General features: G+C 42.9%; 1 protein-coding gene and 1 long non-coding RNA gene across 3 annotated transcripts; one reads left to right on the plus strand and one right to left on the minus strand.

Moving 5' to 3' along the window:
• Window positions 1-2,151: 2,151 nt before the first annotated feature.
• On the plus strand, window positions 2,152-4,812 carry LOC146191475 (uncharacterized). Its single transcript, XR_014706652.1, has 5 exons — window positions 2,152-2,663; window positions 2,841-2,984; window positions 3,139-3,285; window positions 3,426-3,559; window positions 4,672-4,812. It is a non-coding gene; the product is annotated as an uncharacterized LOC146191475 (long non-coding RNA).
• Window positions 4,813-13,045: 8,233 nt separating this feature from the next.
• LOC146191476 (copper-transporting ATPase 1-like) lies at window positions 13,046-60,560 on the minus strand. 2 transcript variants are annotated; one of them, XM_084602003.1, is made up of 21 exons: window positions 60,245-60,560; window positions 56,247-56,422; window positions 54,764-55,409; window positions 54,111-54,272; window positions 52,802-52,965; window positions 48,500-48,661; window positions 48,326-48,405; window positions 46,856-47,024; window positions 45,565-45,798; window positions 42,640-42,780; window positions 41,487-41,720; window positions 40,080-40,220; window positions 38,279-38,467; window positions 37,381-37,563; window positions 32,340-32,610; window positions 30,814-30,969; window positions 28,295-28,437; window positions 27,994-28,197; window positions 25,878-25,995; window positions 21,377-21,479; window positions 13,046-21,070 (listed from the first exon to the last, which is right to left on the minus strand). In XM_084602003.1, the coding sequence occupies exons 2-21, from the start codon at window positions 56,361-56,363 to the stop codon at window positions 20,809-20,811; spliced, it is 3,879 nt and encodes a 1,292-aa protein (XP_084458129.1). In that variant the 5' UTR covers window positions 56,364-56,422; window positions 60,245-60,560; the 3' UTR covers window positions 13,046-20,808. The 2 variants fall into 2 exon arrangements, with proteins under 2 accessions (XP_084458129.1, XP_084458128.1); XM_084602002.1 differs by having other exon boundaries at window positions 56,247-56,426.
• Between the last annotated feature and the right edge of the window lie 388 nt (window positions 60,561-60,948).

The raw sequence follows: 60,948 nt of genomic DNA on the forward strand, positions 1-60,948 counted from the left end.
AATAAAAATTAGGGGGACGCTCAAGCTTCCCCTTAACGTTTGACGGGATACAACGCCTTCTCATTCTTCTCTCTATCTCTCTATTTCGGTGGACAACCGCAGTTAATTGCAAATTGGTTATAGGAAAGTAAAGGCGCAGCATCTGTCACAGATCCCGGTGGGAACCTGGACCGCATCTGCATATTTACTACCACATTCCGAATATTTCAGACAAAACTCGACGATACTCAAGCGAAAACCGGGTTAGCGAGGTGGCTTTTGGACCAAATGAGCTGTAACGCTTCGCATATATATGCTGCACTCTCGATAGACGAAACTCGGGTATATTGCCGACATGAGGGTAAATGGAACAGCTTGGGACAAATATTTGCCCGCCTCAGCTAAAACACGGGGATTAGGAAAGCTTTATTCCTGATATATCAATATGCCGAGGCCGACTGTGTTTATCCAGAACACAAATGTGGTCCTGATAGTTTTCAAATAAAAATGAAAGGCACGCAAAGAGCCGATCGCCCGGACGATTCGCCTGTCGAACGTAACTTCCTGCGAACACAAGCATTGTGCAAAAAGTAACCTTTGGTTCTTTTGAGAAAATTCAAAGGGATTGCGTTTTGAGAATCCCGCGCAACATGACGAGGATCGATCGGCTCCTGCACCAGTGGCGGTCTACATTGTTAAATTCTTCAACGTCAGCCTCACACGCAGAAATATGGTATGAAATGCCAGAATATATATAAAGTTCCTCGAATCCCCTTTTCCCCAGCCGCGTATTCACTGCTGCTATAATGTATCATTAAATAACATTGTCCATATCAAAGTAAAGTCTCCTGCAATACCGCAGGTTTCCCCTCTACATTCCATGAGGCAGTCGGCTTAGCAGGAGAAAAGTGGAAAATTCGTATCATTGAAACAGCTATTTTTATGCAACATTGAGTTATACCGCGTGCATGATATATATTGACACTATATCATTTGAGCCTGCTGATAGAAATATACATTGCGCAACAGGAGGTGAAATTAACTGTTATTTATACATATTTTGAAATAACGCTTTAACCGCGCGCTAATTGAGCCGCGGCGGGTATGGTACACTCTGTGGTTGATCGCGAGTTGTCATGAACTTATGCTTGAATTTGTGAACTGGTAGGCGCTGATTGTCTGTTTGAAGCATACTTAGTATTAAGTGCCTAAGATTTGCGCGGTAACTGCTATGAACCTACGAATGTAATTGTCCATTTTTTTTATGGTTAAATGGTAACCTCTGAATTTAAACAACCTCATCATAAAGTTAACCTATAACATAACTCTAAGCAAACCCACGGTAAACCGAAGAGATCACGTGCCTTTAAGGTTTATATGTTAACCGTCAATTACTTTTGCCAGTGCCCTCGAAACCTATCAATCCTAAACGCCCTTAAATTCGTTTCGCAGCCTCCGTGAGTTTACATTTCGTACGGGGTCAAGAAAAGAGGCGGTGAGCTTTTATGAGCTTTCATCCGGATCCGGTGCACTTTGCCCTGCGACCTTCTACTGATTTTCATGCATCCCTAGAACAAATGGACAAAATATATTTTTGTCAGAAACTTGCAGCAGTTACTATGTGATTCAATCGTTATTTACCAGCTTGAGCTCGAAGTCACGGGCTTTAGTCGAGCTGCAGAAGCCGCATTATGATGGAAACCAAACGCGAAAACGGAAATGTGGTTTGCGATTAATATGACAGCCCGAGGGACTCTAAATAACCCACGTACTGCTTTGGGAAGTATAAATCCGCATGGACTATGTAATCTCTGCAAAAGCACTCATAATATACAGTGTTCTGCAACTTAACCGTCTTGGAAAAGTTTCCAAGACGGTTCCGATAAAGTTACTGAACACTATATACGTAGCCAGGTCTTGCTATTTTGGCTAAATGAAGCTGCAGGTGTTCTACTGCCCCACACTTGGTTTATGTGGAAGATATTCGGTTAAAAGAACATTACATACATTCACTCCAAGCCATATTTTTTTCATGCAAAGAACTACAGCCGCTGGTATCAAGACGGCGGTTCTACAGAAGCCGTAGAAAAAAGAAAAGAAAAGAAAAGAAACTACCTCGACGCTTCTTGAACGACGAGGGAGTGGGGGGGGGGGGGGGGGGGGGGAGTACGTGAAAAAGAAAGAAAACTGCTTCTCGCTGCGCGGGACCCGCTGCCCCCCATCGGCCCATCTCTTTTCCTTGCGGCAAAGCGGAAAGAACCACGGGGAGGCGAAAGGCATCGAGGCACCCTACCGCGGGGGGCGACAGGAATGCCGAAGCAGAGAGAGATAGCGCGAAAAAAAAAAAAAAAAGAATTGCATGCACCGCACACAGGGAGATTCTCGCTGCTTTTTGCAGCTTCTCTCCCCCCCTCCTCCCTTCTTGAGGTCACATGTCCAAATGGCGGGAAAACACATCCCGCGCGAGCTAAGATGCGCGGCCGCGGCGTCACTCAGTCGACGGCCAGCCTCCGTGTGGGCGCGATGCGTACTGCCTAATCTTATCGTCCGCTTTTATTTCGCGCAAATTCAATCTGTCTCAACCTCCTGGTGCAGTCAGCGTTTGAAAAGAACAGCCCATATATGCAGCTGATGATTGCAGCCGCTTGTACTGATTCTTCGTGCCGAAGGTCACCAAAACATGCGTAAGTACATGATCTTTCGGTCTTGATCAGAGGAGCTTTTTGCTAGATTCGATATTATACTGAACATAATAATGTATTGTTTTGGAGCATATGTTCGTCTTGTTATATACCCCTTGCATCTTTCTTCATATATATATATATATATATATATAATTGGTGTGGGCGCTGATCGCGCAGGAAGACTTGCTGAGCCGTTTGGAAACAAGGCTGCGGCTGGCTGCGGTGGCAGAATTGGCTCATTTTGCAGTCTGGGTCCTTCGGTATCTCCTGCCCCAAAATGCTCGCCTTTTAACATGGAGGGACACTCACTATACCGATCAGGTAAGTCCAATTAGCACATATTTTGTTCGATACGACAATATACTGCAACTGTTTCTGGAGCGCGTATATATATGCGCATCTTGTTACTACGTGCATTTTTTTTTTTTTTTTTTTTTTATAATCGATGTCTGCGCATTTCGCTCTGATTGCGCAGGAAGACGTGCTGAGCCGACTTGGAAACGATGCTGTGGCGGTGGAATTAGCTCTTTTCGCTGCAGTCCGAGGTCCGATCTCCTCTGCCCCAAAACGCCCGTCTTTCACTTCATATCGAAGTGCATGCACTGACATGTATACCCATCAGGTAAGTCAAATTAGCGCTGATTTTCTTCTATACGATAATGAACTGCAACTAATTATGTATTGTTTTGAGACTTATGCGCATCTTGTTACTGTAAATGCATATTTTGTAATTGGTATGCGCGCCTTGCGCTGATCGTGCAGGGAGGCGATATCAGCTGATCTGGAAACTGGCTGCGACAGTGGAAGCTCGTTTCGCCGAAGCCCGAAGTCCTTGGTCTCCTCTACACTAAAACGCTGGCCTTTCACTTCTTTTTGGCGGTGCACTTGCCGGACAGGTATTAGCGCTGATTTTGTTTGAAAAATTCGATTATCCGACTCACATCGATGGGACGCATGCAACCCAGTTAAATGTCAAATGCTATCACTGATATAAATATTGCAGCACCCCTCGCCATAGGAGCGATCAGAAGCTGTACAAGCATCATCGCTGCTGCCAAGCAAGCTCGTGCCAGGACTGAGTACAATGTTTATGCCGTGTTTATTATTATTATTATTATTTTTTTTTTTTTGCTGCTGTAATGATGTCTATACGTGAAAATTGATGATTGAGTGATGCGGTATGCTGGCAAGGTAAGTGAGCCAGTGCGTTCATTTTGTGGATTTTGGAATTATATATGTGATGCACACAGATCTGAGCCGTTTCACATTGATTTTGCTCTGTGCGCTTGCTTTCTGGGCAAGCAGTTGTATTTTCATCGTGCGGATTATTTCCTGGTGCTTACATGCTCATGAGGTGTTCAGCTAACCTGTTTCAAGCTTTAAAAATTTACAACGGGTTCTATAAGCTTCTAAGAGTTGGGCTGTCTAAATAGCCGAATTTTTAAAATAATGCTCGGTTGTTAAATAACGAAAATAAATCAGATGACTTATCGTTAAATATCCGGTCGCTTTTGCTGTAAAAGTTCCATCTAGTTTGAGAAAATTAAGCTGTATTCTACGGAATAAACTTATTGTAGGTTTCATGTAAATATCGCGGAAACTGTTTGTTCAGCCGCGTTGGAATCCCTCATACGCGCTCTATGACAAGCGCGGACACTTGGTTTTGCTAGAATTATTAAATTGCAGCATTAGCATTCAAGAACGCGCTTCGGGAGGATAAGGTTTGACTGCGCTACGGTTTCAAATTGCAACATCATGACTCCAGCAAAACGAAGTGATCGCGCCTTTCTCGCGGATTCACGGATCCTGATTACCTATTGCGGCTTTGCGCTAATGCGTTTTCAGTAGGGTCGCATGAAGTCAAGCGCATAAAATATATTGATGTGATAGTGCAGTTGGTGGCATTGAGCAGACATTATTTTTTCTACCTTTCCACCCTCTATTTGCCTGCAATGTAAGAGTCTAGGCGAAAAGGAAATATTTAATTAAAACACTTGTCTTCGTACAGCTGACCAAGATGGAACCTGCCGCAGATCCGACCAGTCGCAGACATCAAGTGATCGACAGGCTGCCAAAAGAAGGAGACCAAGCCTCAAGCACATCTTCCACATGTGGCACACGCGTATATCCACGCTTATTAAAAAGCAAATCGCGAGCTTTTTCTGAACGCTGTTGACAAATAAATTTTTCACCATATACTGTAGCTTTTATTTCTTCATGGCATCAGAAAAGCTACTGCTTTTCTTGATGCATTTGTATATGCTACCCCGTTAAATATGCATGGGCCACGATATATTAATTGCATGGCATGATACCTGCACGAGGGGTGATGCCGGCCACTAACCGGCGTCGGGAAGCAACCGGCCGACGTATGGTCTTTCGTCAGCAAAATGCTAGGGCAGACGAGCGGCCAACCATTCAGTAACGCTGGCAGACGGCAGGCCCACGTGCGGCAGGTGGTCGGTCACGTCGGGCCAAAAGGTTGGGCCGTAGTCGATTGCCTAAAATCGGCCAACGTTAGGTCAGTGTCAATCCCCGACGCCGGCCCTCATTCGGGTGCCGAAGGTCGGCCGGCCACTTTTTGGTCGGCGAGAAAGGTCGGCCCTATCTTTTGCCACACACTTTTTTTTGCTTGGGTGGTCACTTCGCGTAGAGACGAATCGACCACCGTGGCCACTGCAATTTTGTTGTGTCCTCCTCTCGAGGACGCGTCTGCATACACGGTCGTGTCTTGAGGAGCGTATGTTTTTTGAATAAAATCGGCCCTTGCTTCTCTTCTACCTTGGTGGAGGTTAGGGTCCATGTTTCTCGGGATTGGAGCTACCTTGAGGGACTGAGGTGAATTTAGAAGTTGAGGTGTACATATTGTAGCATGCGTTGACGACAAAGAAGCGCAGAAGTGTGAGAGGAAGAAGTGTGCTAACCTCGAGCCTGAACTCTGACGCTGTTCGTAGAACCTTTGCCACGCTTTGGACCTCGGACGCAACTGTAAAGGTCGCCGTTTACGCGACATCTGGTGGAGCTGCCGGGTACGATTTTCATGAGCCGGACGCCCCCTACAAGCCCAGGACGCACCCCTAAGGTGGAGACCCCAGTACACCAGAGCAGCCGCCGACTGCAAGGTCTGCCTCCCGAGTGTGGTCCTCTCCCTGACCACAGACCAACAAGGAGCGTTTCTCTCAGCGCGATGAATCCCCCGGTATTGACAACTCCTGTCCTGCTCAACCACCAGCGGGATCCACCACATTTCCACGGCCTGCCACATGAGGATGCTGAAGACTGGCTGGAGCAGTTCGACCGGGTGGCTGCCTTCAACGCCTGGAACGCTGACTCGAAACTTCGCCATGTCTACTTCGCACTGGAGGATTCTGCGCGGACATGGTTCGAAAATCAAGAAGCCGGACTCCGAACGTGGGATACATTCAAGGCAGAATTCTTGCGTATGTTTACCAACACGCTTCGCAAGGAAAAAGCGCAACTGCTTTTAAATAGCCGTATACAACATCCGAATGAAACTGTTACGGCCTACGCCGAAGAGATGAAGCGACTCTTTCGACGCGCGGACCCAACCATGTCGGAAGAGAAAAAAGTGCGCTTTTTGATGCAAGGTGTTAAAGAGCAGTTATTTGCAGGCCTGGTGCGAAGTCCACCAACAACTGTCGCCGAATTCATAAGTGAGGCGTCTACCATCGAGAAGGCACTTGACATGCGCGCCCGGCAATACCAGCGCACTACAGTGTCTATGAACGCCGCGAGTGCAGGTGAAGCCGGACAGTTTTCGTCAGAATCGCTGCGTGATACGATCCGGGCGATAGTCCGGGAAGAGGTGGCCAAATACCTGCGGATTCCTCCACAGCCACAGGTTGCCACAGTTTCCGATATCATCCGTGAGGAAGTACAACAGGCGCTGGGTGTTCCCGCACCCGTCACCGTGCACGCACCCGTCACCGGGCCCGCACCCGTCGCCGCGCCTGAACCCGTCGTAGCTACACCGCTGCCCCAGACCCTGAGCTACGCCGCGGTCACCAGCCGCTACCTGCCGCCTTCGACAGCATCCTACGAGCCTCGCGCACCGGTCGCCCATGTGTCTTCACGGCCGAGCGTATACGCCGCCGAAGGACCGATATCTGGCGAACGCCCGATCACCAACCGTTGTGCTACCATTGCGGCGAAGCTGGACACCTGTGTCGCCGCTGCCCCTACAGGGAACTCGGCCTCCGTGGGTTTTCTTTTGATGCCCGTCGTCCGTTGCCTGGTCAGCAGCCACGCGAAATCGCAGAATACATTTCGCGTTCCAACACAGGCCCAAGCCGCCTCCGATCGCCGTCGCCTCGCCGTTACAGCTCTCCTGGACGCCAGGAGCAACTCCAAAGTCCCCATAGGGGAAACTAGATGCAGCAGCCTCTGGAGGTGCGGCTGCTACAGTGCGAAAATTTCAAGATCCTCCACAGACCCACGACAGTTCTTCACTGCAAACTACAGTTCGTTACATACGGCCACCAGCAGAATCGACGCCACTACGAAATTCCGCTGATCCTCAACGTAACAACGACGCCGACAGTCGCCCCACCGCTCCTTCAGAGCATCGAAGTCGAGACCGAACCCCACGAAGCTGTCGCCGCCCGACACAACAAACTGCCGACCTGCAGATCTCCGTTGATGGCGTAGACGTCACTGCGCTAGTCGACACTGGCGCTGATTATTCAATTCTAAGTGCACACTTCGCCAAAGCTCTCAGAAAGGTCACAACATCATGGGGTGGCCCGCAAATACGCACAGCTGGCGGACATTTAATTATGCCCACGGGAGTGTGCACGTCGAGGATCACTGTACAAGGGCAAACTTTTCTGGCGACGTTCATCGTATTGGCTCAGTGTTCCCGTGACGTCATCCTCGGTATGGACTTTTTAACCGAAAATGGCGCCATTATCGATCTGCAGAATAAGTCCGTGAGATTTTCAGTTGAGAATGCTATCGAATCCAACAGCCTGCTCCCCGCTGCACTCCACATTATTGATGACCATGTTAGTGTGCCCCCACGTTCAAGCATTATGGTCTCCGTGGGTTCCCTCCCAATCCAAGATACAGAAGGTGTCGTCGAGACAAAACAGAAACTGCTTATTGAAAGAGGCATCGCCGTTGCCAGGGCAGTTGTTTTTATTGAAAATGGCAAAGTTGATGTTCTTCTCACGAACTTCAGCAATGAACATCAACATCTGAACAGAGGGACAACTGTCGCATATCTCGACGCCATAAGTGACACTAGTTATGAATGCAATTTCACCAGCGCTTCAGCAACAGAACCCTCCGACAACACTGAACCTCTGTACGATATAAACCCGGCCTTACCTCGAAACTATCGAGAGAAACTACGGCACCTCCTCCGTCGCTACTCTAATGCATTTGCCATATCATCACGCGTCGGTCGAACCCACCTTGCAAAGCACCGCGTCATTACAGACGAAACTGTTCGACCACTCCGCCAGTCGCCTTACCGAGTTTCCCCTAAAGAACGTACTGCCATCCGAGACCAAGTGAAGGAAATGCTCGATAACGATGTCATTCGCCCTTCCCGCAGCCCCTGGGCTGCACCTGTGGTACTTGTGAAGAAAAAAGATGGCACACTTCGTTTCTGCGTAGACTATCGCCGACTGAACAACGTTACGAAAAAAGATGTTTACCCTTTGCCCAGAATAGATGACGCCTTAGATCGTCTGTGCAACACAAGATACTTTTCCTCCATGGATCTCAAGTCTGGATACTGGCAGATAGAGGTCGATGAAAGGGACCGCGAAAAGACTGCTTTCATTACACCTGACGGGCTATACGAATTCCAAGTCATGCCCTTCGGCCTTTGCTCCGCGCCCGCAACCTTTCAGAGACTCATGGACAGCGTTCTTGGAGATCTGAAGTGGACGACATGTCTTGTATACTTGGACGACGTAATTGTGTTTGCCCCGAATTTCGAGGAGCACCTCCGTCGCCTAGACGCAGTACTAGACGCCATCCAAACGTCGGGCCTCACTCTGAAAGCCGAAAAATGCCATTTTGCTTATGAAGAGCTGAAGTTTTTGGGCCATGTCGTGAACCAAGCGGGAGTTCTGCCGGATCCTGAAAAAACAGTTGCCATCGCCAATTTTCCGACGCCGCGGGACCAGAAAGAGGTGCGACGCTTTCTTGGACTATGTGCATATTATCGACGTTTCGTGAAAAACTTTTCTAAAATAGCCGCCCCCCTTACACTTCTTACTAAGGCTGATATGCCGTTCACATGGGGCGACCAGCAAATGGACGCATTTCAGGAGCTTCAACGTCGCCTGCAGTCACCTCCAGTTCTAGCACATTTCGATGAAACCGCAGACACCGAACTCCACACGGATGCAAGCAATGTCGGTTTGGGCGCTGTCCTAGTACAGATACGGAACAGTGAACAACGTGTGATCGCCTACGCTAGTCGGGCTTTGTCTAGGGCTGAGACAAACTACTCTGCCACTGAAAAGGAATGCCTGGCCATCGTGTGGTCTATTTCAAAGTTTCGACCATACCTGTACGGCAGACCCTTCAAAGTGGTGACCGACCATCACGCGCTTTGTTGGCTGACAAGCCTTAAAGATCCTTCTGCACGTCTCGCCAGGTGGAGCCTACAACTTCAAGAATACGACATCACTGTAACCTACAAGTCAGGTCGTAAGCATTTAGACGCTGACTGCCTGTCTCGTGCTCCTGTACAACCAGCTTCGGACGCCTCAGGTGACGACGACGCATTTCTGACTGCAATTAGTTCAGACAATTTTGCCGATGCCCAACGGAATGATCCCGAACTTCGCCAGGTAATCGACTTTCTTCAAGGTGCCGGCAGCATGGTCCCTAGCCCTTTCCGTCGTACTTTGTCTTCTCTGCGTCTCCGTGATGGCGTTCTCGTCAAGAAGAATTTTACAGCCAACAGTCGCCAATACCTCCTCGTTGTACCAGCAAGCTTAAGGGATGAGATTTTTCAAGCCTGCCACGACGAACCCACATCCGGCCACCTGGGAGTCACTCGGACGATATCCAGAATTAAAGAACGGTATTACTGGCCTCGTTTGCCAAGCGATGTAACGCATTATGTTCGAACTTGCCGTGACTGCCAACGTCGAAAGGTTCCGCCTCTGAGGCCAGCCGGTCTTTTAAAGCCCATTACGCCACCGTCCAGACCATTCCAGCTAATAGGGATGGACTTGCTCGGACCGTTCCCTACTTCCACCTGTGGGAACAGGTGTATTACAGTAGCTGCTGACTACCTGACTCGCTACGCAGAAACCGCTGCTCTTCCTTGTGCTACCGCTTTTGAAATTGCGAAATTTTTCGTTCTTCAAATTGTCCTGAGACATGGCGCACCAGAAGTACTCATTACTGACAGAGGAGCTGCATTTTCTGCAGAGCTCATCCAGCATATCCTTGTTCTTAGTCGCACCAATCATCGTCGCACGACTGCATACCACCCGCAAACAAACAGCCTGACAGAACGTTTGAACAAGACCATTGCCGATATGTTGTCAATGTATGTGGACGTCCATCACAAGACATGGGACGAAGTATTGCCGTATGTAACATTTGCATACAATACCGCCGTTCAGGAAACTACCAACATGACTCCATTCAGCCTAGTTTACGGCCGACAAGTGACGACCACGCTCGACGCCATGCTGCCCCACATAGACGAAGGTCCAAATGATGATGTCGCCTCTTTTCTACAGCGTGCCGAAGAGGCCCGTCAACTTGCACGGGTGCGAATACAGCAGCAGCAAGGCCGAGATGCACAACGCTACAACCTGCGGCGGCGGACTGCAGACTATCTGCCAGGTGACCTTGTCTGGGTTTGATACCCCATTCGACGACGCGGACTTAGCGAAAAACTCTTGCGCCGTTATTTCGGCCCCTACCGCATTCTTCGACGCGTCAGTGAACTGGACTATCAAGTCGTTCCGCACGAGGAACCAGAGCCCCGGCGTCCCAAGCGTTCTGAAGTGGTCCACGTGGTCCGCTTGAAGCCTTTTCATGCCAGATAGCGGCCCCTTTTACTCTGTCCCTCTTGCAATATAGCATCGGGACGATGCTTTTCGCACGGGGGGGCTAATGTAGCATGCGTTGACGACAAAGAAGCGCAGAAGTGCGAGAGGAAGAAGTGTGCTAACCTCGAGCCTGAACTCTGACGCTGTTCGTAGAACCTTTGCCACGCTTTGGACCTCGGACGCAACTGTAAAGGTCGCCGTTTACGCGACAATATTAGGGAGTTATACTGTATCGTGGTCTTTGCAAAGCGTAGTTCAAGTTATTTACCGCCACGAGTGCATGGTGGGCCAGCATGCTTGTGCAAGGTTGCTTTATCATTTTCAAGAATTTTACACTTATGTCGTTTGAACATTTATTGAGACATTAAATTAACATTCATATGTAACAGTGCTAAAACGGTAGAAGAAAAGAGCATCAGCAACATCAAAATAATGTTTGACTGAAACAAACTGTAGCATTGCTGTAATGTTTCGGAGGTACCTAGGATATATAAAGGCCGTTTTAACGAAACAAACATGCTTGCGTGGCCTTAGAGCAGCGGTTTTACTTCGGGATCCAAAGCCTCTGGAGAGCTGCATTCCAATATCATCCACCCATATGAAAGGCTAAGCCTGGGCCTGGACGGCGGCGTCTGCAAACTCGATCATGTCCACAAGGGCAAGGTGCCAGGCTAGTTGGTACTGTATACTTGAAACGAGAAGCAAGTTGGACAGTGGTGCTGATGTTCACAGTGCCTGTCCGTCCTTAATTCCTGTTTATTTTGTTCCAGCGCTGTTCTTTAAATATCGACCATGTCATGTGGTCTCATGATGTCACACAACGGTGGTCAGTACGCAGTATAGTTAACTAGAATATATTCTAGATGAGTTTAGTGCAGACAGAATGGCCATGTTGAGCATGTCTCCTACCAACTACCACCCATCAAAGCCATTTCTGGGCTGTGATCTTTGGCTCACAACACCGATGAGTTTCTAGGGCATTTAATGCCCTCGCATTAAAATGTGTTCAGCCCTGTATGAAGAGCTCCTTCCCATTACATATGGGCAATAATATTGAACTTAATGTTCGCTGTGCTAAAGGGCAAGCTCCCCGCAGCTCTTCCTGAACAATGCTTGTCCGAGTGTGCCGACAGAGAAGCTTATATCATTTCATGCATAATAATCGCCGACTCAGAGGCTTATTTCAGCAGCAGTTCATTAGCCAGTTGGGTTCTGCTGCTTTCTAGACTGGGGCACACTGCTGGGGAAGAACTGAGTGCCTACGACGAATACGTGTTGCAGGGAGCCAGTTAACTGTTCCAGGCTCATGGAAAACTGCAGCACTTCACAACGATGCAAATTCATTGCAGCGGTAAGTAGAACTACAAAATGGAGGCGCTGCATAACCTACATGTTATGCCGCGGTGCAACATGCAGGCTCCCTAATTGCCTCTTTGAATGCGGCAAAGCAGCACAAGCCACCATAGCACAAGTACTTGCGTTGGCTTAAGCTACTTAAACACTGCCATTCGCCATGAAGAGATTGTTTTAACAGCCCTATGTTATGCAGCCAAAAGTTGTCAACATTACGATGACACTTGGCAATCATGGGCATGCTAGCTGTTTGTCTTGCTCACATTTTTACAACATGCTTAAAGATGCCCCAGGCCCTATATTTGCAGTTTTGACTTTTGGGCCTTCTGCAATATTATAAAAGGACCAAGAAAAGTTGCTCATACATAAAAGGAAAACAACCAGCGGTTACCACAAATCCAACCAGCAAGTGTGCAGTGTGCAGTTGGAGTGCTTTCATTGAACACTGCTCCTTTTTCCACACTTTAGGAATAAGAAATGCACAACGATGCTTCCCGTGTTGCGGAATGAATTGACTTTTTTTGTTTTTGATAGAGCTACCTAGTAAGAATGGCAAGACGTCGGTAGGAACCTTGTCATCCCAAGAAGAAGACAAGCCCCTGCTAATATGTTGCCTTGGAAATTGGAACTCCCCCTCAACTCTTGTTCAGTTCTCTTTCATACTGTGTAGCCATCTTCTTCCCCTCGTTCCACACTCAAGTCTTTTACCTTGTGACCTATATGCATCAATTAAATGAATTTCCAAAATGGAACATTGCATCGCAGAAGAAATCAGTTTTCCTCTCTATGTGAGGTTGGTGCAACTAAGTCAGACATCCGACTTATCTGACCCCAATGTGACCAGCCTTTCTACAGCACTGCTGTTAGCAGACGCAGAACAGTTGTGGTGTAAATTTGAGCAGGAAGTGATCACAAGCTTTGCTTTGTTACAAAGCCTGGTATCTCAGTAAAGGTATTACTAAGCAACAGACCAGCAAACCGCGAAGTACACAATGTAGCAGGAAAGGCACACGGTTACAATGAGTTTAATAAAGGCTCAAGCCAGTACACACAGTAAATGGTCATTGTAAGCATTCGAGTATAAATGCAATCTGATATTTCTTTGCTAACATACCACGTGGTACATTTCGTTCTCTCAATACGGGATCTGAAGACAAGATACAAAAAAATGTGGATGGGGAGGCAAAAAGAATGACCATTCATGTCATAGTTTTAGCAATTTCATTTTGCAAAAAACACCCGCATTCACCCGTACTACTATTGGTCCCAAGTAATACATCCTTAATCAAAAATCTTCAAGCCACATTGCTTGGTTTTCAGCCATATACGCTCATGACAAGTGTGAAGCTCTAAATCTCTGCAGCATGAGGATAAACCCCTGTCCTCACCTTTGAAAACCTTTCTGTTAAAGGTATCGTGCTCTTCTAAAGGCCTCAAAAGAAAACTGTGCAGCTTGGATTCTGATTTAGGTAGTACTTGAACACTGGCATACCGCCAGTGAGATGTAGCAGTGCTTATAAAATCTCGCTGGTAAAAGTTGCATCCCCTCTGCCCCAAGATAGACAATATTTTGTACACAACTAAAGATGACTTTTTTCAAGCACATCTCAAAAGAAAAAAAAAATGATGACCTAATTTTGTAAACAGCAAAAGCAAACTTTTCAGTACCTGATATTAAGGCATTTTTGATTGCAATGTTGAAAAAGATCAGCCCTCAGGAAACCTTTTCAATCCTTTTATGCATAGAACTTCCGAAGCATCTAAGTCTAGGTTGAGGCCTAATCTGTATGCATAGCACAAGACAATTTTTGAATGCGAAAGATTAGCAGACATCTGCGTTAATATAAAAAGTGGCTTTTGATCGCTTGGAACAATAGACGTAGGTTACAGCTACCTACTCTACAATCAAAGAATGCAGAGCTATGGATGCATCAGGCCAATCAGCCATATCAACAGGAAGTATCACTGCTTCTGCTCTTTCCTAGCCACAGCATAAATGGGCTACAGTGAGTTATTTACTTCTCAACTTCATGATATAATGCAAATTAATATTGTGCAATGATAATGTTCATTAAAAGTCTGCCTGCCACTTTAAAATATCCTTCACCAAAACTGACAGTCTCAGTTAACATTACTGTAGAACTGGGTGTAAGGCATGTAATGTACATACACCAGCATGCAGTGATATACAGCTTTCCAGATTTGTAATAATATCGCCTGAGCGTCCATTCACCGATGCAGTGGTGCCAAGGTGATGCAGAGCGAAAATTGTGTATTGGCTATGTTGCTGGAGAGAGTTTTGTGTACTTAGCAACACGTTCCCAAAGAAGAAAGCGTTATAGTCGAATTTTGATAACATTTGTGCTGTCTGTTATATGTTTGATTGTAATTCATTTTCAAAATACCATGTGCTCCGCTAGCCTTCTGGGTTTGCTTAGTTGATAAAGCGGCTGCACTAACTAGGCAGGTCCAGGGTCCGAAATATGCGGCAGGACTAATAAGTTTCTGTCAGAGCCATTAAGCTCTGCACCCACATGGCTGGGCTTGGGTAGGCGCTAGTGAGCAGTCTCTCCCTTATAACTAAATTAGTATGCCCCTACTGAAGGTCCCCTAAAATTAGTTTTTCCTAACTAATATTGCAAGTGCACTCTTTTTGGTACCACCCACTCTATATGTAGTGGATAAATAGTTCCAGCTTCTTTGCACTCGACTGTATAACAGACGATGATTGGAAGGGGTTGCTCTACATTTACCAAAACAGCAGATACCAGATGACTGTACTATCAACAGCAGGAATTCTGGGCACACCTCGGCACCCACAATGCATTCACTCATTTCTCCTTAATCTTCAGGCACAGCAATGCCGGGCAGTCAACACTCACACAATATTACTAAAAATATGGAAGGCTGTACAAAGGCTCAGTGAAAAGTATTGCATCACCCTGCAATGCTTATTGCAGCAAAAAAGCCTTCATGAATGCTAAATGTGTTTCCTTGCAACCCCAAAGCACGTGCTCCTTCTATGCTCAGGTTTTGCCAGCTCTCAGCAGAAATGATGGTGCCTCTAAAGGTTGCACTTTTCACCCACACCAACCTCAAAAACATCCACGGTGAAATATTTCTTCCAAGCTTTCTTTTTTTTCTTAAAAGAATAACTGAAGGTCCTTACACAGGGAAATAATAACAATATATAAAGGGTGGCAAAAGTTTGTATTTTTTACATTAGCTCATAGCAAGAAAAAAAAGCATGTGTCACAAACTGACAGCTGACATTCACCTCTAAAGGTTGCAGTTTCAATTTCACATTTTCCACCTCTAGAAGCGACAGTTTCGATTGCACATTTACCACCTCTAGAGGTTGCAGTTTCAATTCCACATTTTCCACCTAGAGGTAGCAGTTTCAATTCTACATCTGCCACCAGAACACTGCACCTAGCAGCCAAACCATATTGTAAGGAAGAGCTGACAAGGATAATATACATTTTCTATGCCACCTTGGCTATACTTTCCCTGTAGGTGCAAGATTTTTCAATCAGCGCTCATACCAAGCCGCAATAGAACTGGAAGAGCTTTAAATTATCTTAAAGGGCATTACAAATAAACATTACCTGAGCCGACACAATTAATAAAGAAACACTCAGGACAGCTTATATTAATAGAGTATCATGTTCTAATATCAGAGACCACTCTCACCAAAAACAGAGCTCTCATAAGCTAGAAAGTAGCTAAAAAACATATATGTTGCCATCACCAGTCAGGTTTTTCTAAGTAAAATGCGAGCGACAACAACATTTTCAACAAGGATCTCGGAGGCAATGGCATGCTGCCATTCATATCAAAATAGTGGCAACAAAACACTTTTAATAAAGGCTTAATTAATTCTGATTGACTGACAGGAAGAGTTTTGAGTACAATTTTCCTGGCAATAATGTGTCTTGTGCTGCTGAACAGAACTCAATGTGGCAAGAAAGAGTAATCAGTAGACCTTTCCACAAATTGCAGCACCACGCCAGCCCATGGTGGATCTGCACAAAGCATGGTGGGAGAACGGAGCGATCGCCTCCTGTGTCAGCTGCTGGCAAACGTGTTAGCATACTTCGGCGCTGCTTTCTGCTGTTATGAGTCTTCTCGTGCACATTGTTGATGTTTCCTTACAAAATGCAGCAAGCACCGAATTTCTTTGGTGGTGAGCTACTAGTCTCTTCAATTTTGTAGTGACTTCTGAAGCGAAAGCCTCATGGCAACGAGCTGCGCCGTTCCACAGGAGTTCCGCCGCTGTGCTCACTATAGGGAGGAGGAGGAGGGCAACGGCATTCCAGCAGATGCACGTGCCGGCGTGGAGAGGAGAAGGGTTGTTTCTGCACTGCGCATGCGCGCGCCGACAAGAAGAGCTGCAGTCGACAAACGCCAGCCTTTGCGTGCCGGCTGATGATCCATGGATTTATAACGCAACACCTAACTGTGTAACACGATGCAAAGGAACAGTGGGCACAACAGAATTAACCAAAAACAGTGGGAAGTAGCAGTGTAGCGATGGCGCCGAGATGGCAGAGAAAAATTCTCCAGAGCACCGGCAGAATCGGAGAAGCGGACGGAGACGTGAGCACGGCGGCGGCAGTACGCAGCAGGGCTCAGTTTTCCCAAGGAGCTTTGCACGGCTGCTAGGTGGCGCGGCGGAATTACTGGAAAGGTCTATACTTATTGATGAAGATCAATTAATTCTTACTAATAATAATTGCACAGAATTGTCATCAGTGTCCTTTCAAGCCAAAGCTTACCAGCACTTACGAATGTAGATGTCATAAAATACAAATATTTCCCTACAATATATATATATATAAATGACACCTACAACAGACTTTTCACATTCATCTTGTGTTCTTAAGCTTGCATTTCTGAGCTAACAACTCACAAATCACTTTAAAAAACTGATGTCTACTTGTAACAGAAAACACATCAACTTCTATGGGCTTAAAACAACTATTCGGATTAAAAATTTCAATGTGTATTAAAGTAACAGTCGCTTTTGCTTTTGAAAGAAACTGGAAGCCATCAAACAGAAATTAACAAAGCACTCACTTTGTTTAACAAGCAAGAAAATAACAAGCACTCTTGCCACACCGACTGTGCTTTAGAGCTTTGAGCTTGCATTGTGTATGCTTCCACAGTCATACAGCTAAATACACATAGTAATATCACAGGGTATATTTCAAGCCACATACCAAAACAGACACACGCAAGAGTATATACTACGACACAGACATGCAATGACAACTCATGTACAGCCTCCGTCAAAAGTTTCTGAAACAGGACTTTGGCGAGAAAAAAAAAGTTCTATTTCTTTCCATCAAATCCTAAGCGTGATATAAACAGGCGCACAGTGTGAAATTCGCACGCCCTAGGTTAGTCTGCATATATCTATTCCACAATATGCGGCAGTACGACATCAATAATAATATCTTTTGCTAAAATTGCAGGTAATAAACTATTGATCCTAGGCATAAAGGACAAGATAGAAGATACATTGTTTCATTGCATCAATAGCTTATATGCAGCGTTTCTCGAATTACAAATTGTACAAGGAAAAAATATTTTGAGAAATAATCTTTCTTTCCTTGTTGGCAATAACCCCAAAATTATGCCTGGCTGCCATAATCTCAGGAATCTGCAAATGTTTAAAATTAAAAAAAAATTTCTGGTAAAACAAAAATGAACTAATAGCTTCACTTTTAAAGGAAACATTCCCTAAAAATCCTGGAAGCACTAGACACCGGGAGATGTTTCGGGGAAGCGTGCCCAGCCCAAAGAGTCAAATGGGCCTTTATAATGGCCGTAAAATACCTGCAAAAGAGGCTGCCTACTGTTAAGAAAGTAAATACTGGCAACAAAGAGACAGGTTTCGCTTTCAAGCTTTACGGCTGCAGATAATATGCAATAACAAAACAACAAGAAAACAGCCACTACTCTGAGCTTTGTTATACGAACGTTCCAGCACAACACCGTAGCACAGTCAACCAGTACCACATAGGATACCAAACAGTATTACTAGTGGCCTTCACAATTGCACACACAACACTAAACATAATGCACCAGCCTAAAGCCAACAAAAATTGCTACAGAAAACAGTTTTAACAAAAGTCCTGATAGCACCTTAACACGATGTGTTTGGAAACAAGTACTGACAGAAACGAAGGGAGACTTGTGGCATACACAAGGGCGTCTACACTAAAGTTTTTTTGAGATCCTCAAAATCGTGAAAAACTTGGAATTTCCTCGCTTCTGCGAGGTGACAAAGCATTGATGACTGCATTATGGAGGTTTCACAAGAAAATCTAAAATGCACCTTTCCGTTCATGGCCCAGTAATTAAGCTTTACAATATCTTGGTGTTTCAAAGACTTTTGTTTGCATCTGTATACTCAGACACAAATTATAATAGCTGAAAAACAATGTAGTTTTGGATACAGCGATGGGACAGCGGCAGCTCCACATCAAATAAGAGTTCGACGCACATAATGTTATTTCTCTCTCTCTCTCTCAACGATACCATAGCCAAGCCATATCTTTTCAGCTTTTCGACCAATAAGATTCTTGGCCAGAGCACGATAGCAGCACACTGGCTAAAAGTTTCCAACCTAAGCAATAGCAATTTACCGGTGTCTGTACATGCACCAATAAAAAAAAAAAAACGCACAAGAAGCACCTTATTTAAAATATATATATCCATGCCGTTAATTTTCAGCGTTCAGAGCTGTGGACACAACTGTCAAGTATGCATCAAAACTGCTTGAGCAATTCAAACCACACACTTCGCCATTTGCCAAGTGTCACTACATACTTACAGTTTCCATCGAAATCTGAAGAACATAAGTGCACACATTCAATTTCATGAATAATTAGAGGAACACCTCTTGCTAAGAATAAAATTTGGAGTCATTTTTCAATGCTCTCATATGTCCAAAAACTTCACTGCCTGCCAAAAGAGGCGGAAGTTGTAAAAAGCTGCAGTGTTTCTCTCATAAGAAAGGTTTGGGCATGCCCAGGCTAAAATCTTTGCATAGTTTTGGAAGATGCAAGACCAAAATATATGAAAAGCATGTTAAACATCTTTTACATAATGGGCAAATTACTATATATTCATGTGTATTGTAAAGTAAAATATTTAAGCCATTATTATTAAAACTAAGATACCAATGTGGCAGTCTTTCAAGATGGATCATTCACAAGCAACCGATCTTCCTAAAAAGTTCTTAGTTTCACTACAGAAACGAATAAACAAAACAAAGACTACAAGGGAAACAAATTAGCACTATAACAATTAATAAATAAAGAAGCAAAATGAACTACGAAAGAGTGCACGACATGTCGGCACATAAAAATTTACATGTCATGGTGGTCGCATTGCACATGTAATGGTTATACAGTAACCAATATATGAGAAAATAAAAGATATATATACATTTCGGCTATGCTGACAAACCAAAAGCCATTTCCTTTTTGATTCCACAATTAAAGGATAGCATGATAGTTAGTACAGTGCTGATAGATCACATAAAAGCAAAATATGTATTCACGCATGTGCAACAATCTGGGAAAATGTGCAACAGAATGCACGTAAATGTTTAAAAAAATACCAAGCTTTGTGCTCACTACATAAGTGAAATGCGAATAAGAATCTCAAAGAAACGTAAGTTTGACAGGCATGTAAACGGTTGCCTGAAAAGGAAAAATAAAAATAAAAATGCTATGTGTAAATATGTAGCATCAAAATGACATTACAGCGACCAACTAAGCAAAAATAAACACAATCAGCTCATGCTTGGGACATGGCAGTTATGCAAAGTCATTGTCATGTGAAGACTATATGTCCCCTCTAGCTTCACTGACAATATATATTAGACTACTTGAAATGATAGAAGCCAAATAACTTGACGACACAGAATCTCATTTTGGCACGCCACTTCATCCACAATCAAGCGGTGGCTTCAGCATCTGTTGACTCGACATTGCCCGGTACCCCCGCAAGCCTTCTGCTGAACTGCTCTATAAAGCGGACATCATCTACTAGAGCCACCGCTGACACTGACGCAAATATGCTTGTATAAAAAAGTGTTCCCTCAGACTGAACTTAGCCATATCACACACTACCTGAAGCTCCTTCCTCAAGATGTCACTGTACCGACACAAAATTCTCCATCTGTAAGTAATCATGCCTTCCACACCATACAAACACCTACTTGTCACTTCAAGCAACACATTGATGATACTTACTTCCTAGGAAAAAAAAAACACTGAGCATGAATCACCCCTTTCTAACATGCATCCACATATTTTATACATTTCAATATACTGCACCGCATACGCATACACTTTGGCCATTCTAGTGCCATGGAAATGCCTTGGGCTTGCAAACCACCACACCTTAGTCCTCAACAAAGTAGCGTATTTAACAAAAATCTTGGTCCACATGCGAGAAGAAAGTCAGCTGCTCTGAACACATCACTGTCCATGTAAAAGGCAGCCGGATATTGGAACTGTGGAACAATCCAAACAGAATAGTGAGGCACACCTGATACTATTTCCTGTTCAAAAAGCCTGGAAGAGATGACCTGCAGGCCATCAACTACGGTGGTTAATGGGCGTGCATCGTCGATCAACCTAGCTGCCATTCACACTTCCTCGTGGAAAAGCGAAAACGATGGCAAACAATCTGTGGACAGTCGGGAAGTCGGAATCATCCGTTTACGAGCACAAGTCTCCGTTCTCCTCGTCTTGACCGAGCAGCTGGCCTTGCTTGCTCTTCTCGGCTTTGTCTCTCAAGCTGCTGAACAGCATATTGAAAGTCGAGCCACGAATGGAGGATTTAAACTGCGGCTTAGCAGGAACGTCATCTAGGCCACAGTGGAGAGACAGGTCGTCACTGGGCCCGCGAGAGCTGCCCTGCCTCTGAAGTTCTGAGAGGTACTGCGGTGTCTCCAGTGTGTCTCTTCTTGGCTTGGTAAACCTAACGAGTAATAAATAGCCAACACAAGTTGTGGTTCAGCTCACAGCCCTAATAATAGTACCTTTGTTTTAGGTGAACAACACGCTGGCTCATGGGATTAGCTCGAAATATGGTTGGGCTATTTGGTTCTTTACGTGCCGAGAAACAATGAACTCTTTCCGTCACTGCATGTCTATTTTTACAAGTGCCCCGTAAAGTTCCAAAATATGCAAATTTGTCCACAGCGCTATCGTTAAGCCAGGCATGTGAAATGAGCTAAAAAAGCCTAACAATGAGCTCAGCAGAAAAAGCCATGCAACAACTTACATTCTCAGCATGAGTGAAAAAGAGACGACTGAGAAACTTGACATGGCCATTGCTGCAGCACCCATCCAAGGCTTCAGGACAACACCGTAGGGCATGAAAACACCTGCACAGCAAGACAACACCCACTTTTGAGTGAACCACTGAGAAACTAAGAAGCAAGCTTTGTTTCTTGCAGAAGAAATCAGAAGAGGCTGCCCTTGTGCTTACTACTTGCAAATCCTGGTGAACACTGGAAAACACAAACATTGGATGTAAAACAAACTCCATTACAAGAAAAGAATTCTGCGCTGCATTTTAAACCCACTGAGTGGAAGACGGAAACATTTTCTTTGTGTTATGACCACTATAATAAAGACAAAAAAGGAAAATGGAAGCACACCACATGAATAAAGACTTTGGTCTGGGCTAATTGGCTCATTGCCATTGGTGGATTAACACACAGCTAAAAGCTGGGACAAGAAAGAGAATAGACAACAGCACCGATCTTGTCCTTGTTTCTTAGCACTGGGTTAATCTACTGATACACCAATTGTTACTTTCTTTTTTCTTTGACGTTCAAGAGACTACAAGGCTCATACAAAAAAAAGAGTATATAATTAGCGCACTTCAGACAAGCAGAAAATGGCTTGACCAACCAAGTGTACAACCCATACCAAGGCGTATAGTCGAACAGTTCATAGACAAGAAATAAAAAATGGTAAAATAGTTCACTATAATTTGTTAAGAAAAGTCCACAAGAGCAGTGCAATTCAGTCACCGACAGGATGGCAAAAGAAGTGGGGTAGCCTTCATAGGTCAAGGTAATATACCTGGATATTAGGGAGTATCACAGTAGGAGTACCCAGACTCCACACCTCCCCCATGTGGCATTCAATTTCACTTGTACGAGAAATGCCCATGCTGTTTATTCAAAATTTCCAAAATTGACAAATAGTACAGCCGCCTGTCTGCCAGACCTACAAAGTCGAACCCCTCAATAACGAAAGCTCTCAAGAACGAAATTCTCGCGGCAATAAAAACTTCTTGTGGCCACGGCGAACTTCCATAGAGTTCAAAGCATCTTCCCCCTCTCAACAGCAAAGAGTTTTTAAAAAGCAGTCCCGCATTAACGAAAGTTTGAGGTAGTGGTCTGCAACAATTTTTTTTGGCCCGTCAGCCAGTTGGGAACAGAGAAGTGGCAGAACTACAGCAGCACACTCATCCGACAAGTCAGGCCCGTTCATTTCTGTCAAAAAGCACCGGCGCAGCAATTGCGGTTTACTTTATGTCGGTTCGGTAATGATGATGATAATAGCGAGATTTTTTTTTTTTTTTTTATGCAGTGAAAGCGGGTTTTTGCTAGCCTGTCTGTTGGCAACTACGCACGCATGTGATGTTTTTTGACAACACCGCTGCCAGAGCAACGAACCTTTCTTTTTCTTTTCGCTGCCCCACCGACCACGCTATCTCGCCATCTACCTCGTGCACGCCGATTTCACTCGTGACTTGCGTGTGTCCAGTTTCTTTTTCTTTTTTTTTTTTTTTTTTTGGCCTGTCGGAAACATGCCGCCTCCTGTCAAAAAGCAGAAGTTTTTGGCGCTGCAGCAAAGTCAGCAATCATCGCCGAAGCTGCAAGGCAGAAAGAAATCAGACATCGTGGAGGAATTCAGTATCCCGTGCAGCTCACTTTCTAAGATTCTGAAAGCCAAGAACAGCATCACGGTGGCACTTCAGAACGGCGCTCGCGCACAGAACAAGATGGTGGCAACGCCGGTCAACGAAGACACCAACAAAGCTGTATATCAGTGGTTCAGAGAGCGAACAAGATGCCTTTGTCTGGGAGTCTTCTGCAGTAGAAGGCGACTGACTTAGCGTGCATTCTGGGGCATGACAACTTTAAGGCGAGCACCGGATGGCTAAGCCGATTTAAAGCGCGACACTGCATCATCGCCAAAGTGTTGTCGGGGGAGTCTGCGAGCACCGACGCTGAAGTAGCATCGTCCTGGATGCAGGAAAGTTATGAAAGCACAATGGACAAATACGAGCCCTCCGAAATTTAAAATGCGGATGAAACTGGCTTTCTTTACGAAATGTTGCCTTCGAAAACGCTTGACGTGAAGGGACAAAAATGCCTGGAGGCAAGCTGAGCAAAAAGCGGGTGACAATACTTTTCTGCTAAAACATGGACGGATCCGACAAGCGTCCCCTCCTCGTGATCGGCTGGAGCAAGATGCCACGGTACTTTAAAGGTAACCGAAGGCTTCCGGTCGAGTACACTGCTAGCCAGAAAGCTTGGATGACGTGCGCAATATTCTCGAGCTGGCTGGAAGCCTTTCATGCGGATATGCAAAAGCAGGGCAGATCCATTTGCATTTTTTTAGATAACTGCAGTGCCCATCACGTTGAAGACGTTGTCCTGACGAGCGTCCGCTTAATTTTCTTCCTCCGAATTGCTCATCCATTACCCAACCTCTTGACTAAGGGGTTATTAAGTGTGTCAAATCTGCGTACCGTGCGAGACTCATCTGGCAGATGTTGTTAAACATATATATGAAGCGACTGATGGAAATTGATCTTTTTATGGTGCTGGAGATGCTTGCCGCGGCGTGGACAGCTACTTCGGCCACCCTTGTCCAGAACTGCTTCAGACACATCGGTTTTGCGGCTGGTCAGCATGCCTTTGCAGAACCGGAAACAAGTGTTCCTGCAAGCGGTGACAATCTGCAGCCACTAACTGAAGTATGGGATGCGCTTCGCAGTGTCGATAAAATGGTGCCAGACGCTGTTCAACTGGAGGACTTTTTGTGTGCGGACGCCGACTAGATCGTGCACGAAGAATTCAGCGACAGCGCTATTATCGACAGTGTGCGCAAACAAAATAAGGAGTGCGATGACGAGGATGGCGAAAACAAAGTGCAAGGAAAGCAAGTAAGCTCGCGTGATGTGCTTGATGCTTTTGATGGTATCCGCACTTTCCTTGACAGCCACGACGACAAAGCTATACATAGCTTATCTACTGCAAAGCCTGAGTCGTCAAGCTCTTACACAGCAGTGTGAAGCAGAGCAAAATACGCGACTTTTTTCATTAAATTTTCATTCTGGAAAGTAATGCTTATGCTTTTTTTTTTTTGTACGCAAACTTGCCATAAGGCATATTATATAAACTCATGTAAATGGTTTTCCGTGAGGAACCGGAGCAGGCTCCCGCTCTTAGCGTTGTCGGTGAGCTATTTAGAAAAGTCCTCTTCCCTTGTTGTGGTTAGTCCCACTTCGCGCAGAATCTGTGTCCTTGATTCCCTTGTCCCTGCACAAGTCCATAGCAGGTGGCGAACATCCACTTCTGCAGCTGGTCTTACTTGTCCATTTTTGCGACAGCGAAATTCTCGTGCGAACGAAAAACTTTTCCTTCCCCAGCAGTTTCGTTATTGCAGGGTTCGACTGTATTAGTTTTAAACGTAATCTCAGTCAACTCATATGGCTTTAGGCCACCGCTAAATGTAGACATGCACATGTTCTTAGTACCAGCATTTTTTTCTTCATGGTGCTGACACGGGCGACAATGCTCACCCTCATAGCAGCCTGAGAACAAAGGAAGTGAAATTTGTCTGGACTATTGCCCAATCCTCCTTACAGTCCTGGCCTGACACTGCAGAGTTTCATTTTTGCATTTTACAGATCCAATTTCAGAATATCGAGAGCATCATTTGCGCCATGAGGGCATGGCTGCACCAAATGATAAATGCTGGTACAAAGAAGGCACGCACGTTCTTGTTCACCGATGCCGCTAAGCCACATTGGCTGACCGAGACAGTGCTGAAAGGTAATAGGGTTGCAGATATGCAGCTTTACTCTTTGTGAATTTCATAAATCTTGATAAACGCTGGTCAAGCAAAAAAAATTAGGGGCATTACTTTGGGACAATACCCAGCATGGAATGCATATAGCTCCTAGTAACACTGCTAATCTCAGTGGCTATAGTGTAATGCTATACTGGCAAGTATAGTGTAATGCTATACTCTCCCCAGTATGCCGGTACCATTGGGCTTAGGTCACCCTATGAGGTAGTGTGCCCAGGATGTTTTGCCCACACTTAGAGGTAACAGAAAAGCGTTCAAATAGTGCAATCAAGCCCTTTTGCGTTCCCTCTCAGTATGAAACTACCTGTTCACAATGTTTCTGTTTGTAATCTCTATTTCTATTTCATTACTTCTACAGAAAGCAGCGACTTTTGAAATTTCTTTTAAAATACAGATTATTGCATTTTATTGCAAAGCCACAGTCTCACATAGAAATCGCCAGCTGAACTTTGAGCAACAGTGTAGTCACTGCAATTTTTAGGCAAAATTGCACCTCATAAATTTCTCAGAATGAGGTTTCCCAATTGTCAGCTTCACTTTCACTTAGAGTTGACGTTAGCAGACTGAACTGTTTCACTTATTGTCCTCTTAAAGCAAAGGTAAAAAAAAAATCTGAGACTATGTGCAATATGCGTACATGAACTTGAGCACTGCCACACACTTACCGGCTGCCAGTGGAATCCCGATGATGTTGTAAACAGTGGCGAAAAAGAAATTGAGACGAATTTTTCTCACGGTGGCTCTGGATAGAGCTATGGCCCCCACAACATCAAGGAGGTCGTTCTGAAATGCATTGATAATACAACAAAACTTCAAAACTTGATCAGGACAACTATCCCATATCCAAAAAGCCAGACACGTTTTCATGTAAAAGCTACCCTGTACAGTCAGGTCACCCGTGCCAGCAAAAATCTTTACTATACTATTAGTGTCTTTACTCCGTCAGTTGTTGGTGATGGCATGGTTCTAAGGATGGTCTGTTAGTTTATAAAAAGAAATCGGAAATACTTTTCTCTGAGTCACCTTCTCCCTACAATCACAGCCAGCTTTATTTTTTTATTTTTCCTCAATGTGCTCTGCATACTTTGCATCAAGATGGCAAAGCCTTCAGAAAGTTGGCTCCTCCTCACCAATAAACAGCCTGGTAATTAGACCATCTCATATAGGTCTGTTTTATCTCCATCGGTATCCATTTGCCTCTGAAAAGTAGAGGCCTTGCTATCCCCGAGCATGCGGGTGCCACGAGGTCATTCCATGAAAAATATGTTGCCACGACCACACTCTCTTCAGTAAAACCTCGTTATAAGAGACACTCAAGGGACCCGAAAAACATGTCTCTTGTAAGAAAGGTCTCTTGTAACCAAGAATTCTAAAATCACTGTGTTGATCAGTTTACTACACATCAGCATATAAATGCATTCACACAAATTAACAGGAAATTGTTCACGAAAGTTTAAAGAAGTTATTCATTACATGGCATGTATTTTTGTCAGTGCAGAGTGTATTACTTCCCAAATTCTGGAGGTAAAGCATTTCACTTTGCAAGCCTTCCTGTAGCTCTAATACCTTTGAAGCACTCTTACATGCTAGTCACCCTCAGATGATTCACAAAGAGAGAGACATCAGGATTCTGAGCTCAAATTTTAACAGCGAGGCGTTAAAAATGCTGGATGTCAGTCATGCATTTTGATTGGCTTCGTAGGTGACAGTAATGCGATGCCAGTGACTGAAACAGCGGGGTCATTTTGACTTTCCAATCACGGGGAAGCACTCCTCAGTTCCGGACGTATACAAAACGGACACTGATATGGAACAGAATTTAAATAAGGAAATGTATGAGTTGGTACGTTCCAGATGCATTGCATGAGCACACCTGGGTTGTGTCTCTTCTAAATAGTGAAGAATTTACTCCAGGGACCTGAAAAAGTTGTCCGTAGTAACCGAGTGTCTCTTGTGACCATGTCTCTTGGCTGCAATGTTGTTAACATGGCAGACATAGGAAAACCAACCAAACCATTTTCAAATGTCTCTTATAACCGAGTGTCTCTTGTAACAGTGTCTCTTGTAACGAGATTTAACTATAACCATTTTTTTGTTAATTTAGGATGTCCTAACTACAAAAAAAAAGTGTGCAGTTAGGCAAAATAGGATCAGTGATCACTTTCACTTTACTATATCAGAGCTTCGCTGTACCTGAGTTTACTATAGTTAGGTTCCACAGCAACTGAATATTAATGAATCATAATTTATTCAAACATTGCTAAATTTTCAATGGCAGTAAGGTAGGTTCGCAAGTGTACTCATCTGAGCAATGCATTTCTTGAAGCATCATCGTAAGGTGGGGGCCTATTAATGCAAGAGAATTAAGGCACACACTGCCAGAAAACCACAGGACATAACAGAATTCCCTCAACAGTCAACAAAATGATGATGTCACAAGTTGTGACATCACTCAAATATCACTGTAAAGTGGATCCCAAAAAATTAAGTTGGGGTAAGATGGGAACTAAACCTAGAACTGCTGAGTCGCGAGTCAGGTATATCATGCATAGACCACTGAAGCACGTTCATTCAAATCGGAAGCCTGGTGTGTGTTGTGATGAATTTTGAGTGCTCTGTAAAGATGCTCCTTCAGTAACCTCTCCTGCCTGGACAGCGTAAAAAGATGCAGTCACCAACTGGTGTGCATATGACATACGATGATTATATGGAGCTATGCCATTAAACATGCTGACAGCTTGCACCTTGTGCTTCTGTCCCAAACACAGATCCAATACTCACGCGAACAAGAACGACGTCGGCAGCCTCAACAGCGACATCGGTGCCGTTGGCAATGGCGATACCAATGTCAGCTTGAGCCAAAGCTGGGGAGTCGTTGATACCATCGCCCACCATGGCGACACGACGCCCCTGCTCTTGAAGCCGCCGGATCGTCATAACCTTGTGGGATGGAAGCACTTCTGCATAGACATGCTTGATGCCAACCTAGAAAAAATGTCAGCAGTAGGCGCAATCAAGAAATATGCAAAGAAGGTTGAGTTTCCACATCATCTAGGTGTACAGAGTCCATGCTAGCACACACCTGTCGAGCAATGGCAACTGCCGTGCGCTTGTTGTCTCCAGTCAGAAGAATCACCTCGTGGCCCATCTTCTTCAGCGTGTACACCGTCAAGTGGGCTTCCGGTTTGACTGTGTCCGCAACTGCTAGCATGCAGACCAGAACTCCTGCCATTGGGAACACAGAACGGAAAGTCGCAGCATACAACACGCAAAAAAAAAAAAAAAAAACGAAAGAAAAAATACAATAAAATATTCACTGCACTGCAACTATTTTGAGGTAGCTCCTCAAAAAATATGTTACCAAGGCATACTTGTCCTGTTTACGAATAACCCGTGAATGTAAATGTAAATTGGTTCCAGGAAAGGTAAGACACAATATCTGTCACACTTCTCGGTGGACACCTGAACTGCAAGGGAAAGGGAGAAGGTGGGTCTGAAAGAATAAAGAGTGAAAGAGGTGCCTACAAGAGGGCTCCGGAATAATTTCGAACACCTGTGGATCTTTAATGTGCACTGACATCGCACAGCACACAGGCACATTTGTGTTTCGCTTCTATTGAAACACTGCTGCCGCGTTTGGGTTCAAACCTGGGAACTCTGGTTCAGCAGCCGAATGTCTTAACCACTGAGCCACTGAAATGTTCTGAAATGTTTCACCTAGTTGACCAACTCGAGAACATGACCTTCGGAGCCACAAACTACCAGACGCGGCAAACCAACATCTCCAATTACTAAATGTGCCGAATAAAGGTAGCGCGCTCCTGCAACAAATTTTTTTGCTTGAGTCGTATTTCTTGGTGTGTTTGGTTAATTCGAAAACCCGCTTAATTCAAAGATTTCTCGCGGTCCTGATCACTTTGAATTAATGAGGTTTTACTGTATTTTAGCGAGTGAAAACCGATATAGATATTTGGCTGATTTCTCGATTGACATATTAACACTCCAGGTAACTAAATCACCTGAGAAATAGGTCAAATGCTACGTCTAAATCCATTTAGGACTGAGTGAACAGTGGTCATTTGGTTTTAAGCAAATATATCTAATAATTATTGTACTACATGACAAAACTGATCAGCAGAAGAAGCATTTCAAAACCATGCATATTTTGCCAACACTCAAGGCCATTAGATGAAAAAAAGGAAAGAGTGCAATAAGCTTTGTGAGACTTTGAAGATGTGTCGACTTTTTGCAGAAATAGCCACTGGAAATTGAAGGAGCTGACCTACGGACGCAGCCAACATATTTTAGGGGTGTGGACCTATTTGGTGCTGTGATGCAGTTGTTGTCTTTAAGCGGTGACTCTACGAACACTTGCTAGGCTTGAGCACAGCACCTTGGTTATGCACCTGTCATGGTCCCATTCCAGAGGTGTGTTAAACCGGAACGACACAAAGCAAGTGTTGTGCAGATGTTAACTGCTTGACATGAATAGTTCAGGATTTCGGCACTACCAAGCATTCGAATCAAATCAAATATCAAATACTTGTCTATTTGACTGGACATTCGAAGTTACTGAATATTTACACAGGCCAAATTCTATTCCATTTCATTACTCAGATAAGCATTATTTTTTTAAGATAAACTGATGTTAAAATGTCATCACTATACAACTTACTCATGAGAATCCCAATCAGACAAATTAGCACAAGTGGCTTCCTATCGAGGAATTATCGTCTTTTGAGCACTACTGCCACGTCCTTTACATGAACTGTCTGAACATCTATGCAAAGCGTCCAAATAGATGATAGCTGCAGATGTAGCCATAAGGACGAACAACTTGGTGAAAATAGAATCACGACATTGAAGCGTACAGGCAATAAAAAAAAAAAGAGAACACCCCGTGGGATGAATCTGAAACTGTGCTCTTTTTCATGCCAACATGCAACCACAAGATGAAGCAGAAACTTGGTGGCAACCAAAAGAAGTGCACTTGACAGCGTCGGATCTGAATAAGCAAAGTTTACGGCCAGATTATATCTGCACCTCCACATCATACCTTCTTGTTCACTCCATGTGACAATTAGAGGAGACGATTTCAAAAATCGTGGCACATGCAGCAGCTGGTACAGTAAAATCTCGCTAATTCGACCACAATTAATTCAGAAACTTGGATAATTCAAACTAGAAGCGCGGTCCCAATCAACGCTCATGTAAATCTATGGTGCACGGCGCTCGTCAATTTGTACGTGGCTGAGCTTGCTGTGGTTAATATGGATGGGAACTCATGTTAAGGTACAACCGGTACTGCTAGCGATCACTGGAATAGACCTCCTCAAACCCTAATTGCACAAAACAGTGGTGCCTGCACATTTTGCATGTGCTAAGGCAGGCTTGATAATTAGAAGCTCCTTTATTTCCAAATAATGGCTAAGCCACATAGTTTTCGTATCGCTGCCCTTAATTCAATGTCGTTTGTGGCCGAATAGAGTTTACTGTACAGCAGTCGTCATACATCTCAAAAAGGAGGTGCAACAGGGCACGTATGTTTTTCTACAGAGGTAAAAAAACGTAACAAAGCAAACATGGGGAGAATGGTCGTACCGTCAATGGCACAAAGCACTGCTGTCTGGCCCTTCTCCTCATGCTGCTCCATCAGGCCACTCACTTCCATGTCGACTGCAATACCGTTACGATGCATCCACTCCCTGTTGCCAATGAGGACCACATTACTGCCAGCATGGGGGGCCAAGTGGTCGGCTGCAAAGGGCAAGACCTCTCTATACATATACTGCATTCACCGCTGCTGCTGACAGAGATGAAAGGTTAGAATCCATAACAGTGAAAGAAGAGTTTTGCAAAAGAATGGGCAGAGACAAGTGAGAGAAAAGTATGAGAAACGAAGGTGTAAAACATTAATTTTTCCCACTTGATTCAGCAACATTAAACCCTGTGATGGTTTCTGCCTATGTCTATGGTAGCGGAATTCCATACCGCATGGTTTTTGCCGAGCACAAACAATGCCGATGTTCTGTTTGAAATTTCACACCCTACTGGATATACAAGTTCAGTGGGAGGTGCTGCCACATTCTAGGACTTGCAAGAAGTGTTTACAAAAGTTACTCATGATACTGTTTTACAGAAAAGGAGAGAACTGATTTTGGTTTTCAACATGCCGCATGGTTTACGGGGATGTGCTTTCATGGCTTCGATTTTCCATGTGATCCCAACGGTGGTGCGTGCAAGTTAATTTTAACTAAACTTTTACTGGCGCTCTCTAGGAGAAGCCTACAAATGTTGATTACCATCTTTATTAGCGCTCTCCTTAGTTTGTATAGTACCAACCCTCACAGGGTATCACTGCTCTCCACAGTTACCGAGTTTTCCTCCGAGGCATTCAGATGCCTGGTAACGTGGCATTATGACCACATGTGACGTCACCTCTCTCGACAGTGACAGCAATGTCCCTTCAAACTAAAATTTTTCCCCATACACTGAGTTTGAAGCAGATGACAGCTGGTCCTTACCTCCTCTTTGGACAAGATACACTTCCGAAAAAATGGAACATTTTTGTCCGTTTAAGTGATGATGCACCCAAATTACTGTCTCTTTTTTTGTCCTTTTTTCTTTTTCCACCTGCCCTCATTTTGTTTATTCAAAATCAGCGATAAAAGCTGGCCATCTCAGAGAGTTTTTTTCGATTCAACCATCAAAGGTTTAGCTCTTACCACTATGCACACAAAGTCTGGTATGAAGACACTATAATTAACCTAAAACCTGCCCATCAAATCATATCACACAATACCATATACAAAGACCTGCGCAACTTTGTCAAAAGATATACTCCTCAACTATGAGTGCTTCAGAAAAATAAGCCTCGAGTACAATAAATGTGTCATACCTACGAAGCTAAGCTTGTTCCTTCGGCAGTTCTTTTCTTTTTCAGACATTTCAAGAATTGAGGTAGCATACAATGATGCAACATAAGACAAATCATAACTACATATTATTTTTACTTTTACAGCTGTATGTTGAAGCGAAGCTCTTGTGTACGGACGAATGCTTTATTGCATTAAAACAAGGTGAATATAGCCCAGCTAACTTATGAAAGCTCTAAGAAATTTTCTTACCTTGTGGGTTTGGCAAGTCAACCAAAATGTTTGACGGTGGACTCAACAAGGTGTCCCCACGAATGTTTGCAGGAAGTGTCCACCGGTCAATTGTTACTTGCTCAGAGGAAGACACGCAGCCACCTAGAGGGCGCCGAGTTTTAGCAACCAGCTGCTCCAAATCGACAATGCTGCTCAGCATGGCATCAGTGCCAGATACTCGGCACCGCAGGCCACAACCGGGCACTGCTCCAAAGTCCTCGCACTTGCCCAGTGAGTCAGTCTTCAAGGTCTGCATTGGACGCAATAAAGAGGGGCCAGATCCAGAAATGTTCACTAAGGAGCAATCATTGCACAAGGTAACTAAAATGCAAGATAGCAAGCAACGAATAAGTAGCATCGATAAATATGTGACTGAGGCGCAAGGTTACCAAAACGTGAAGGGATAGGGGACGGTGTCATGAACTATGTGCAGATGTTTAATAGTCGCTAGTTTGGCTGAGAATAAATTACACAAAAATGGCACCGTAACTGAAAGGTGCTTGTTGCATCCCTTTACTGTTGTTGCTTCGATCACAGATGCAGGGAAGGAAAGAAGATGGGGGAAGAAAAAGATGATGGTAGGAACCCAGACCACGAACCTCATATGAGACATGGTGGCAGCCATTTTCCCACTTCTTCCTGAATATTTTTGTGCTAAAGATACGTGGACCAGAGTTGGCAGTTGTAACTAAAGACGCTCCTGACATCACAGCTGACGTGAAAAACCTTACCAGAGCATCGATGCACTCAGCAAAATGTGAATGCAAGAAAAAAGTGAAGTGCGAAGAAAAGCAAAGGCACCAAAAAGTATAAGCATTGAATGAATATTGTGCTTAACAAAAAAAATGTGTGAGCAATCACTGCGACTGATGTGGAAGAAAATGTCTGAGTGGTCTAAAGCAGCAGCTAGAAAAGTTCATCTGTTTGCGATGCAAATCTCGTTCGAAACCCAAAGTATGCTCAGGCAGTGGTTTCAGCCAACAGAGCTCCAGACTGAGCAATGAGCAACTTTCTTACGTGAAAGCATTTCTTGGCTCATGAATGACGTCACCAAAACATGTCACCAAAGCGTGTCCCTAAAGCGTGTTCTCATGAGCTTACATTTACGGAAGAAAATCGTGTCAATGCCAAAAATCGAATCATCATCCTTCGGTGTCTCAGCTAAGTGCCTAACCACCACTCTACCCCTACCGTATTTACATGATTGCAAGTCAACCCCTTTTTTAAAATTCGAAAATGCGAAGTGGGGGGGGGGGGGGGGGGGGTCGACTTACAACCGAAACCAAACTATGGCACTGTTAATAACAGCAAGATAAAAACTATATCAGGGAGGCTACGGTGAATTTGTTTACTCCACGGCCTTAAGTATAACATTCAGTTAGTATGCGTGCTTCTCGGGAAGAATTTCTTTTTTTGTTTAATAACTTTTAATGCGCAGCACAAACTGCACCTGCGGGAGTGTCGATAGTTTACGGAAGGCCCGCTGGTTGATGGAAGAGCTGACGCCAATCATTTGTTGAGTTCGCACTTTCGGCTTTTGACTTTACGATCAGCCACATGTTCGTCACGAGCTCTCCAGTCCGAAAAGCATTCGGCGCTTGTTCCATGCAGAGTTCAAGAAGGTGGCTATCATTTATGCTGAAGAAAAAACTGCACTATGGGCCCAAGTTCGAAGCTTCTAAACGGGTTATGTGGGAGTGGCGGTGGCAGCGAGACAAAACTTTCAATTGTGATGTCAAGCAAAAAGGCTTCCAAGGGATAGGGCTGGTATGCTATCCAGAGCTGGAAGCCAATCTTGCAGCATATATTGCCGAAATACATGATTTGGAGTGGAGACTAGTAGTACAGCCAGGCAATAAATTTTCGTTGCCGAAATCATCCACAGGTATGTTTTTCTGTTTTTCTTTTTTTTTTTTCAGGGCGTGATTTGGGGGGTCGACTTACATTCGAGTCAATTTATAATCGTGTAAATATAGTACATCCTCCGAACATGTCGATAAATCTCCTTATGTAGCACAAAGACGCTGGAGGGCGTTGTAGTAGGAAATAAACTCACAAAAACAAAATGCAAACAAACCTTAATTAAAAAATGAAATCAAGATTAAAAGAAATAAAATTAAGAGGCTCTATAACAATTAAAAAAAAAAAAAGAGCTCCAGTGCAGGTTATGCAGTGCTCTCAAATTTGAATAAATATGCTATACAGTTACAACTATGGTGAATGTTTATTTTCTACACTGCTACACCTGTGGCTTCATGACACCAGCATAGGACCGGATTTCACACTTTAACGCTCGTGCGCGAAAACTTGACTGCATCAAAATGCAGCAAGTTTCTACACTGAATAATAAGGTGTGCACAACATTAGAACTACATATACACAACATGATGTGGAAAAAATATTTGCCTTGGACTTAAATGAAACAAAATACCACAGCGCTGTTCCCGTCTACTCGCTTGTCCTATGTTTGTTGCGCTGTGTATTTAAAAAAAAAAAATGATGCACCAACTAGCCCAACTCACAGCTCTTTTGCAACCACTGTTTTATTATGGTCAAATGAATGTTTTTACCTTCTTCAAATACTTTCAGATGGGTGTAGCAAGTCCAATGCACTCAGTGTTGCCAAGTCAAAAATAGAAAACCCGCCACCCACTAACAACCACTAAATCCAATATTTGCATTAAAAAAACCACGTTTTACACTTTAATTTATTTCGCTGCAAAGCATATACAACTAAGCGTATAATTACCTTTAAATACAATAGAAAGCACTTTTCCTTTGACTAGAAACTTCAAAACTACGAACACATTAATTTTCAGGTAATATCCACTTTCCTTCTGCATCTTTAGAATAAAGTTGCAAAAAAACTTCTTCCTTTCCTGATTGCAAACTATTGACTACTGCCGGCACTTTCACTCGAGCATTCTGCGAGCAACTATCCGCTCACACCGCCAGTTCTTAGTGGGATCCTGCCAATGTACACCTTCATATTATGTCGATATTCCGGATCACATCCGTGAGCAGTTAGTAGTTAGAGCGGCATTCTCAGTGCACTGGCAGTCCGGCACGATTCGTTAAGATAGGATTTATTAGCTTTCTTCACAGGAGGTTCCCTGTTTACATTTAGGAATGTTTAGTTGACAGAACATGCGTCCAGCCTTTGCATTCCACTAGAGCAGCATCAGCATGGAGAAAGAGAGCAAACTTGGCCAGATCGAAGAAGGGATTTTGTCGGAAGCAACCCTGTGCTTGTTCACTATGTCCCAGAATGTAGCTGTGCTCCCACAACTGTTCAATCTGGCAAGCTTCTTCCATTGGAATTGATTGACAGAGATTTTTTTCTCGTGGCCCTCGTGAATTCCGGAGGGGGCACCCACGACTATACAGAGCTACACAAAAGGCGTTTATTAGCATTTGGAACTTCCAGCACCCAGTCTCGAGACTTTAGGTCCTGCAGCTATTCTATCCTGCATTTCTGTGCATACTTGTTGGATCCCAGTCTACTGGACCGCATGCTTGGCAGCAGCATACTCGACAATTGCATTAAAAAATGCTGCATAAATAAATTAAATGTGTGTTAGGAGTTTTCCCAATATTTTCCACCTTGACATCTCAGTGATTTCACGTGCTCACAGCGATGTTCTGTTGCAGAAATGAGCACAGTTTTGAAGAACTTACACTATATTAACAAAAAGTGAAAGATTGTGCAAAACTTTCAAAAAAGAAGCGAACAAGATCTGGAAATCGATAAAAATTCCACCTCACACAATGCAACATTTCTGCCTGCTAAACAGCATAAAAATTCACTAAATTTAGCAGAAAAACTGCTAACTTGGCAACGCTGAGTGTACTTGGTCATGTGCCACTTTGCAAGTCGCTTGATGTGCGGCTAAAATCTGTATGATGCAGAATTCACAGGTATCGCCCAATCATTAAATCAACAAGTTCTGGATGACCTCAGTCCTACTCAGGTTCCCAAATCTCTGTATTGCATGACTACCTCATAATCTAAAATATCTTACAGCCTCACTGATACACTCTCTTTTCTACCAGCATAGGCACAGCCAATACACAGACACACTAAGATCCAGGCTGTATACTTCTCACATCATTACAGAAATTGTCAGTTTTAAGGTGAAAGCCTTTAAGCGCTCATAATCGCAGTGACCGTGAGAGCATTACATCCAAAGGCTGGAAGAAGAAAGGCGAGAAGGAGAAGGAGAGCGTCGTGAGAGGCAGTAGCTGGCAGCCGACATGGCCAAGCACTAACTCGACGTAGCGCTTCCTGACATTACGTTCGGCAGGAGCTGCCAACTTGGGCCTCTCCTTTCACATGGGAGGGTGATATGAGAATCAGCTTGTCAAGACCCTTGCATTCACATTATTTCTAGGCCACGCAGGCACATTCATACGGCTCGGTTAAAGCGGGGCTTTATATGTTGGCTGGTAGCATACGCTATCAAGTCATGGCGAAGGTGGGAGTGAAAACAGAGAATGAGGTGCCGTAGTGGAGGGCTTTGGAGCACCGCACGATAGAGGCTTTCGCCTCATCGCAATTTAGTGATCCAAAGTGCCCCCTAGAATTTCTTTTGAAAGCACTTTCTAGAAATGCGGACTGACGCAGTGCGACTTAAATGTCACTATATTTAATCTCAATTGCACTCTCTTTTAGACTTAAAGCAGTGATATGGTAAATTTGTAGTTAAACCAAGTAAATTGTGCCTGCTGAGGGTTATTTTGTAGCCCATTTAGCATTCATATGGTACAGGTATTATTTTATTGCAATTGAATTGCTAAATATAGTACATTCACAAAGGCTGCATCACAAAAGTGGAGTGTTCAGCAATAACACACCAATCTTTACAAAAGCTGAACTGTCAGCAAAAAAAATAAAAAAAAGATTTACTGCAGCATTGACGTACACACAGGAAAGTTACCCCGAAAAGGAGACCTTGAACGAAAGGTATCTAGGTCATGAAGGTTATCAGGGAAGTTCATTAGGCAGTATATATGCACTTGCCTCCTTGACAAACTTGGTGATGGCCGCCCCTATGGGGTGCTCACTATTGGCCTCAGCTGTGCCCGCTAGCAGCAGGAGCCTGGCGAGGGAGCAGACATGGGACTCGACCAGGAGTGTGATGCGTGTCAGCACCGGTGTCCCATTGGTGAGGGTGCCCGTTTTGTCAAACACCACGCAGCGAACCTGCAATAGCATCCACGCTGCATTCATGCTCAAGTAGACAGGGTACCGGATTTACTCACACAGTGAACATAACACACCCACCATTTTGACAATCAGATTATAAATTTTCCCAAATATATTATCCCGAGAAATAAAAATGCAGTTTGAAAATTGCTCATTGTCTGAGCACATATGGTAAAAAAAGAAAAATATGCCAGTAAATATGGGCAGCTAATGATATAACATTAGTTAAGGGTGAAATATTTGGGACAAGAGAAAAAATTTGGAAGAAACACTTAAGACTGCTCATGCGTGAGAATGTGAAAGACTACGACTATGACTACGGCCTTCGTCACTATACACGCAATGAATGCATCAATGAAAGGGACGCTGTGTGCAACAAATTGTTATGGCTGAAACGTAAAACACACACACAAGTCACTGCCAGGCTAACAGCAATGAGTTATTCCTTCTAATTAATATAGCAAGGTACTCACCTTTTGCCGAACTGCAATTTTCTGCTTTACATAAAACAGCTGGTCTAATTTTCATTATTTCAATTTGGCCTATACTACTCTGTCAACAGTATAATCTGAAAGCCTAAGTAAACAGTACATATATATTGCTTAAACTGCCTACATTGCATTAACTAGAGAGCATGCCTCTTCACCCAAATGCTAACACAAAGCAAGTATACAAGAAGCGAAATGAACATGTGCGGCAGAGCATTTAGTACCTTGTGGAGTATCTCAAGTGGCTCTCCACCTTTGATAAGTATGCCGTTGGATGCCCCAACTCCTGTGCCAACCATCACGGCAGTGGGTGTGGCCAAGCCCAACGAACAAGGGCATGCGATAGACAACACGGTCAGTGCACACTGGAAGGCGAACTGGCAGATGAGCTCGCTGTCTGTGTCATGATACCGCTGCAAAAAAGAAAAGAAAAAATAATGCGATTAAAAAAAATGGAAAAATGTCCCTCTATGAAACCCAACATAACTCAGCCTCAATGGCCATCAACTGTTCAGGCATAGCTATCACCAATGTCCCCAATTTTCTGCTGAGGAAGATACTAAATCCCTTTATTTCCAGAAAAGATTCCATGAGTGACATCAAGTATTGCTTTAGAGTGCACTTCGCGTTATATTCGGAACTGTTGTTGATAGGGGTGTATGAATATTGAAATATTCATATATGAATCAAATATAAATATCGCAAAAAAAAACTCTTCCGGATATTGAATATCTGATCAGTGAAAAAAAAAAAAAAAAAAAAAAGAAAGCATTGTTCATCTCATTTATTTCGAATGAACATGGTTATTTTCAAACTAAATTAAATTATAACCCCTTTTTTTGCAGGTTAGTACAGTAGCAGCGGCCCATCTTCCCAAAACGGCCCCATCACGATTTCAGAATGCTTCATTCGAAAATTTCCGCATATAAGTCTTTCAAACTGAATACAAATCGAATAGCAGACATATTGGTTCCTATACAAAATTTCGAATATTCACACACCCCTAGTTTTCAAACTTTTCAAAGTAACGACCTTTGCTACCAGACTCTGAAGCCACGAGGAGAAAAACTTTTCAATAAATTTTGGCCAAAGTGCATGGTGTACAAGCGCAAGAATACCTACGGTTACAGAAAGGCAATGCAGGTTGTTTAAAAAGAGAAGGCATTGAAAAGAATCGATTGGTTTAAGGAAAGTAAAGAAGGGCAGGCGGGTGTAGGACTCGACAGCTGGAAACATTGAGTCTCTGCTGCTGCATGAAAGGTTCTTTTCATTTACGCAGTGGGGATTCGGCTTCATTCCACTTTGGCACGCACATCTGAAGCATTATTACCTCTTAAACAAAGTGAACTTATTCTCTGCTTCCATATTTCAGTGCCATTCGTGTTTCCTTGGTGGGCATTTTGCTATAGTTTGAGACTGCATTATAATCATAACGGTGTTTCTTTCTCTCAAATCCTCAAGCTCCCCCTCACATTGCAGATAAGGCAAAAAAAAAAAGGTAAGGTAAGAGAATGCCTTCCATTGTACTGGTGTTCTCACTGATGGATGTACTGAATGTACAACAAGAGCATCGAAAACAGAATGTGGCTGCTAACATATCATTCTGTGACAAATGCTTAAATCTGCTATTTTTATTGCAGAACTGAGGGAAACTAGGCGGCTTAGCTATCATGCCTTTAAAAACAACAAGACAGTTGAAGCAGCTTTTGACACTATGGCACCTCTCTGCTAACCTGCCACAGCTGCAGCACTCTAAAGGCAGAGGAGAAAGATCAATACTAATCTTTATCTAATGAATTATCGAACGAAATGAATTTATGCACTTACGTTCTTGGTCTTCTGGAGAGTAAAAAAGCAAAAACAAGACACCTCAAGATACAATATTACAACATTGTAAACATGTCACTGCTGTGGTTTACACTAGTCACGTAAACGTGATCGGTCAGTGACAGGTATGGACATAGGCAGTCTGAACTTGCTGCCTACTTACCAGCGGGTTTAGAAAAATGAACATGCGGTTCTTACTTGTCTCTTGAAGAAGCGTGTGATGTAGTCCACATTTTGAAATCCAATCAAAACCCAAGCAACCAGAGTCAGCAGTGACACCAGCACCACACCTGGTACAAAGTAGCCGGCTATCTTGTCAGCCAGCTGCTGAATTGGAGCCTGCACAAAAGGAACGCAAGCTTCCATGCCATGTAATGCCTTACGAATAGTAAAGTTTCATTTGGGGAATTTTATCTCTTTCAACAGACTTGCCACGTAAAATTGGAGCTCAAGAAAAAAAAGAATGATTCTTCGGGACCTTTCAGGAAATGTCAAAAGATAGCACAGAAATAAGCGATATTTTTATGCCTAGAAGTATTTTCATGCAAACATCACTGCCAAGGAAAGGCGCAAATCAGGCAAAAAATGAAAGAAAAAAAAAAGCTGGGATGAGAAGATGTAAGCAAGGCTGGTACAAAAAGCTTTTTCTTACGGATGACTGCAAAACCTACTTAACAAAGTGTGGCAGCTGCTGTTGCTGCTACTGCTCAAAGTTTTAATGCAGCCTTTTTTTTCCAAGACAGCCCCTAAAAAAGATTCTGAGCTAAGTCAATATGCAGTGATGAGCTCTTAGTTCTGGTATGCTGTTATTGTTGTCCCTTTGTTTATAAAATTGCTCCATCAACGTATGGCAACAATGATGCTACGGACGTTGAAAATCAGTGGTGAATAATGAACCAAAAAGTCTCCCTTTGCACTCTCCTTAATATCACGTCTTTACTCTGCTTTTTGTATTAAGCAGAGATATGATATCTCATGTGACCTCTAATTTTTTCGTTTTTTTTCTGTTAGGATGTCAACCTATGTGACAGAACGACCAACAAATAAGACAGTTATGTTGATATCGAACTGCAGTAGGATACAACATAAAAAAAGAAGCTGCTAACCATGGGCCATTGTACGTGGTGTGTGTGTATTATTCTGCTAAATAGTAAACGAAACTCACTTTTGAAATTTCGTCACACCAAACAAACCAGATGCACAAAAATTCTTGAGCTTGTAGTCTTATCTGATACTTAGCTTTTTATTTAGGTAACCAAAAAAGCTATCACAGTGGACCCCTTTTTGTCACAGAGGAACTGTGTGTGGCGGTTACCGCAGACTTGACTTGCATCCGACATTAGCCCGAGTTGCAAAGTCACGTATGAGATAAGAGTTCATGCTGCTCAGTTACATGCTTTTATCTTTCGCTTCCATGCTAAAACACAATCTGATTGTGTAAAACTTTCAGCCACAATTTTTAACAACTTCTCTTAGCATGCAGACTTAGGTAGGTGACATTGGGCACATTTTTAAACGGGCTGCCCTTGCACAGGTAAGAAAAGCAAGGATATGTCCATTTAACAGCCCGTGCTTCATAGGAGAAAAAAAACCGCAAGGACTCACCTTCGATGTCTGGGCCTCTTCGACAAGCCGGACGATCTGTGAGAGCGCTGTGTCTTTACCGACATGGGTGGCAACGATCAGAAGGACTCCCTTGTTGTTGATAGAACCACCAATGACTTGGTCACCAACCTTCTTGGGTACAGGCATGGATTCACCCGTAATGAGTGCTTCGTCCACAACCGAGTGACCCATGCACACTCTCCCGTCTACCGGAATTTTCGCACCGGGCACAACCTGCAAATTCAACCGAAGTAAAAATGAGGAATGTGTGATTTCAATCACCAGTATTTCCAACAACTCCTACACCATAACAACGCCATGACTGCTTCCGAAAATTCACTACTTAATGCACAATATGAAAAACAATAAACACATTCTATGCTGTTGCAAGGTGTTCCTAGAAGAACAATGACTCGCAAGCATTAACTGACACTTCAAGGCACCCATAACTTGCCTGCTTGTTTCACATCAAAATATATCCAAACAATATGTGAACTAATAGTGCTCATAATGTGATACAAGGGCAGCATGCTCAAATAAAAGCAACTTTTTTCAATGTTTAAAAAGTGTTACACGTATTAGGTTAGGTAAGGATAACTAAACAGCTATGCAAATAATGGCCTAGGCAAGAAAACATTCTCCCTTTAACTTCTGTGCTTCCCCTAATTAAAATCTTGATACCATGCCTGCCCAATCTTGATACCGTCTAAATGAATAATGAACCTATGTCAAGAATGAATACAATGCTACTACAGGTGCAAGTGGAGAGAGCTTTGTGCAGGTGGTGATCCAAAAGCTTTGGTGGGCTAGTACAGTCACCTGTCTGCTTTCATAAAATGCATAAGTACACTTTTTCTTCTTTTTGCCTACATAAGAAACAGTGAAGCCTCCCTCCCTGTTTTACTTTTTCAATCTTGTTACATAAGTGTGCCACACACATTATTTAGCAGGTCAGCCCATCTGATTTTGCTACAGTGAGCAGAGTTTAAAGTGAAAGAGCAATTTTCAAACAGTTCTCAACTCAAATTTTGACAAATATTTCAACTCATGTTTTGGACCTGCTATTGAAGTGCACTTTGATGCCCAATACAAAGGCAAACACCAACCATGAAAGCTCAAAGCAACGTCAGCGTAAAAAGCAGAGGTGGCTTGCCTTCAACACGTCTCCTCTTTGGACCAACTCTACGGTGATGTTCTTCTCGGCGGTAACATTCAAATGGGGATCCACATCGACAAGAATGGCCTCGGTGGCTTGCAGTGATATCAACTTGGCAAGGGCAGCTGATGTCTTGCCCTAGAGAGAAAAATCTCGGCACTCTCAACATGCAGTTCATGCAAACAGGTACAGACGCTTCCAAGAAATGCAATTAAATACAGGGAAGGTGAAGCAGTACTATACACTGCAAAAGAGGTATCAGACAGACAAAAGGAATACGAGTGCTGACTAACAACTGAAGGTTTATTGGGGAAAAGTATATGAATATGTAAGGCAAAAGCACACAAAACCTTTTCAAAATAAAATAAAAAAAGGAAAAACATCAAGGATTACAATGCACTGCACTGCCGCGAATTAAAGGTACACTAGGATTACCCCTGCCTGCTGGACATACATAATACAACGATGAGTACATCGAGAGCAACCAGATATGCAGGAAAATTTTCTAGGCATACTGTATCGTTAAGAGCTTGGACACATATGGCAAAACATTCTCTTGCTTTGCATAAAAACGAGAGAGTTTCTGGATAGGTGCCTCTCATCATATTGTAACCTCTGATTGTTTTTTTTGTGTGTGTGTATGTGTGTGTGTTTTTAAATGGTTTTGCACACTTTATTTCACATATTCATGTTTTTTTGTTTTTTTTTTTCCAATAAACCTTCAGTTGTTAATCCGACCTCATATTGTCTTCCCTTTCATCTGTCCGTTGGCTGTTTTGCACAGGTCTTCAAGATAAGCGTTACACAAGTTCGTTGTTAAATTACAGTACTATCAGTTTAGCAAGACTATGTCTGCAAAAGAACATAGCCCATGGTTGGAGCATTAAACATATTTAAGAGCTACATAAAAACATCTCATTATCAGAATGCCCAAGGCAGCACACATCTAAAACCACATTAATTACTTAGAGAACAACGTGCTACTATTGCAACGGACTCAAGTCAGACACCAAGACACTTTAAAAAAAATCCTTAAATGACATGGGCTGTTTTAGAAATACAAAACCATAGTGATGAAGATAAACAGGCCAAGTGGAAATGCTGACTGTTGCTGGTATATAAAGAAAAGGACAACGGCAATGAGGTCTTTCCACGTTTATGTGTACATTTAACATAAAATATAATCACCTCGAAAGTGTTTAACAAACACATAACTCAGGCTTTACTGAACAAGACCAAAGACTCTTTTTAAGAAATAAAAAAAAAAAAAAAAAAAAGCTGGGTATCAGCAAAGCTGCCTGAACTGCTAGTTTTCACCTCTGCTGGACTTCAAAATGATGCAAGACATTATTGAAATTTATTACCTAAAAAATATTTAATATATAGTAGTTATATCTAGCCTCCTTATTTTATTCTTAGCTCAAAAGACAAGCATCCATTTGACTTCCCTACATGAATGTGGAGGCATCTACTCAGACGAGGAACTACTGTGCGAGAAGTGGTTGCACTCTATTAAGCAACACCGCTTCGGGAATGAGCTCAACTAGCTCTTAAATGCACGCACGTGATGTCTTGCACTTGGTTGCCTCCGTCAATGCTCAATGCCACTAGAGAAAAAGCTTCGGCCCTAGCACCCTTGTTTTAAAGGCACAGTTAACAGCTAAACACACAGCTCAGACCTGGAATCACTGCACAATCTCCAGTTAAGTCCTTGCATTCAGGAAGAAATGTAGGCACGGTAATATTTTTTATGTGTGAAAAAGCTTCAAAATTATAAACAATATTTCTGCATTAACTTTCGCTTCAGTTATTCCTCAGCAACAAGGCTTATGTTGAATCCTTAATTTGGTGACATGCCGTATGTGCCTAATGAAAAAGTGTTATTTATTTTTTTTTTGTAATGCATTAAGTTCAGTCTTTTTGTTTTATACACATAAATTGCTCCACAATAATATTAATAATAATAACTGCAGATCCCTTTCTGTCTTCTGCAGGGTAATAGAATTGTGGAATTGCAGTATATACCCAAGATTTAATTTGAGAGGTTCAAATGTTACGAACGTTCTAGTTTTAATGGCAAAAAACAAGCAACTCCACATATACTAATCCTATCAGCAACAATTCCTTACTGAACTTTCAAAAACTGTTTTTTTTTTACTAAGTCCCAACAACAATTCCTATACATTTCCAGGCAGCTACACATACCGAAGGTTCCTAATGCAGCACTAATAGCTTGCACGCATTCATTTACTACAGGCTACGTTGTAACCTTTGTATTCTTTATCTCACATAACCAATTGGCTGAGAAACTCCACTGTTCACTTGTCACACACTTCAGGAGAACCCAGCACATCAACCTGAGTATCAGTAACCATCACTTTTCTTGCAGATTCACACGACTTACTGCATTCACATTTGCAGCAACCAGCGCTGCATCCTCTCTCATACTATGAACTAGGCTGCCTAAAATTTTAAGTATCAAAACTGATGAACACAAATTCCTTTCTCTCGGAGCTTAAAACAAAACATAATGCACCACGCAGCAGTGTAGGGTGACGAAACACAGGAGAGGCACACAATACACACATACACATAAACAAGGACAATGCTGCACTGACAACTGATTAAATCTAACACTAACATCCTCTTCCTTCTCCACTTCTAAGGACACACATCACTTCTTCTTTGACGGTCCTCCCAACGATCTAAAAAGTCTTTCTCTTTCTTCGATAGGAGAACAGAAGGCATGCTAACGCAGACTTCACCAGTTAAAGATGTCTCCCTACTCTGCTGCATGGTGCATCATGATGCTTGACCAACTAGCTAGACTTTCAACGGCAGTTAAAGCAAAAGCTAGCCAATATACACAACAAAAAACTGCTGCACGGAACACAGGCAAGCACCATGCCGGGGTCTTCTTACCTTTGCAATGTGCTCAAGCCATCGTCCGAGCGAGATGAACATGAGCAGCATGGGTGGCGTCTCGAAAAAGGTTTTCGGGCTGTGGTCGGCGCCATCAATCATAAAGTATAAAACTATGATGACGCTGTAGAAGTAAGAGATGCTCGTTGCCAGCATGACAAGAACGTCCATGTTGGCCACCTTGTGAGACAGGGCTTTCCAGGCTTGGATGTAGAAGTAGCGACCACCTACAAACTGCACAACAAGAAGTGGCGTTAAAACTGCCTTCCATTAAAAGCCACGACGAACAGAAACCATTCTTGAGTCTAGTAGCATTTCCAGCAGTTAATAAGAATTACTAAACAAGCCCTGCAGATAAAGCCTTCACTCAATGCAACCAGTAAGCATCTTGTAGGGGCTATGAATTCTACAAACCTGCCTAATGAAAACTCACAGAAAATTTTAATGTGATAGCGTTAATGGCCCAGCTGCCTGCTACCACTTTTTTATTTTTCAAGTAGGAAAAAAAAGAAAGGGTGGAGCTGGCGTAGAGCCACGTGGGAGAATAACACCGCTTCAACCGATCTCATATTAGGCACAGTATGCATGCAGTCTTTTATTTATCCTTGCGCCACGAAAGGTGCGCCATAACGCTGAAACATAAAAGTGATAAATGCTTGAAATAAAGTTAACAGCATCCATGATTCTTAACTTTCATGCAACAGTACTACATTAGGTTTTCATTCCTTGGCTAGCAGTGACTAATGTGTTGGTTTGCCCAATTTAGTAAGCCTGGCTGATGGCCCTTTCCAGTAATAATGTATTTTTCTGTCCTTTAAAAGAAGGATTTCTCCAGTTACAGATAACTCTTTCACTTCCAGCACAGGTAATTTTCTGTGGTATTGATACTATTTTCATTGCAGTGTGTCAAGCAAAAGACACAATAACAAAAGACAAAACAGAAAAGAGGGGAGGAGTGGCCTATCTGGTCAGTAGACAGGCAGAACAGTCATGCCCCGCAAGAACAGGACAAAAACAATTCACAGTTATGAAATAAAAGCATATCTAGTGCACAGGAAATAAACAGAAAATAATTTTTGATAAAACCTTATCACAATGCAGCTCTAAAAATTATTCGAGTATTTATAAAATCTGTATAAGCCAACTCAACTGCATGGCATGAAATACTATGAAGATTTCAAGCAACCTTAAACTCTAGCAAAAAATATTACACGTTTAAGAAATCACATTACTGTCTATTGACAACAAAGGAACCAAGCCTTTGAGAGAATATATGGTGCATGATGCTAACCTGGACAGGTGTAGCCAAAAGAAAAAGAATGAAGTTCTCAGCTGAAAGACCGGGAAATATGCAGCAGTCGTTGTCGTGCTTGTATAGCATGCGCCGAGTCATGTAGTACATCATTAGCAACATGGATGGCACACCAAACATTAATGAAAGCAGGAATGAATTTCTCCACCTGTTTGGAAGAAAAAAAAGATTAAGGGAGCAGTTGATCAAGCATAAGCGGTCAAACTAAAAGCAAGCATACAAGTAAACAGCTAAGAGGCGCCATATAAGTTACAATAGAAGTGTGAACATCAATGTAAGAACTTTGTTCTAGAGGCAATATATGACCCAGCAAGGTCAGAAAAAAATGTTTCTTTCCTGGGAAATGCAGACAACTAAGAGAACATTTATAGTTGTCGTAGTTACAATAATGAGCCATTTGTACGGTTTGCTTGCTCACCAACACTGGTAGCATAGAAGAAAATAATATACTGACTTTGACATCGACTTTCCAACAAAATATCGGTGATCCATTGAAATTTTGGGGGTGGGCCAAGCCTGTTCTGAATATGTGTAAACATGGGCCAATTTCTGAATTTAAATTTTTTAAGTGTGCAAAGAGCGAAATTCGGTGGTTGGCCACCCAAAGTTTTGGGAGTGAGCCAAGTTCATTAGTAAAACCATCTCTCTATTTGAACGCACCTTAAGAGGATAATGCAATAGCGGTGCATTCGGATACATTGTACATGGATGGAAGCTCACGCAGTACTGAAGCATGCAGTGCAATTAGCTGCGCAGTAGCCATGAGATTCCGTACTTGCTTCCCGTGAGAAATACCAGAGTTGAAATTCACAATGCTTCAATATTTTTTTCTTTTCGTTTCCCTATTGCTATGCTAGGTTGGCAAGGTCCCTTCAAGGTCAGAACTCATGCCCGACTCTGATGTTGCAGCTTTGACTGTGAAGTAGTGATTTTGCACTAAAAGACTGGAGTATATACACAATGAAGCAGTGATCTCTCATCTTTCAGCTTGCTATCTAATGCAAAAAAAAAAAGCTGCTATAAAATATATACAGGCAAAAAGAAAATGCCAAGTGTCAACACGGCATCAGTCTAGTAAAGGATAATTAAAGGCTGATGCAATAATATTTCTTCCTGTGCACCTCACAGACATTGAATAAAATACAACCGGCCAACATAAAGCCACAAATTTCAACACAGTGCAAGTCCATCATTATGACTACAGTTTGTCGCAAGAGGTTAAAATGGCAGGGTTTGGCACTTCTTGAAAGAAAGGAATACTGGTTTACTTTGCATTCTTGAAAGCAAATGTGCTGCTTAATTAAACAGGTCACCACGCAAATTGATCTCATGTGGCTTTGGCACAGACCTTGGTAAGTAACTGGCCTGACATGCTCCACCTCTCGACGGGAAAATGAAACTGGGAAAGTTATCCGAGCCAAATCTTACACTGCAAAAAGATATTCTTACTTTTTCACTTCCTCCTTTTGGCTCAAGTAACTTGCATCCATCTTGTGATCCGTGAATGGAAATGCATCAAAGCCCAAATCCTGCAAGCAGAGTGATCAAACAATTCGATCGGGGCTGCAGTACAGCTAACTGAGAATGCTTTCGCTGATAACACCAGGCCAAATCAATCCTCACCTTGATTCTTTCCAAGATCTGACGAGGCCCTGTTCTCTCCGGGTCAAAATAAAACTTCCCCTTCCGAGTTGACAAGCTGACCGATGCACTGGCCACGCCAGGAAGCTTACAGACATTAGTCTCAATGGCATGGACACAAGAGGCACAGGTCATGCCCCGTATCTGGAAGGATGCAAACAGAAGCACGCCTGTTAGTTTGACGAGGCATGAAAAAGTTGATTTTCTTTTTTCCTTATTCAGCACAACATTGGCAGGACAGAAAAAAAAAATTTAAAGCACACAGGAGCGCAAACTTGCAATTGATTACTGTTAATGAGAGCTCCTAAGGTACAAAGGTGCATATAAGTAAACAATGAACAGAAAGAAGGAGCAGAACGATAAAAAAACATTATGAAATAAAAATTCAGTCAGACACTCCTAGGACGGCCTCTAGGTACAGAAGCCCTCTGGCAACAGAAAATGACACAACGTATAAAATAAAGTGCGAGGTGACAATGAGAATGAGGATGCCTGAGGAAAACGCACCCATAAGCTACTAATAGCCAAGTCAAAATTTGGCAAAAGCTTCAGAGAAAAAAAAAAGCAACCAACAGTACAAACAGAAAGACATGCAATAAGTTTAAGCTTGACATCTGTTCCACAAAGGCTAAACCCTAGCATCTGCTAAGGAAACATACTTTCTCCTGAGCGAAGGTCAAAGATGGCAAGCTCATGCAAACAAACAGTCTCACCAATACTTTACATGTATCGGTTGTGCTTAATACACTGCATAGTGCTGCACCAGCTGCCTAGCTGGCAGAGCACAAACTAGCATCAACTAGCAGAATTAGACCCAAGAAATCAGCACCTACAGCTAGGCATGATAAGCAGTGAACAATGTTACATAAGCCCAGAAAAAAATCTGTATGAAATACGATTGACGTCAGTATGGGATGAAACATCTCACGGAGCACAGCGTTTTATTTTTATTATAGAAACATGCGAGAAAGGCCTGACAACCATAACAAAGTAAGGAACACCAAAGATATTAATTTTCTACAACTATCCACAAGCTCCTTACAGTGGTAAGAGTTTTCTTATAGCAGTTTTATGATACTGTTCACATAAAACGCTTGGATTCAAAGATGCTCATAATAATGCGACAGCATTAAAGAAATATAGACACCTAATTTCTGAGTTCGTGTTTTATCATTCGTAATGATGCCTGGGACATTACTGTACTAGGATCACCACGTCACATTCACCTACGACAGCTGAATAATTTATAATCAAATTTCTTTTCTAACTAGTTTCTGTTTCAACAGCCGAATGATGGCTGTGACGTCACAGTTAAGTCTAGGTCACCCAAGGGATGGAAATACAGCAATATAATCATTGCTGTGTCATTTGAATTCGCTACAATGATAAAGCCAGCCTGTCTCAAGAACACGAATCACTACAAGTGGAGAATGAGCGTTTATATAGCTGCTTTTTAAGCCGCGCATCAAGACATGATTGTGACGTCACAGCCATCTCTCAGCTGTCAAAACCGAAACTGGTGAAAAAAGAAAGTTCAATTATGAATTATTTAGCGGTCTTAGGGAAAACTGCGTGCAGATCAATATATAGGAATGACTTACGCATCATTGACAAGAAGAGAAATGCCATCAAAATTTTGTGTCTATAGTCCTTTAAGGCTCTTGTTTAGTGGAGAACTCGGGGTCAACATTGTAGCAGTTGTCAGTGTGAATGAACAATCATGAGCATGCCACAGCCAGGCGATGGTTGGCAGGTGAAATGGCTGGGCACGGATCTGTCGGCACGTTGTGTGATGTCGCGAGACGTCACGAAGCTCATTTCAGATGGGAGGGTGAAATGGGAATCGAACCCACGACTCACGTATACGCAGTCAGACACGCTACCCCTAGGCCATGCAGGCACATTCAATACAGCTTGGCTAAAGCAAGGCTTTACATCTATGTAAGGTGGTCTTTCACATAATGTGATAGGTCAAGGTTGTATGCAAATGAGTACTATAGGGGGATACTAGAGGCACAAATGAAGGAATTCCTGATTAAGGGAGTAGCAATGTACATGCATTCGAATGAGGAGAAGGGGTCAACTTCTGAACTATCGCACCAATTTTGACAGTATTTTCAGGAATAGCTTATTTTCCTTTTATTAGGATGTAAATTTTAAGTTTCATCACCTTAGCACAAATAGGAAAAACGTTGTAGCTGTCATAATGAGCAAAGTGTGTCAGCTTAGGAAAACTATCATTTCAAAAATCATGAAGATGTACTACCGTCTGTGTTTCGATAACCTCCAAGTAGTTCATTGTGTAGGATAAGGCTAATTTTGGGTTCTTTATGATTTTCTACAGAAATTTGAGCACTTTGAAAACGAACTTTCTCTTTTGTCATTATATTTAATTATCTTCTACATTTCTTTTGTTTTTTTTTTTTACAGAACAGTTACGAATCAAAGAATTACTTTACCTTGTCCTCAAAAAAATTTTAGTCCAGAAGCCACTTTGAAAGCAGCCTTTGGTGAAAGATATTGGGAATGGTAATTTTCCTTATGGTCATGCTCTTGCAAAAAGTATGAACTGAGAAAAACGAGTTCTAAGATTTCGGAAAATTCTATTCAAAATTAGGGACTAAATTAATAAATCAAAGTGGCCTAGCACGTAAGTTTGGCCACCCTTTTCCACACGACACTGCTCTGTGGCGATTCCTTCGAGTTTACTCTTCTTTTTTCTCAGCTTTACAGCTGTCCAGGGCCCTTGTCTGCACTCGTGATATTCTTTTCTTGGTTTCTTGCCGGGTGTGCCTCTTTGTCTAGGCTCTATATTCTATCTCCACCTTGTTGAGCACTTCGGTTGCCAGGCTCTCAGTAGTTCAAAAACAGGGTTCAAAGGTTACGTGCTTTGTTTTAGCTAATTCAATTTTCTACTTCAGTTTACCAGGCAATCAGCTGTTGCCATGGCCTAAAATTTGCCTTTTCTTTCTGTTTTTCTTTTTAAGTATCCGCTGTACTCTTGATAGCAGGTCCTTTTTAGCCAGAAAGCACAAAAAACAAGCATTCTAACTTGGAGAGACACTATGCGTTGAATTGCTTGTCTAATATGTAACTGTCTCTTGAAATCAGTGTTCATAGACACTTTTGGTGGTAAGTGCGCCTCATCTCACAAATAAAAAAAAATTATTTTTAATTTTTCTACTGTATGGATGACAACCAAACTTGGTGAGAAGCTTCTTCAATACATGCGCAATCCAAAACAACAAAAATGTAAAAATACATGTAGGTGAAAACTGTGATTTTAGACCCGCATCCTCCTTAAATATGGAGCTTAAGTGTACCCTAAATTTATTACTCAGCAATACAAGTGCTTCAATCCCATCTTCTAATGCTTATACAGGAAACCAGAGTGCCATATCCCTGTGTGACAATTATGGCACATATAGCATTAGAGCAACCACTTTCCTTTGTCTAACTCTCTTATTACTGTACCTATTCAAATTGCTCAGTTTGAACACTGGTGCAAATGACTTGTTCTATGCAATCCAGGCTGCTTCCGGACAAGTGACGCTATAGGCATGTTGGAAAAGAACTGCTCTTCAGTTGCAAAAATGATGTTTGTCAGCCATAAGAAGGATTATTTTTAAACTTCAAGCACAATTTGACAGCACGAAGTGATCAAGGCAAGTGTGGCATCCGAGGCAGCGTCTTTGACTCGCACTGATGATGTCCAGCAATGGTAGTACTCTCATGATTCTACAGAATCAACACTTTACTTCACAGATGTAATAAAAAAGCTTTCTATGAAAAGATAACATGAACATATATTCAGCCTTTTTTTCTCCTTTATGTTATTAAAAAAAATTTATAAGCTACATTATGATAAGCAGCAATGAAGCAAATTTATTTTATTTATTGATGAATCTCTATGCGTACCGTCTTAAAAAGGACTATTCTCCTAAAGTGTGGAAAGAGTTCAAAGGGTACGTTTCTCACAGTTAGCTGTAATAAAGGTAGCCCCATTTTTAGAGTACTTTTGTTGTACATCTCAATTTTTCCTAACAGAAAAATTAAATGATGCATTAGGACAACGGTTTTCAAACGTGCCAATCGTGGAAGTGTATTACTAAAATCTGACACTACATGCTCTGGACCCTGCATTCACTTTTTTCCACCTCCTCACCACAAAGTTAAAGCGGAAAAGAATCCTGACTTCACTAGCTGTTCTATGAAGTGTAAAAATATCTTTACTTCTTTTTTTTTTAGTTCCTAAAAAAAAAAAGATGATGCAAAAACACGCACCACAAATTCAGCTTCACCATGCAAAGAAGGAGAGTCTTCAATAACAGAGGCTTCAAATCCCATGTCGTTTATCAGTTCCACCAGTTGGCTGGGCTGGACCACACATGGGTCAAAACGAACTTCTGCTTTCTGAGCCAGCAGGGCCACTAAAGCAAACTTGACCCCTGAAAAACGATAAAACTGGTTTCTGACATTATCCGGTTAGCACAGGTGCCGCAAATCAAACACCCCACCTAAACATTGCAGTCAATGTGACTAACCACCGCATACAAACATGAGCCAAAACAAGCAAAACATTTTTTTCTTTTCACTTCACTACTATTAAGACCATGCTAATGCATAAGTGCAGAAAAAAAAGAAATAAAATAAAAGAAAAGTTGCCAGGTTGAATCAGCATAAGCTGGTGAATTAGACATGAGTGTGTGATAAACTCTGGTTCATTTTCAAGTACCATTTCCACGATGACGCTAGCAAGCTTCCTTGAAATCTCTTACGACATCCCATTAGGCAATTAATTGCTACTACTTCACTTGATTCTAATCCTCACCTCAACATCTTTCCATCTTAACTACTACAGCTTCTATGATACTTAGTATGACTGGTAAACTGTCTCAGAAACATACTTTACATAATGCTATCCAAAAGGCATTTCTTGTCTGTATGCGAGCTGCATATGAATTGGAAAGTTTTCCTTTTCTGTGTACGATAAAAGGTTACACGCTCAGAATAATAATGAAATGTAAAAAGTAATGCACAACTCCATACAGCTTCTGTTGTGGTACACATAAACAATTGTAAAAAAAAAACTTTTTTTTAAATACTTGAGAACTGGGCCCATATTCCGAGACTGCATTGTTATCGAAAGTGTCGCTATCTCCCTGGCCTCGAGTCATTAGACTGGTGGAAACGTCGGAACCGGAAATGGTGGCAACCAAACCGATGTCCAGTTCCGGCATTTCCACTAATCAGATGATTCGAGGTCGGGGAGATAGCGACACTTTCAATAACGATGCAAACTCGGAGTCCTGCCCCTGTTCATTTGAAATGAACCCCTCGTTCCATATCATGTTAGAAGTGACTAAACAAGCTGATTGTACATTTAAAGCCTTTGCTTCAGTTGCATAATTTCCCAAAATTAAATTCTGCTTTGGACGCAAATCCAGATGTGCTCATTACCAAAACAATCCGTACTTAAACACTCCTTCTCTTTTTACTTTACTTCCTCTGAAAATGTGGTGTCACTTTACAAGCCATATTATAAAACAAAAACAGACCCAACAACACTTGTGCCCGAAACAAAACAACTGACCTTTGACTTTGTACAGCTGTTTCTCTATGGCAGCAACACAAGATGAGCACGTCATCCCAGTCACTCTCAGAAAGCATTTTTCACCATCATCGCCATTGCTGTGGCATTGTTTATCATTCACAGACCTCTGAACAGACGTCAGTTTCTGCTCAGATGTGGAGCCTGCATGCAGCAAACACGCCTTTTTTTATCTCAGCGCCAGCAGCCCATAACAGTTGTACGGATCAAAAGAAAACAAAACGTGCAACATTCGGCCACGGCACAGTGTTTACAGTAAGCGCATGCCAATTTTACAGCCCATGCAATGAGAAATATATTAATTTGACTGCAAGAATCTACTACCTTATGTAGAGAAGTAAAAACATAGCAAAATTGCTATTCAATACTGAAAGGCTGTACATATAGCTTATTTTGTTCATTTCTTATTATATAAGTGTTTACAATGTATGCTATTTAGCTGACATGCTCTTTTGCTTGCCTGCGTCCTGGTTAAGCATGCATTACTGCGTGGGGAAAAAAAAAAATACTTCAATTCTGAACAACTCAACTTCATTCTGACCTATATTATTAATTGCTGTAGCTTTACACACTTAATTCATGCACTAAATGGTTAAAACATTGAGAAATTCCTTAGATAAACAAAAAGAACTTGCCTGTAACTGGCGGTTGTGAGTCTTTGATAACAACATCAGGGCCACCTGCATCCAGTACCACTGACCCAAGGACACTGCACTCAAAGCCCATGTCTTCTACCTTCTCAGCAAGCACCTCCGCAGTCAGCACTTCACCATCGTAGACAAACCTTGCACTTTCATCCTCGAGAGAGACCTTCACACCCTTCACACCAGGCTCCTGCCCCACATGAGACTCAATGTTGCGAACACACGACTGGCAAGTCATGCCTTTGACGCTGAGAAGCGTTGTCGATAGCCTGAGTCGCGTCATTGTCAATTCACGCTCGAGGCTCTCCGCAGAAGTACTCGTCCCGTCAAAGCACACAACTGCCAAAGGGGGCCCGCTGACGCCAGGGATCACGTGGGCCTCAACAGCACCGGCAAAGTGAGAGAGCTTGGCCTCCAACTTGGCTTTGAGGATGTTGCATGGCTGTTCGTTCTCCGCTAAAAAAATTGCTGCTGAACGTGCGAAGCTAGCATTGCCTGAAGCCTGCTGCGTGCGCAGCTGTGAGAGTTCGGTGGTCTTTACTCTGTAGCCGGCATCCTCTATTTTCCTCTCGATGCATGCCAGCGACGTCATATCGGGCCTATATGTCACGGCAGCGGTCCCTGCTGAGGGCTCCACCTGTGGCATGTTCAAAGAGAACATTTTGCAAAGTTCAAAAATACGCTACAGCTGTGTCCACAGGCCTCTGAGCCATTGTGAACACCTGGAACAAATGACACAAACACACACACAAAATTGATGAAGTGGGGCCTTTTCACAAGTCAGGCACAACGCATGTAGGCCAAGTAGCATCTCTATTTTTTTTTTTTATTTTTTGTTACGCTTGAAAAAGGAATAATGCTTCCTGAGCAGAAATGACTCTGCTGCCTCACATGTTTCTTACCCTACCAACTCAACCACCAGGCAATGACTAAGAAAAATTATAACAAAAATACCTTGCCTGTTTTGCATGAAAGAAAAATAAAAACACATTCTATATGCAATTTACATTTGAATTAACCATGGCTTTTTCATGTAGATTTGATTCAGTTACATAGAAAAAAAAAAACAAATGTTACAGCATACAAAATAATGAGAAAAAAAGAATGTGACCGTCGCACAAACTTCACTTCACACTTAATGACAAAAGCCCTTCATTTCACTTTTTCATAACTGCTTCTACATTTTCCTTACACTAAAATATTGGTTTGACAATATAACCATATTTGTTACCTAAGCTTAACATAAGCTGTTATTTGCCCATCTGTTAGGCTCTCAGATGGGAGCAGCAGTATTGTAATAAATTATTGAATACATACAACAAAAGAACACTGAAAAAGCTTCATCTGGTTCTTGTTTTAAGCAAAATTAAATATATAGTACTTTTGTGGTTCTCTTTACATTTTTTAACAAAACAAAGCTTAAGGCCTTCTCTCATTGGCATAACAAAGCAGAAAAAGCCAGAAGGCCACATACCATGACTGAATGAACCCCATTTAAGCCAGCCAGTGCATCTTGAATGGTCTTGGCACTCGCTTGACCAGTTATGCCTTCAATATAGATGGTGGCAGTGGTCGACGGATATGATGCCATTTTGACAAGAGGCACCTCCGTGGTTTTACAGCATTTCAGCCAGTTTAATCAGTAGCCATCTGCCTGTGTACAAACAAACCATTTCTTCCAACTGTTGCCAAGGTCATACAAAAAAAAAATATTATTGCAGTGCTACCTCGACTCCATTTTTAACAAACACACAGCATCCTAGTGGTCATTTTCACACACAAACTTGCAAAGAATGAAAAAATGAGCTGATTCAATATGATCACCTTACTTGTTCACGCGCTTTATTAGATAAGCAAAGGGAAAAGCGGAGCTTCGCTTCAATGTTAAGATAAACTATTGCATTGTGAATAACCCACATGGCACCGCTCCTATAGCGCCCTCCAAGTAATGTGTTGGATTTCTTTGTCTATTGGTCTAACTAAATACAAAATATGAAACCATCCCAGTGTGGTCCACCAGTTGTGACTATACAGAACAACTAAATTTTACCTAGCCCATAAAGACTCGAAGTAGCAGACAGGTCGCACTCAGAGTCCAACTTATATCATTTTTCTCAAGGGTGCAGAAACTCAAGTGTGCACTATCTTCACCTAAGAAATGCCCGATCCAGGCACAAGTGGACGACAAGATAGTCGAGATAGCCGCCAAGCAGGATTCTTTGGCAGTCGCATTCCGTCGGCGGTGCAAAACTAACTAAGAGTACATTAACAGCGTTATTCCAAGAAAGAATTTATTTAATCCTGTGCACCACAATTACAATATACCCAGACTGCCGCTTTGTGAAAAACTTCCACTGACCATGAATAAAATGCTCTGGTCCTAAACCACTGACAGTTTCTTTGTTCACTAGAACAACTTACCACATCTGGTAGTAGCTATATTCCCAATGCTACTACAAGTATGTGCTGAATAGGCCAATTCAACGTGTGTGCTAGTCTTTCATGCAATTTCAAACTATCATCATTTTCAAATTAAAAGTGCTGCAAACATAAGCGGGCAAAAGAAAAAAGCTTTTGGTCACTGGTGTGGAACGTTCCGAATGCCTTTAAGTAGCATGAGCCAAGTTGATATAAAAACATATATTAACGCCCTTAATTTTCAGGCTTCATTTGTTTGGGGACTCACGGAATAAGAATCCAATATTCTTTTCAGAACTCGAATTCAGCTACAAATTTTGTTAAGTAAAAAATTTAGTCTCCTCAAATGAGTTTGTTATATTTAAAAAATGATAATCGATAGGTATTAGCACATGTTTTTGCTTAGAATTATTAAACAATACAAAATATCAGATTGCATTCAAAAACTTGACCAAATCACCCAATCCTCTTTTTCTTAATTTATTTTCACAGTGAACACTGCTATTTCCGTGCAGCTGTACAAGAGTTGCCTGCTTTCGCTTGTATACTTAAAGACAAGAAAACTCTCATTCAATATCAAAACAGACATTTCAAGTGCACAACAGCCTTGGGGAACTGCCCTGTTTTACCCGTTCCATCTCTCTCTTTTTTCCAGTCTTGGATCAGGATATAGTTAGGGCACACAGCATTCATACAACATTGTTAGGAAGTCACCCAGACTCTACTTGTTCTCTCCTCTTGTATTTGAAGCTTTTTGGAACTTAACATTAAATCAAGGCATGATTAATGAGTGCGAAAAGAAAGAAATTTAAAATAACTAAATAATTTAATGTGAAATTAAACATAAAATGGATATATTTAAAGGAAAATAGGAAAGTAGGTAACAGATACTACGGGCAAGCTGCACAAGCACGACAACACGCACTCCATCCTTTATGCATTCCACGCACAGGCGCACCACTTCATCCTCATCATTCTTCACCCGTGACAATATCAAAACTACGAATACAGCTCCAGAATTAGTGCAAGTCTTAATTCCTGCTGATGCCTTCAGCCTTGTGCTCTGACAAATTGGATTTTCCCAATTCCCATTTTCGGGTAGACGACAGGTGTAGCCCCATTTTTGAGAAATTTTCTCATGACATAAGAATTGGATGAAACCTGGTTTTGCCGTAAAACAAAGAGTCCTGTGCATATGCAATGAACAACATAAGCAAATTTGCCATGTGCTCGCTGTACCATGTAAGGCCGGACTTCAAAGTCTGTAGATGTGTTATCCACTAGAAATCTTCTGCTGTAAATGAAGATGTTTCAAGAGCTGTGTACATGAAACAATAATGAAACACTAAAGGTGTGCTCGGTTTATGATAGAAACAACACAAAAAAACAGTCATGGTAGAACACATGACAGCCCCATCGGGGTGGTGCAGTGGTAAGACGCCCCGAGTACCCGGGTTCGATCCTGACCGCGGCGGCTGCGTTTCGATGGAGGTGAAAGGAAGAGGCGTCGGTATACGTTGAAGATCCCCAGGCGGTCGAAATTACTCCGAAGCCCTCCATTACGGCTCCTCTTTCTCTCTATCCACTTTCACATTTCACCTTCCTCCCTTCCCTGCCCCGCCAGGGTGGTGCAGTGGTAAGACGCCCGACCACTGTGCCGGAGTTCCCGGGTTCGAACCCGACCACGGCGGTTTCGATGGAGGCGAAACGAAGTGGCGTCCGTGTGCTGTGCGATGTCAGCGCATGAAATTACTCCGTAGCCCTCCACTATGGCTTCCCTTTCTCTCTTTTCCACCTTCACTCACACCTTCATCCCTCCATTACGGCGCAGTTCAGGTGTCCACAGAGCAAGTGTGACAGATACTGCGCCTTTCCCTTCCCGTGAACCAGTTATAATTATTCCTCCCTTCCCTTACGGCGCGGTTCAGGTGTCCACAGAAACAAGTGTGACAGATACTGCGCCTTTCCCTTCCTGTGAACCAATTATTAACCCATGACAAGGGGAAACCACGCTGAAGAAAGAATAAAAAGAGCTGCGACACCGGCTGGCAAGTAATAACAAGCGGCCAATTTGCGAACTGAACGCAAAAAAAAAAAAAAAAAAAAATCGTCCGTGCTCGCAATCTTCTAGGCTGCAGCTCTGTGAGCTCTATGCCATGCCGAGAGAAAAAAAAAGAATCAAAGAAAGCCATACAATGTGACGACTTATAGAGGAACCGGCTTTCAAAAGCAGTGTCAGGAATAGATTATCTGCGAAGAATGCGCCTAGTCGCGTCCCTATAGAGCAGACGACGTGCAGTCGAAGATGGTGCAACATTCGGTCGAATAAGTTTTTATACTCGCCCGTACCAACTTCCTGGGAGTACAGCGCGAAACGAAACATGAATTAAAGAAGGGTTTTGTCGGGCTCTACGAGTCGACGAAGTGACGCGCCTCCAGGCGAAAGTTAACTCCCCTTCGCCTCCTTCAAAGTCAGCTGAGCTACGTGACTCAGGGGGAAAGCAAAGAAAACTATAAACAGGACGTCCGTTATTCCCAGTTCTTGGTACGCGACCGGCGACAGAAGTTCCATACGACCACTTCTTGTCTAAGATAAAGAGGCTTTTTCAACTTGTTGATCGCCTATCAAAGATTGATATCGCATATACGATACAGGCGTGTTGCTATGGAGAAGTTCGCATATCAGGCTTCCCGGCTGCTTTGGCGAGGATGGGAGCTATATATGTAGATCACAGCTGACAGGACAGCTGCGATCAAGCGATCGTGCTTGAAAAAAAGCATTGAGGTTCTGATAGAGATGAACAAAATGCATGAGAAAACAACGCACGACGGGAAGCAATACGTGCCACAGACATGTATCCAAAAAATAAAGAAGAGACGGATTAGTACTACAGCCGTTGACACACATCAAACTACTACGTGTAGTTAGTTTCGCGTAACAGACACACACGCAACGGAATGATAGCACGAGCAGTAAGTAGTATGACTGATAGCGACTAGACAAACCGACACGAAGCCGGGTTGACAATAGATTCAAGCCTTGACAGAACATACCTGCACAGCTTGACGTAGAGTGAAGTTGCTCATCGTTGTTCATTAGCCTTCATGATCTCCAACGGCCGATGTGACCGTAAGCAGGATGTCTTCAGCTTGCACAACCTTCAAAGCGACTTCGATTACACATAGGACTCTCGAAGGCGCAGCTCAAACCGCCAGCTGTTTTCACACGTTTCGCAGCACAGATTCTACAGGTGAGCGCCGTCAAGTGCCAAATGCGTGGGAACACAGGCGGCCACAACATCACGGCCGCGATTAATAGCGTGCCAGTGAGCCAAGTACCACAGGCCTACAGGCGTCAGCCGAACAGAAGTCAGCGCTGTCGAGTATCTTGAAACCACGAAACTTTGTTGCCTGGGGGCGCTGCGAGCAACGTGTCTTTCGTGTCCAGCGGTCCAGCGACGCGCTCATCCAAGTTGAAGGGTATTTCGGTTATTTTCCTTTTTCATAGTGGGGAACCGCGGGGTACGTGAAAGCTAATTTTTCTCTTGCTTACATATATCAAAGTTGAGCGCGAGCAAGCCTAAACCCTACCGCTACCACTCCACAATTCTAGAACACTATAAATCCACCGTTCTGGATGGGTTGAGTTGGCCACTGTAGTTTGGGATCCCAGTAAATCTTGAAGTTGCCTGCAGGGCTATTTATGCATTTTGTCGTATTCTAAACCTTATTTCCAAAGATTACACTAATTAGACCAC

Source organism: Amblyomma maculatum, chromosome 4, assembly GCF_055883805.1.
Source record: "Amblyomma maculatum isolate TAMU_Amacu chromosome 4, ASM5588380v1, whole genome shotgun sequence".
Taxonomy (NCBI): domain Eukaryota; kingdom Metazoa; phylum Arthropoda; class Arachnida; order Ixodida; family Ixodidae; genus Amblyomma; species Amblyomma maculatum.

What these genes read in the sequence shown, in the direction of transcription:
- LOC146191476 (XM_084602003.1), bottom strand. Translation starts at nt 56,363, where the DNA reads ATGGCATCATATCCGTCGACCACTGCCACCATCTATATTGAAGGCATA. An exon ending in CCGACGTCGTTCTTGTTCGC is followed by an intron (nt 25,996 to 27,993) that starts GTGAGTATTGGA and finishes AATGCATTTCAG; the next exon opens with AACGACCTCCTTGATGTTGT. An exon ending in CGGGATTCCACTGGCAGCCG is followed by an intron (nt 21,480 to 25,877) that starts GTAAGTGTGTGG and finishes CTTGCTGTGCAG; the next exon opens with GTGTTTTCATGCCCTACGGT.